Source organism: Cheilinus undulatus, linkage group 1 (assembly GCF_018320785.1).
Source record: "Cheilinus undulatus linkage group 1, ASM1832078v1, whole genome shotgun sequence".
NCBI classification, from domain to species: domain Eukaryota; kingdom Metazoa; phylum Chordata; class Actinopteri; order Labriformes; family Labridae; genus Cheilinus; species Cheilinus undulatus.
In genome coordinates, this window is record NC_054865.1 from 58,709,495 (window position 1) to 58,781,583 (window position 72,089).

Below are 72,089 nucleotides of genomic sequence, written 5' to 3' on the forward strand. Positions count from 1 at the left end.
CAACAGGACTGTTTCTAGTGATAATCTTTCCCCCATTGACTGTGCTTTTGTAAAAGTGAAACCCTCGCTCCTTGCCTGTTCCACCCACTTTTACAGAAGCTGTCAACTATGGCCTTCTATTTGGCAAAAATAGAGGGGAAAAGCCCCCAACATCCCTGGCTTCACCAACATTCCATCCTCAGCCTTGGATGATGTCATCCTGTAAACATTCCACCCTGTAACCACGTCCCTTCCTCCTCCTGCTGTATCAGACTGAGTTCTAGACCAGTGTTCTCTAAGGGAACCGTGCTACTGATGCTAAAGCAGGGGGGGGGGTGCTCAGGTATGGTAGGAAAAACTGTATAGTGTGAAAATCCCTTATAAATAGATCAGTACATGATTAGACCCTCAGATAACCAGACCGCCTAGCTCCATCCTCTGACCGCCGTCACCCATGATGCCGTCTGCTAACCGTCCAGAGTCTGTGTGTGCTGTGAAGGCGTCTGTGTTTTATCCTGATGTTTCACAGGGCCGTCCCTCCTCTCCTCACAGCGTCTCGTTCAGCTTGATGGTCACCGCCTTCACCTCCGAGTACTCGGCCAGGGCGTACTCCCCTCTGAGAGCACAGAGACGACAGCAGAGGTCAGAGGTCGTACAGCCGGCACAGATACAACATCAGCAGACACAGGGATGTTTCTTACAGCTCTCGTCCGTTTCCTGACATCTTGAATCCTCCGAAAGGAGCCTGTGCATGGAGGGCGTTGTAGCAGTTTATCCTTCACAAAGACAGAAAGATCACTACATTTTAGAGGTTTGCACATCTTTAAAAAATAAACATTCTCCCTATCAGCTATTAGATCTACTGTCAAGCATCCTTTAATATAAACTCTAAGTGATCTCACTAACTCACCTACTTCCTGTTCGGTGCTGGGGTTGTTCATCTACGTGACACGTGGCTGATTTAGGCGGTGAACATTCATTTGATCAATGTGGATGATGTCACACAAAGCCCGTCTACGGGACGTTTAGAGCCACTGAACCCCTCTTGTGGTTTTATTTATGCAGAATGTAAGGTAATGTAGAATGACAGCTGAGCGACAAACACCAAGACAGCCAGGCCAGGGTCTAGCAGAGCCGTAGCGGACTTTGATGAGTTCTCAGATGAAGTGGATCTGTGTTCAGTACAGAATAATATCATGCAGAACAGTGTGGCTCATCAGGAGAACACCATCTAATTTTCTGGACTGTCCACAGCGGACGCGTTTGTCCTTCTTCAGGATTAATCTGAATAAACCACAACGGTTGAATTCACTGCTCTAGCGGAGGTTACAGTTGAGATCATCAGTCTGTGAGGACTAATATGAGACAACTGACCTAAGAGTCCATTTTCATTTAGTAGTAGGGATGGTAATCACTAGTGGCCCCACGATACAATATTATCACGATACTCGGGTCACGATTCAATATTATTGCGATTTTAAACATTTTGCAATACAGTAATTATTACTACACCATATATTATGATATATAGAGATTTAAACCACTTTTTCAACTGTTGAGCTGATCTAGCATTAGCCTTGCTCTCATGTTTGTATTTCTGCAGGATTATATTTCCATGTAGCACTTCTTGCTAGCCTCATGTGTCATGTTCGTCTCATTCGTGCCCTGCTTGCATTCCTAACGTCCTCCCCCTGGTGCCGCCATGTTTGTTACTAACTTTCTTCTGCTCTATGACGTCACCTCTGCTGACCTCACTGGACAAACAATTGTCGAAAAAAAATGGATTTTATTTTCCGTGATCGTAGGTTTCAGTTCATATTAGAAATTACTTTGAAAAATCGATACTTGGTGGATGAGACGATACAATATATCACCAGACAAAATATCATGATAACTATGCTGTATAGATGTTTTTCCCACCCCTAAGGGACGGGGACATAGTAGTGCTGTAGTACTCGAGAACAGTCTTGGTCTTGAAACCAGTCTCGAGACCACATTTTGAATGTCTCGGTCTTGGGATTTTCCATGTAGACCAGAGTAGACCAGCACTGATCTGTTCTTTGACTTCATCAATGTGATAATAAGGAGAAAAACTCGCGGAAATAACAAAAAGCTACACCTGCAAACACTCAGACATCAGTCCGTCTTATTTCTAGTCAGAAATCCCTCTGAACTCTTCAGGCCTCATCCACCTGACTAATCTAGATCCACATCTCATTTTCAGATATTTCAAATAAATCCAGACTTGTCAGTGTCTTTTAAATATATAGACGGATTTATTTTTTACTAGAAGTTGAACAAATTAGTTAAGGTTGTAGATTTTTGCATGTTTATTTATTAGATTTATTAAAAAGAAAACTAAAATTAAAGAGAGAATGCTCTTTAACTGATCAACCCTGTCATGGGTTTTTGAAATGGATTTTTATGGTCTTGATCCTTTCTTGGTCTTGGCACACTTTGGTCTTGGGTAAGTCTTGGTCCTGGATGATGTGGTCTAGAGCACAACAATAGGACATGGTTCGGTATTTTTCTAAAACTGAAAATCAATAATGTATTAGCTTATCGATACTCCTATCCAGTCTCACAGGCTCTGCAACGTCATTTTAAGATCAGACTGGTGTAAACTGGATGTTGATGTAAGATGTAGACTGGTCTTTTAAGGGGAACATAAACTATATTTTTCTAGGCACCAGTTCTGGACCCACTGAAAGAACCTCATGACCCCCCTCGGGCCCTGACCCACCAGTTGAGAACCGGTTTTAGAGCAGAGGTAGAGCCGTCCTTCGGCGTGCGGATGATTCCCCATACTCACCACACGGTGCCGGTCTCCAGGGCTGCAGACACGCCCAGAGCTCGGTCCATGCTGGTGGTAAAGATGGCAGACACCAGGCCGTACCGGGAGCTGTTGGCTCTGTCGATCACTTCCTGCTGAGTCTGGAAGCTGAATATGCAGAGGACAGGACCGAAGATCTGAGGGGGGACGTCAGCAGAGGACGGACATTAGTACATTATGTAGCTTGGCCTTTCTCAACCCTGGGGTCCCGACCCCAGTGGGGGTCGCAAGATGATTTCTGGGGGTTGGCAAATCATTTTGTAAAAATATAAATACGCATAGTTAATATTAATTTCCATGATTTCAGACAGGGAGGGGTTTTATTTGTTTTCTGCTTCATTATTTGACCAAAATTGGTCGTATCAGCTGAGTTTGTACGATCGGAACCGTGAGTGAGCTTCTGTTCAGTAACAGCAGGAAACAGAAACAAGAGAAAGAAATAAAACTTTCTTTAGTTTGCTAGCCATCTGATGATGAAAAATGGAGCGATGGCTTCACAGAAAAAGTGATCCAGCTCAGACACGGGTCAGCAGCAGCAGCAGGGGTCAAAGGTCAGTCACCAGAAAGCCTAACAGCAGCTCCACCAGCTGAGAAACGTAAGGCACTGGGGCCGACACCGGCTGATATCAGAGCTTCCAGGCTCTGTAAATATCAGCGCCACTTTTTAAAATACGGCTTTTCACACACGAACAGAAACACGACAGAATACCCGCCGTGTGTTTTCACATTTATAAGCTCTCAGGAACATGTTCAAAATGAAAGGTGGGCTGTTTTTCTCCCCAGTCGCTAAGGCTTTCATAATGTGTTGATTGTTGTTTTCTTTCATTAAAAATAAAATAAAGTTTGCGTTATTTGTTTACATGTTAACTGGCTCAACTAGCAGCAGTTTGATGCGATGTAGTGACCACTGTCGGTCTGTTGGTCACGTTAGAGTTACTGTGATGCTGCCGTTTGTTTTTTAGTAAATCAAAAAGCGATTTGCCAAAAATAAGATGTTTATTGTGCCTTTGGGCAAGACCTGTGTCGCAGTAAGAAACTGAGAGCTGAAGTGTGACCTTAAAGTGGGGGTATTATGCCTTTTTTCAAAGCTTTACACATCTCTCTGATACCCACGTAGTAGCTTCACATTTACAGCTCAAAAAACTCCTCCTGTTTCTCACACTGGCGTCCCGAAAAGCCCTTATTTTAACCTCCGTCTGAAACGCTTCATTTTTGCTGCTGTCTCTTTAACACCCCACCCCCCTGTTTCCTCCGATTGGCCGGTTTTCTGGAGGCTGGCCAGCAGCGGAACTCAATGTTTTGTGCCCGCACAACACAGTAATACTTAGCAAACAGATACGTCCTGCTCTATCCTTCACTGCTGCTGGTTTTCTTCCCCCTCTCTCTCCAAACTATCAGGGTCAGACTCCGGGCCATATTTTACTCAGTCGGACCGGTTCATTCAAAGTTTTCAACTACTAGCATAACAACATTAGCCACATTTAGAGGGGGCGGGCACAAAACAATGAGTCCTGCCGCCGGCCAGCCTCCAGAAAATCAGCCAATTGGAGGAAAGCAGGTCTGTGGGGGGGTGTTAAAGAGACAGCAGCAAAAACAAAGCATTTCAGACTGAGGTTAAAATAAGGGTTTTCAGGACGCCAGTGTGAGAAACATGAGGAGTCCAACCATCAAACATTCATTAAACCGTCTATCATTTCATCCTCCTCTTTTCTGCCATCAGGTCGCAGCAGGGTAAGACAGTCAGCCCAGACATCCTCTCCTCAGGACGTGTCTGCCCAAAACACTGGTGCTTCTTCATTTGAGCTCCTCCATGCCTCCTCTCTCCTCATCCTCACCCCATCCAGGTGCATTTAAGGCACTGAAAGATCCTTCATCATGATGGAGGGAGAATGATTTCCCAGTCAGCCGAGCAGAGAAGCAGCAAGGATGTGACATGAAGCTGCAGGGAGGCCAAAAGAGTGGTAGGTAAAGAGCCCTCCTTTCTCTCAGGCTCTGTCCCTCCTGTGTTTTCACGGTTATTCCACCAGGTGTCAGTCTTTCACTCTCACAAACCCACCACCATGTCAGACTCTTAAACTACTGCTGTCCCTGAGGGGAGATCCCTTTAACAGCACTAAATGCCTCTGACCAGCAAAGCAAGAGACGACTCAGACTTCAGATACCAGAACCAAATCACCACAGTCTGGACCAGGAGGACCGCAGGGGTCCCACTCCTCTCAGAGTCAGCCCCTCTGTATCTCTGACCAGCAGGGTCCGCTGGGTGTTTAGTGGATGTGTGATGTCCTCTCCTGATTGTAAAGCATGTTGTGGCCCTGCTGTTCAGATCTAGTAGGGTTGGTGTGGGCAGAGACTTCACCTTCATATTCACAGACAACAACAAGAGAAGGATCGATGAAAACTAACCTCCTCCTTGGCGATGCTCATGTGGTCTTTGACCCCGGAGAAGATGGTGGGTTGGATGAAGAGGCCCTCGTCGTCCAGGGCAGCTCCTCCCAGCTCCAGCCGGGCTCCCTCCTTCTTCCCGCTCTCGATCAGATCCATGATCTTGTTGAACTGTTGTTGATCGATCTGCAGAAACGCCACGAGTGTTACAATGTTACAATGTCATTTAGCAGACGCTTTTCTCCAAAGCGACGTACATTTGAGTGAAAATATAACCTCAGAAAGCCAGAGTCACGTCTGCCATTTCATTCAAATCAAAGGTTTTTCAGGAAACGTGGGGCAGAGTGGACTGGAAAAAAGCATTCCTTCAAAATAAAAGCACATGGACTTCCTGCTACATTATTACACACATCTGAAAAACTGAAAACGGCTTGGCAACCCACTTTTGGGTCCCGACCCTCATGTTGAGAACCACAGTTTCGGAGCAGTGGAACTCTAGAGACACATTTCTGAAGACTAGTTCTGTCAGAGCCACAGGTGATGCTGGGATGGTTTTGTTCTAAAATGGTCTGATGAAGGGGGGTCAGTCCTCACCTGAGGCCCGTGTGTAGTCCGGGGGTCCAGAGGGTCTCCTGTTACGATCTTCTGACATTTTTCTACGCTGAGACGCACAAACTCCTCGTAGATACTCTCCTCCACAAAGACTCGAGACGCTGCCGTGCAGCACTGACCCTGGTTATAAAACGTCCCCTTATGGACCTCCTCCACCGCCACACACACTGTGGACACAAACACGGGAACCCCAGGGTTATGGTCATGATCGGTCCGGACTAGAGTACGGCTTTGACGGCACAGGTCGCACACAGGATGGAGAGATAATGATTGTTTGTTCACCTGCCTACAGGTGATGTTTGTTACTGAGGACACCACTAGAGGGCACCACAGACTACAACTACCTGATAGGATGTGAACTACAAACATGGAGGCACTACAGCCCCGGTGTATCGGTTTACTTAGTGACCATATTAACTGATGACTGTCAGCTGACTGTGTTTATAGATGTGATTTATGATTAATTTAATATCACATACAGTCATGGACGAAAGTATTGGCACCCCTGGAATTTTTCCAGAAAATACACCATTTCCCCAAGAAACTGTTGCAATTGCAAATGTTTTTGGTATACATGTGTTTATTTCCTTTATGTGCACAAAAACACAGAAGAAAAAAAAAGACAAAATTGACATAATTTTACACAAAACTCAAAAAATGGGCCGAACAAAATAGTGTAAAAATATGAACAATCTAAAGGTTAAAGACCATCTCCAGAGATCCTGAATTCCTTTGTCCACTGTGTGTAATATAATCAAGAAGTTTATAACCATGGAGCTGTGGCTAATCTCCCTGGACGTGGACGGAAGAGAAAAACTGACAAAAGAATGCAACGCAGGATAGTTGGAATGGTGGATAAACATCCTCAGTCAACTTCCACACAGATTCAGGCTGTCCTGCAGACTCAGGGTGCTAAAGTGTCAGCTGGGACCATACGTGGTCATCTGAATGAGATGAAGCGCTATGGCAGGAGACCCAGGAGAACCCCACTGCTGCCAAAGAGACAGAAAAAGCCGGACTGGAGTTTATAAAAATGTCCCTGAGTAAGCCTCAATCCTTCTGGGAGAACATTTAGTGGACAGATGAGACTAAGGTAGAGCTTTTTGGAAAAGCACGTCATTCTACTGTTTACAGAAAACAGAATGAGGCCTACAAAGAAAAGAACACAGTACCTACAGTCAAACATGGTGGAGCTTCAAGGATGTTTTGGGGTTATTTTGCTGCCTCTGGCACTGGGTGCCTTGACTGTGTGACAGGAATCATGAAATCTGAGACTATCAAAAGATTTTGGGCCGCAATGTAGGGCCTAGTGTCAGAAAGCTGGGTCTGGGTCAGAGGTCATGGGTGTTCCAGCAGGACAGTGACCCCAAACATACCTCAGAAAGCACCAAGAAATGGTTGGAGACAAAGCTGGAGAGTTCTGAAGAGGCCAGCAATGAGTCCAGATCTAAATCCCATTGAACACCTATGGAGAGATCTCAGAACTGCTGTTGAAGAAGCACCCTTCAAATCTGAGAGACCTGGAGCAGTTTGAAGAAGAAGAGTGGTCCAAAATTCCAGCTGAAAGGAGTAAGAAGCTTGTTGAGGGTTATAGGAAGACATTGGTTTCAGTTATTTATTTCCAAGGTTGTGAAACCAAATATTAGGTTGAGGGTGACAATAATTTTGTCCGGCCCATTTTTTGAGTTTTGTGTAAAATTACGTCAATTTTTTCTTTTTCTTCTGATTTTTTTGTTGTTCCAATGAACATAAAGGAAATAAGCACATGTATACCAAAAACATTTGTGATTGAAACAATTTCTGGGAGAAATGATGTATTTTCTGGAAAAATTCAGGGGTGCCAATAATTTCATCCACAGCTGTACATTTAAACTCTGAGGATGATGTCATGTACAACAAAAAGAGACGTGTTATTCAAAGTTGAATAACTTTTGAATTGTAAATCTTAGTCACTTACTTGTTGTTTCCTCCTAAAGCTCACGTTGTCTACCTAATGCCGCCCCCCTCGCCTTTGTAGATCTTACAGAATGTTTTCCAGTGAGTCTGGAGCTTAGCTGACTTTCCAGAGTCTTTAAAGTTTAAATCCACACCAGTAACTCTGATATTGTGTCTTTATCAATTTTTAATCCATTGATCGCTCCTGCAGTTAGCCAGTTGGCCTGCCGCCATATTGTCTGTTTGTATCCCAGAATGCATTGCGACTGGGCTGTGACAACCAATAGGAAGCTGTTCTGTCGTCCCATCATGCTTTGCTGCACAGAGCATGTGCACACACTCATAAACTGAAGCAGAGATCCTGAGTGACTGATGATAGAGAGAAAGAGACACAGAGAGGCCGTGACGTGTCCCTCAGAGTCTCTGCAGACTGGAACTGCTTTAAATAATGACTCAGATTCACAAAAGTGCAAACATTGTTTTTCTAAAATGTGAATATTTGAAGACTTTTTGTCACAGAATTATGATTTTTAATTCTGTAGTCCAGGAGAGATGTGAGATCAAGTCTGTGCAAAGGACTGATGGACCACAGAGGCTAAAACAGCTGAGGGTCTGATGGTTAAAGTGGGTACTGACGGCCCTGGAGGCGGAGCCTGAGGGCAGAAGAGGAGAAAAAGGCTGAACTGATGAGCGGTGCATTTCTTACAGTCACAGTCGGCGAACACGATGGCGGGGTTTTTCCCTCCCAGCTCCAGAGTCACTCTCTTCAGGTTACTCTTAGCGGCTGCTTCCTGGATCAGCTGACCCACCTGGACAAACACGAGGAATCAAGCGCAATGCATCATGGGTAATGGGCATGAGATAAAGCTGATTTTTATTCAAACTTTCAATATTTGATATCACCAACCAATCAGAGAGCTCCCCTAAGGCCACTGTTGCTGGGCAGACTTCCCGTTAGACAATGAGACTGGCCGAGCCTATTGTTTAAATTTTGTTTCTGTTTTTTTTTTTTGTTTTTGTGACTGAAATGAAAATGGTTCCAAAAATATTTTTGTCTTTTTCAAAAAATGGAACGAACAGAACTTCTCCAGATTTTTGATTTAGTTCCACCAGGAAACGGACGTGCCTGAAGGTAGACTGACTGAAACTGTGACCTAAACTTGGTTCCTTTAGCGTGGTTAAGAGCGATTCAATGACATTAACGCTGGTCTGAGTCAGATCATCTAACTCATGTCCTTCAGCTCCTTCTGTTGATGCAGGAAGGCTAATGTTAGCAGACATCGTTAATCAATCAATTCATTCATTCTAAACCGTTTTAACAGTTTGTATAAATTGAGAGTTCTCCTCATGCTCCCGTATCTCTGTCTTTATTCACTGAGGAAAGTCTATCCGAGAATCTGATCAATCAAAGATCAGTAACAGTTTATCAGAAGTCTTAGCTAGCAGCGACCACAGTGGGCGGGGCTTGTCTGACGATATTTAAAGCAGCAGCTCCCCTCAAACAGAGTAAACCGTGTTAAACTCACACACCTCTGTAGAGCCGGTGAACGCCACTTTGTCCACGTCCATGTGACCGGCGATCGCCGCTCCAGCTGTGGGGCCGAATCCAGGTACGATGTTCACGACTCCAGGAGGAAAACCAGCCTGAGAGGAGAGAGCCAATCAGAGCAGTGAGGGAGGGGACATGTGACACAGTGGTAATCTTGACAGCACTTTTTAATTTAGTTTTAGTCACAATTTAGTCGTCTAAATGGTTTTAGTTTTAGTTGACGAAACTTCCCAACATTTTAGTCGACGAAATTTACAGTAAATTTAGTGGACTGATTGGATCTCTGCCCACCTTACCCCGCCACCACGCAGCAAAAGCAGTTGTGATTGGATCTCCCCCGTATCTCATCACACCTTTCCACACAGACAAAGTAGGATTGGATATATGCCTAACTTTCCCTTACTTTCTACATGACGAAATCAGGTCTGAGTGGATAAAGGATCTGTCAGTCATTTTGGTCTCATTTTCATTTGTTGACTAAAATGTCAGTTAATTTAGTTCTTGTCCATGTGCACTTGTTTTTATTAGTTACTGTCTCGTTTTCATCAGGGGAAAAAAGGCTATTAACAAAAACTATAATGAAAATAATTAGTCAACAAAATGAACACTGATGTGACACAGATAGGAACGAGAAATGTCAGTGTAGTTCACGGCTAATGGGTTAAAATGAGAAATCCAACATCAGTAACGGCTGTTTCACAGTTATGGTAAAAAAAAAAAAAAAAACGCTGACTCGGCCTGTCAGGAGGCTCACCGTAAAACTGAAAAACGGAAAAGAAAAACAGCTTTGTTTCTCTTTTTTTGTTTTCTACAAAGAAAAGAATAAATGAAAAAAGTTGTTTTTAAGCTTATTATTTTTGTGTAAGATCAATGAATGGAACAGTGGGGCTGTAACATTCTTTCTCACAACACCTGAACAAGCCACATGTCTGAGGGAAAAAGAATGTTACATTCTTTTTTTTTTCTTTGATCTTTCTGTTTGGATCATACCATGGAGTATTAGGGCCACATGAAGAGAAAAAAAATATAAGAATAAAATATATATTTTTTTTACTTTACGAGAATAAAGTCGGAATATTACGAGTAAAAAGTTGTAATATTATGAGAAAAAATTCGTAATATTACAAGAATAAAGTCATAATTTTATGAGAATAGTCGTAATATTACTAGAAAAAAGTTGTAATATTATGAGAAAAAATTTGTAATATTAGGAGAATAAAGTCGGAATATTATGAGAAAAAAAAGGCGTAATATTACAGGAATAAAATATTACAAGAAAGACAGTCTGCCGTGGTGCTGCGGATCTACGATTCTCCTGATACTGATAATAATTTGATGCTGATGTGCCAAAAGATGAAGAATTTCCTTATTTGTGAAACTGATACTAAAGTATAGCTTCACAACATGCTCAACATTGCTCATTTTAATGTCAGACTTTCTTTCTTGTAATATTTTATTCTCGTAAATTACGATTTTTTCTCGTAATATTACAGCTTTTTTCTCATAATATTAGGACTTCATTCTCGTAATATTACTACTTTTTCTCGAAATATTATGACTTTGTTCTTGTAATATTATGACTCTATTCTCATGATGTCAAAAAAATTTTTTTTTTTTTTTTTCTCTTCGTGTGGCCCTAATTCTCTGTCGAAGGTTCAGAACATAAAGACAATGAGAAGAAAAATAAACGTGTTATGATGTTTTTTGCTTTTGGAAAAAATAAAACAAAATGTTAGACAAAAAAGAGATGAAAACTGTGCTTTTTTTTTTTTTTTTTTATCATTTTCCAGTTTTTGTTCTTGGTTCAAAATAAACGTCCTGAAACAGCTGAAGGAATTTTTTCATGTTTTGTTCTTGTATTTTAAAACAGTAATGAGGAAACAGCTCCTTTCTTGGTTCTGGATTTCTCATTTTAAAAAAATCATTAAAAAACCAAACAGGCCAGCATGAGTCAGTGTTACCCCATTTCTTTATTCCTTTGTTAGTCTCCAGAGTATTCCCACTTATTCTTAGTGCCCAATCAAGTAAAGGTCCAGGAAAGTCAGAACTTTCATCATGACTCACTGATTTTCCTCCAATAAAATCTGACTCAGTTAAACAATGCTAACAAAATCAGTGAAATGTGCTCTTTAGTTTTGCAACCATAATGACTCCATACATGTGATCTGTTTGAACGTGTGGACCATCAGACCTCTTTGATGAGCGATCCCACGTGTAGCGCTGTGAGTGGCGTTTGCTCCGCCGGTTTCAGGACCACGGTGTTTCCACAGCTCAGAGCCGGGGCGATCTTCCACACGAACATGAGCAGAGGAAAGTTCCACTAGAGAGGACAGAAGAGGAGCAGGGTGGTCTTCAACAGGGTTAGATAATGAGAAACAGCACAGGTCAGCATGACTGAGGGTAGAGGGAGCAATCTTCTGGACAATCTCAGAAAAATCTTCCTCAGACTCTGAATCTCCTCCATCTACTGTCCATAATATCATCAAAGATTCAGAGGATCTGGAGAAAAGGGACGAGGCTGAAGGGGCCCTCAGGGGCCCTCATCAAACATCAGCCCCCCAGAAAACCTTAAAAAAGGGAAACTTCTGTACCCTTTTTCACCCATTCAAACAACCTTTTGCTATTTAATACCACTTTTGTCCTAGTTTTCCCATTTTTGCCATTTCTTTTTGCCACTTTTATCTCATTTTTTCCCCTTTTTTCCTTTTTTGCCCATTTAAGCTGGCTTTTGCCATCAAATACCCCTTGTTTCATATTTTTTGCCCATTTTAGTCACTTTTCACTCTTTATTTGCCACATTTAGACCATTTTATGTCACCTATAACTAATTTTTTTGTCACTTCTTACCTTTTTTGCTACTTTCTGACCCCTTTTTCCCTTTTCCTCCCCATTCTCACCCCTTTTCACCCATTTTTGCCATCTTTAACTTATTTTTATTGCTGCTTCAAGCTGTTTTTGCTTCACCACTTAGGTTTGCTCTTGCAAAGGTATTTTTCAACAATTTGGCTCTTTTGTTGAGCAGGGTTTTAGAGACACATCCAGACAACGTCTCTGTCAGGGAAGGCCTTGACTATTTTAGCATGACCATGTTAAACCACAGACCACATCCATCACAACAGCATGGCTTCACAGGAGAAGAGTTCAGGTCCTGAACTGGTCCGCCTGCAGTCCAGACCTTTCACCAATAGAAAACATTTGGAGCAGAGAAGACCCAGGACTGTTGAGCAGCTAGAATCCTACACCAGACAAGAATGGGACAACATTCTTCCCCCAGATGTTTACAGACTGTTGTTAAAGAAGAGGGGATGCTACACACCGGTAAACGTGGACCTGTCCCTACTTTTTTGAGATGTGTTGCTGCCATCATATTCAGAATGAGCTAATATTTTCCTGAAATGCTCAAACATCTCAGTTTAACCTCTGACCTGTCGTTTCTGTTCTTCATCATTGACTGGTTTTTATTTTTACACAGCATCCCAGCTTTTTTGGAGTCGGTTGTATGTGTTTATTTATGATTCAGGATTGTGAGTCCTTCAGAAACATTTAACTCTGTCTGCTCCTTGTATGAAGCCTGCTCTGTCTTCAGTCAAACATTTGTTTTCGATGCTGTTGTTTTGCTGACTCATCGCTCTCGGAGCGACAGCAGAGACTCAAACAGCACAGATCATCATCTTCTCTCTGATTATCTCTGATCCTGATCCACGTCCTCTCTAAGACGACAGACGGAGCGGTGAGTCATCTCTGAGTGATCAGGACTGAACAGGATTCAAAGATTCTGACGTCTGATGTTTCCTTCAGTCTAACGGCTGCTCCGTTACTGCCCAGACCTCCTAACTTCTATGACCCTCTAAAAATACTGGTCCACAGCAGTTTGTGTTTCCTCTCACAAAGACTGGAGCTGTTGGCATGCCAGCTTCAGGGATCCCACAGCGTCCGTTGGGATGAATTTCACTACATGATCTCCACGCCAAACAGCGACCCTGCTGACCCCCGCTCGTTTCCAGAGTGACAGAGACTTTAGCGTAGCTGCCCAGAGAGAGAACGAACGTCTGGTGATGTTTACATCAGACGAACAAATGAATATGTGTACTGTAGCTTTAAGAGCATCTGGGGTGCTGAATTACCAGGGCAGTGACGACACTAGAGGGCGCTAGCAGAGGACATAAGATACAAAGAGACGTTAAGACATCACAGCTGGACTCCATGGTGAGGACCCCGTACTCAAGCACGGCGTAGGTCTCACCTCCAGAGGACAGATCCTCAGACAAGAAGAAAGACACCTGAGAACACCTTTACCTGTAGGATAACTCTACCTGTATAACAGTACACCTGCAGAACAGCTCTACCTGTAGAACAGCTTTACCTGTAGAACACCTCTACCTGTAGCACAGCTCTACCTGTAGAACAGCTCTACCTGTAGAACACCTCTACCTGTAGAACAGCTCTACCTGTAGAACACCTCTACCTGTAGAACAGCTCTACCTGTAGAACACCTCTACCTGTAGAACACCTCCACCTGTAGAACAGTACACCTGTAGAACACCTCTACCTGTAGAACAGTACACCTGTAGAACACCTCTACCTGTAGAACACCTCTACCTGTAGAACAGTACACCTGTAGAACAGGACACCTGTAGAACACCTCTACCTGTAGAACACCTCTACCTGTAGAACAACTCTACCTGTAGAACAGCTCTACCTGTAGAACAGTACACCTGTAGAACACCTCTACCTGTAGAACAGTACACCTGTAGAACAGTACACCTGTAGAACACCTCTACCTGTAGAACAGCTCTACCTGTAGAAAAGTACACCTGTAGAACAGCTCTACCTGTAGAACACCTCTACCTGTAGAACAGTACACCTGTAGAACACCTCTACCTGTAGAACAGTACACCTGTAGAACAGGACACCTGTAGAACACCTCTACCTGTAGAACACCTCTACCTGTAGAACAACTCTACCTGTAGAACAGCTCTACCTGTAGAACAGTACACCTGTAGAACAGTACACCTGTAGAACACCTCTACCTGTAGAACAGCTCTACCTGTAGAAAAGTACACCTGTAGAACAGCTCTACCTGTAGAACACCTCTACCTGTAGAACAGTACACCTGTAGAACACCTCTACCTGTAGAACACCTCTACCTGTAGAACAGTACACCTGTACAACAGTACACCTGTAGAACAGTACACCTGTAGAACACCTCTACCTGTAGAACACCTCTACCTGTAGAACAGTACACCTGTAGAACAGTACACCTGTAAAAAAGTACACCTGTAGAACACCTCTACCTGTAGAACACCTCTACCTGTAGAACAGTACACCTGTAGAACAGTACACCTGTAGAACACCTCTACCTGTAGAACAGTACACCTGTACAACAGTACACCTGTACAACAGTACACCTGTAGAACAGTACACCTGTAGAACACCTCTACCTGTAGAACACCTCTACCTGTAGAACAGTACACCTGTAGAACACCTCTACCTGTAGAACACCTCTACCTGTAGAACAGTACACCTGTACAACAGTACACCTGTAGAACAGTACACCTGTAGAACACCTCTACCTGTAGAACAGTACACCTGTAGAACACCTCTACCTGTAGAACACCTCTACCTGTAGAACAGCTCTACCTGTAGAACACCTCTACCTGTAGAACACCTCTACCTGTAGAACAGCTCTACCTGTAGAACACCTCTACCTGTAGAACACCTCTACCTGTAGAACACCTCTACCTGTAGAACAGCACACCTGTAGAACACCTCTACCTGTAGAACACCTCTACCTGTAGAACAGTACACCTGTAGAACACCTCTACCTGTAGAACACCTCTACCTGTAGAACAGCTCTACCTGTAGAACACCTCTACCTGTAGAACACCTCTACCTGTAGAACAGCTCTACCTGTAGAACACCTCTACCTGTAGAACACCTCTACCTGTAGAACAGCTCTACCTGTAGAATAGTACACCTGTAGAACAGCTCTACCTGTAGAACACCTCTACCTGTAGAACAGTACACCTGTAGAACAGTACACCTGTAGAACACCTCTACCTGTAGAACAGCTCTACCTGTAGAACACCTCTACCTGTAGAACACCTCTACCTGTAGAACAGCTCTACCTGTAGAACAGCTCTACCTGTAGAAAAGTACACCTGTAGAACAGCTCTACCTGTAGAACACCTCTACCTGTAGAACAGTACACCTGTAGAACACCTCTACCTGTAGAACAGTACACCTGTAGAACACCTCTACCTGTAGAACACCTCTACCTGTAGAACAGCTCTACCTGTAGAACACCTCTACCTGTAGAACAGCTCTACCTGTAGAACACCTCTACCTGTAGAACACCTCCACCTGTAGAACAGTACACCTGTAGAACACCTCTACCTGTAGAACAGTACACCTGTAGAACACCTCTACCTGTAGAACACCTCTACCTGTAGAACAGTACACCTGTAGAACAGGACACCTGTAGAACACCTCTACCTGTAGAACACCTCTACCTGTAGAACAACTCTACCTGTAGAACAGCTCTACCTGTAGAACAGTACACCTGTAGAACACCTCTACCTGTAGAACAGTACACCTGTAGAACAGTACACCTGTAGAACACCTCTACCTGTAGAACAGCTCTACCTGTAGAAAAGTACACCTGTAGAACAGCTCTACCTGTAGAACACCTCTACCTGTAGAACAGTACACCTGTAGAACACCTCTACCTGTAGAACACCTCTACCTGTAGAACAGTACACCTGTACAACAGTACACCTGTAGAACAGTACACCTGTAGAACACCTCTACCTGTAGAACACCTCTACCTGTAGAACAGTACACCTGTAGAACAGTACACCTGTAAAACAGTACACCTGTAGAACACCTCTACCTGTAGAACACCTCTACCTGTAGAACAGTACACCTGTACAACAGTACACCTGTAGAACAGTACACCTGTAGAACACCTCTACCTGTAGAACACCTCTACCTGTAGAACAGTACACCTGTAGAACACCTCTACCTGTAGAACACCTCTACCTGTAGAACAGTACACCTGTACAACAGTACACCTGTAGAACACCTCTACCTGTAGAACAGTACACCTGTAGAACACCTCTACCTGTAGAACACCTCTACCTGTAGAACAGCTCTACCTGTAGAACAGCTCTACCTGTAGAACACCTCTACCTGTAGAACAGCTCTACCTGTAGAACACCTCTACCTGTAGAACACCTCTACCTGTAGAACACCTCTACCTGTAGAACAGCACACCTGTAGAACACCTCTACCTGTAGAACACCTCTACCTGTAGAACAGTACACCTGTAGAACACCTCTACCTGTAGAACACCTCTACCTGTAGAACACCTCTACCTGTAGAACACCTCTACCTGTAGAACAGCTCTACCTGTAGAACACCTCTACCTGTAGAACACCTCTACCTGTAGAACACCTCTACCTGTAGAACAGCTCTACCTGTAGAATAGTACACCTGTAGAACAGCTCTACCTGTAGAACACCTCTACCTGTAGAACACCTCTACCTGTAGAACAGTACACCTGTAGAACAGTACACCTGTAGAACACCTCTACCTGTAGAACAGCTCTACCTGTAGAACAGCTCTACCTGTAGAACACATCTACCTGTAGAACAGTACAGCTGTAGAACACCTCTACCTGTAGAACACCTCTGCCTGTAGAACAGTACAGCTGTAGAACACCTCTACCTGTAGAACACCTCTGCCTGTAGAACAGTACAGCTGTAGAACACCTCTACCTGTAGAACAGCTCTACCTGTAGAACAGCTCTACCTGTAGAACACCTCTACCTGTAGAACACCTCTGCCTGTAGAACAGTACAGCTGTAGAACACCTCTACCTGTAGAACAGCTCTACCTGTAGAACACCTCTACCTGTAGAACACCTCTACCTGTAGAACAGCTCTACCTGTAGAACACATCTACCTGTAGAACAGTACAGCTGTAGAACACCTCTACCTGTAGAACACCTCTACCTGTAGAAGTGGACCCCAGGTGTGCTACAGGTAGCTCTCATTCAGACTGATTCATTGAACCAGACTTCAGGAACAGACCTTCAGAAATACTTTAAATAAACATAATTTTCATGTTGAGGCTGTTTTTTATATTACTTAAACAGATGAAAAACCCACTGAGATGGAGATCTCTGATTCTTCATCCTGACCTGTAGACAGGTAAACACCCCTGTTGTTGAAGCGCTCCCAGCTAGTCAGCTGTGATAACAGAGAGAAGGTTCTGGACTCACTGGGATGATGGCTCCACAGACTCCTACAGGCTCATGTTTGGTCAAACAGGTGAAGTTTTCATCTGGAGAATAAAAACAGAAACTAAATTAGTTTGATTCAAAGATATCAGCAGAACGTTTGTCTGTGTAGTTTGAAACAGAATAAAACGGACGTGTCACTGTTAAAAACAGGACCACCACATCAGTGTACTCGTCTGTGCTTTTATTATTAAAACCTCCTTTATTTCATACCCTAGAGTCACCTGGCAGAGATGTTAATGTTAGTGGAAATCCACACATGCTTCCATAATGGTTTTATTTGTCCTGGTTTTATACTGGTTCCATTATTTTAATTCTGGTTGCCGTATTTTATTCTTGCCTTTTATGAAGTCTTTCATGCATTAGACTTTTAGTGACTGCCAGCATGAGTGATGACGAGGTCACCTGTACCTGGACAGCTTTTGTTGGTACTGTGGGATGGTCCTGACAGCCTGTGGGACAGGCTGTCAGGACCATCCATTATGTAATAATGCGGCATTATGTAATAATGTAACAAATTTTTAATTTATTTTGTTATAACGCCACATTATGTAATAATGTAATACATTTTTAATTCATTATGTAATAATGTAATACATTTTTAATTCATTATGTAATAATGTAATACATTTTTAATTCATTATGTAATAATGTAATACATTTTTAATTCATTATGTAATAATGTAATACATTTTTAATTCATTATGTAATAATGCGGCATTATGTAATAATGTAACAAATTTTTAATTTATTTTGTTATAACGCCACATTATGTAATAATGTAATACATTTTTAATTCATTATGTAATAATGTAATACATTTTTAATTCATTATATAATAATGTAATACATTTTTAATTCATTATGTAATAATGTAATACATTTTTAATTCATTATGTAATAATGTAATACATTTTTAATTCATTATGTAATAATGCCGCATTATGTAATAATGTAACACATTTTTAATTCATTATGTAATAATGTAATACATTTTTAATTCATTATGTAATAATGTAATACATTATGTAATAATGCCACATTATGTAATAATGTAACACATTTTTAATTTATTTTGTTATAACGCCACATTATGTAATAACGTTATACATTTTTAATTAATTATGTAATAATGTAATTCATTTTTAATTCATTATGTAATAATGTAATACATTTTTAATTCATTATGTAATAATGTAACAAATTTTTAATTCATTATGTAATAACGCCACATTATGTAAGTCACTAAGCGGTTAGGGTTAGAGCAAGGTAGTAGGGTATACCCTGGAGCCCACCTTAAGTCCTAGGGTTAGGGTTATTACATAATGTGGTGTTATTACATAATGTGGCGCTACAAGGCTGTTTCAGCTTTAACCACTCTGATCAATGCACAACAAAACATAACATTATTTAGTGCTGCAGCACAAACGTACGGCCTTTTCTTAAAAGTGAGTGTCCTCTGTATATGTGGACACTGGACTAAACCATGAGGACGGTAACGCCAGACGTCAGAGCTGAGCCGTGACGAACACACATCAGAGAATAAAGCAGAAAAAACAGAGACAACTTTAAAACTTTACACTGGTGGGAAAAAGGCAAAAAAAAAAAAAAAAGGTGACAGAAAGAGCAACAAACAGGAAAAATGGGTTAAAAGTGTCAGAGAGAATTCTCGGGGGGTTTTCAGGGGCCCAGACGGTTCTGTGGAACGGTGTGAATGCACTCAGAAAAATGAATCATGGCATAGTTTATTTTTAAGTACTGACATCTATTTGATTATATTCAAATGATTAAATTTTTAGAATGTTTTAATTCAAATTCCTTTAAATCAGCACAAATCTGTTAACTGTGAAAACAATTATATCTAATCAGTTTAAATGTGTGAATATAGTTTAAATATGATGAGCTGTGGATCAACCAAGATTCATTCAGTTCAAATTAATGAGACTGGTTTCCATACAGACTTCAGTACATCCATGCTCATCCATTTAAACACATTGGGTTTATTGGTATTATCACATAAATCTCATTCTTAATTCTTTCATTTACATCTGAGTGACAAATATGCAGCACATAAAGTTTATCGGCCTGTTTGTGATAAATCTAAGTCATTCAAATGGATGGAAATTTTATATGTAATTGAAATACATAAATCTTAAGAATAGGCCTAAATATTTCTGTGAGTGTGAGGAGGGAGCGCTGGCGGCTCATTGATCTCATAGGTGAGGCGGTGTGGGACTCTGAATGAGGGGACTGGTTAATGGAAGTGACGCCGAGCGAGTCACAGGGGGGAGAGAGGAGGCGGGCCGGTACCAAAGCAGAACAGCGGTGTAGTGGGACAGCAGTGACGCTCTGGTTCACCATGCAGATCTGAGAACTCTGCTGTTTATAGAGACTCTGGCAGCTTATCCCCGTACAGGACGGGTACGGTGGCGTCTGAGGGGGCGGGTTTAGAGGAGGCCTCACGGCTCTTTTCACCGACCTTATCCACCTGATTTCAGCTGTCTATCCTAGAGACATCTCAGTCATTCTAAATCATTCTGATAGTTTTAGTTTTCTCCTTTCTGGAGCAGGAAATTGTTTTATTGTTGACTTTGTGAATAAACTGAACTTCCTGTCTCTTTGTTTCTGCAGCTCTGATCTTCCAAACACCTGCAGATGGTTTTTAATCCGCCACATTTCCACACTGGATCGTTTTCATCATAAAACAGACCTCAGTGCGTTCACTCCTGCAGCACCTTTGTTAAACTCAAACCCTCTCTGAGTTGAAGTCCCGATGGCGGTGGCGAGCCAGCGTCAGAGAGGCGTCGGCTCGGTGAGGCATTGAGCCCACGCTGACCGGTTAATCCTCTCAGACCGTTTCAGCTCGCTGGGTCTTCCTCCTCTTTTGTCCCGCCACTCTCTTTAGGATCTAATCAGGAGGAAAAGGCCGCCACGCCCGTCCTTCTGCTGTGGAGACGACACAAAGTGAGACATGACGAGAAGGGGAAGTCTTCAGAGCGGGATCAGATACCACCCACAGACTGGGACAATCCTGAACCGGGACGAGCCAACGCTCTGCTGCAGCGGTCATTAACCCGGTTACCCACGGTGACCTATGGAGACCCACAAGGGACATCTGCAGCAGGAGTCCTCCATACAGGGCAGGGCCCCTGAAGGCCCCTGAGGACCCCTGAAGACCCTGTAAACGGGCCCTCAGACGAGATTTTAACAAACAGACACACTCACATGTGTTGTTAGCCTGTTAGCCTCCTTCCTGTACAGCGTTTACAGATGATTGGAGAACAGCTGGTGTCATACAGCGCCAACGTCAGCGCCGCTCCTAGCTCACAGTCTGACGTTAGCATCCTAACGGAGGACCGGTGGGCGTTTCATTACTGATGAAGACAGAGAGGGTTAGCACCAGTACTAACTCATTTTGACCCCTTTGTGCTTTTTAACCCAACATTAGTCATTCTTTAACCCATTTAAACCACTTTTCCTGCTTGTTTTATCCCCTTTTAGCCACTGTTTTATCCATTTTTTCCACTTTTCTTCTATTTTTGCCACTTTTTAACCTCTTTTTTCAGTTAATTTTTTGAACCATTTTTGTCATTTGTAACCAATTTTTGATACTTTTTGCCCCTTTTCCTCTCTTTAACCAATTTTTGCCACATTTGAACATCTTTTCACCACTTTATCTGTCCATTTTTGCAGCACTTCTGCAAACCTTAACCCTAATTTTAAATCTCTACAAATTATGACAGTAAATTTCTGTAAAACAGATCAAATGTTAAGTCATTCTAAACTTTCAATATTAATTGCTTGTGGGATGGATTTAACAGCTGCAGACATTTACAGCCAGCGGATACATTTAAAAGGACAACATCTTCTTTTCCTCCTTTTCTGAATTCAATGATTTTTCAGGGGCTGGACAGGAAGCTTTTGGGGGCCTGATATGGCCCCCGGGCCGCCAGTTGATGATCAATGCCGTTAGGGGTCGCGGGGGGCTGGAGTCTATCCCAGCTGTCATTGGGCAAGAGGTGGGGTACACCCTGGACTGGTCACCAGTCAATCGCAGGGCTGACGTAGAGACAGACAACCAGGCCGCTCACACCTACGGGCAATTTAGAGTCACCAATCAACCTAATGAGCATGTTTTGGTGGTGGGAGGAAGCCCGAGTACCCGGAGAGAACCCACGCACGCACGGGGAGAACATGCAAACTCCACACAGAAAGGTCCTGACCGGGAAGCGAACCAGGGACCTTCTTGCTGTGAGGCAACAGTGCTAACCCCTGCACCACTGTGCAGCCCCTTACTATAATTTTATTCTTTTAAAATGGTGCTGCATGATTTGGGAATAATTTACAATTGTGGTTATGATATAATCCATAAATGGTGTAATGAAAGAGAGTAATGTTAGTTTAGAAGTGTGCAGTTCTCTTTTTAAACACATAATCATGAAGTAGTAAAATAAAAACACACATTTGTTCTTTTGGAAATAAAGGTTCTTCTACAAAGATCAGGAGTGTCACCGTTATCAACCTAAAGGCCTTTCTGCAGACATTCTTTCAAATTTACAGTTTTTAGTTTTAATACTGAGAACTAAAATAATTATAAAATAAAAAGTATGTTCAGCCACAGGCTGATCATTACAACGGAGTATTAGGGCCACACCACGAGAAAAAAATATACATTTTTTTGACATTACAAGAATAAAGTCGTAATATTACTGGAATAAAGTCGTAATATTACTAGAATAAAGTCGTAATGTTACAAGAATAAAGTCGTAATATTACTGGAATAAAGTCGTAATATTACTAGAATAAAGTCGTAATATTACTGGAATAAAGTCGTAATATTACTGGAATAAAGTCGTAATATTACTAGAATAAAATCGTAATATTACTAGAATAAAGTCGTAATATTACAAGAATAAAGTCGTAATATTACTGGAATAAAGTCGTAATATTACTGGAATAAAGTCGTAATATTACTAGAATAAAGTCGTAATATTACTGGAATAAAGTCGTAATATTACTGGAATAAAGTCGTAATATTACTAGAATAAAGTCATAATGTTATGAGAAAAAAGATAATACTACGAGAATAAAATATTACAAGAAAGACAGTCCGCCATGGCACTTTAGTGTGTGTTAAAAAACGCGCACTTAAGTGCCCTCTTGGGAGCCAAAACACACAGCAAAACACACTAAACTCCAGAAGACCATTAGGACCAAGAAATACTCTGAAACATTACTGCTGCATTGACTTTTATGTTGGGCCCTTTTTTAATCTATGTTGAGCCAGAACTATATCTACAGAACCAGTTTGGATTATCTGGTGCTAATATGGTGTTAAAATGCACTAGAATACAGGAAATGGCATCTACTTCATTGAAAAGGAGACCCCCAGACCCCCTGGGGATTTATTGATTTATTTCTGTGTTCTTCTCAGTCCAGCGTTGAATCTCCACAGTTCTTGTGGATGCTGATCCTAACTACAAACTAACTTGAGTAGTCTGTGTAGTTAGTCTGTTTTTAGGCTATATGGAACATGTAACCTATGTTACATGTAGAACATATAAACATGTCTAAAGTGCCCTCTTCAGTGGCGAGAACGTGCTGTATGTGCCCTTTTTATTCTTTTGGCCCCTGCCCTTAAAAAAGTCTGTGCACGCCACTGAAAGTATAGCTTCACAAGAAGCTGACACGCTCACTTTAACGGCAGACTTTCTTTCTTGTAATATTTGATTCTCGTAATATTACAACTTTTTTTCTCATAATATTATGACTTTATTATTGTAATATTAGGACCTTTTTCTCATAATATTACAAGTTTTTTCTCGTTATATTATGATTATTTCCATAATATTATGACTTTATTCTTGTAATGCCAAAAAAAAGAGCTCTTTTATGTGTCTTTCTCTTGGTGTGGTCCTAATTCTCCGCCGTAGATCATGTACGTTTCAGTAACTGAAGCGATTTTGTCTCTGAGAGGACTGCAGCCAGCAGCAGGGGGCGCTCTCACTCACCTACAGGCAGACTCTTCCCGTGGATCTTGTCGGCCCAGCCGGCGTAGTATCTCAGAGTCTTGATGCTGCCGTCCAGATCGATGAAGAAGGACTGGAGGAAGGGCTTCCCTGTGTCCAAACTCTCCAACGTCTGAATGTTCAGAGAAAATCAGAAAAGAAACGATGACTGACTACCAACAGAGTGTCAGTAATACTGAGGGACTGCAGCAGCATTTCCTTTTTTCCCTTTCAAATTAAAAGCCTTTGGTCATATCAAAGAGAGGAGGCTGTGACAGGATGAACTATGGTCTACACAAGAGAATACCTGTTAAATATCTGGACTAGTTGGTTCCTCTGTCATCCACTGATCCTCAGAGGGGATAGAATCCTCTCTCATTAGAAAACGACCATTATTATCAGAATGTTAAATTACTGTGAGGCCTAACGAAGGCACTGAGTTATAAATGAGAGTTAAAGACCGTCGTCTGTCGTCTTTGAGGAGCGTCAGCAGGGATCCACGTTTTAACAAACACAGGAAGTCCCGCCGAGCACAGATCTACCGCTAACCTCTCTGTTACACGTGCTGGAGTCAGTTTAAGGACATTCTTAGATAAAATAAGACTCTGACACTAAAGTCTGCTCCTGATTTCCCCAAACAGAGCCTAATTAGCCGATCCCTGCACACTACCACTCCACAGCATGTTAGTGATTAGCAGCCTGATGTTCCTCACATCTGCGGGGCTCCAGTCACCCGTCAGAGCGTTAACACGGGCTGGCAGCTCAACAGAGCAACACAGACTCCAAGACACGTCACAGAGAAGCTTCCAGAGATCAAACAGAGACGACGAGAGGCCGGGCGGAGTCGCAACGCCAGCCAGCCGCTGGTTCTCAGACAGCAGGCCGAGTTTGAGCGGTGGGAAAATCCCACACGTCTGTTCATGAAGCTCAACGTGAGCTCAGAGAAGAGGAGGACAATCAGACCCACGCCGAGGCTACGGAGGTCAAAAACGTGCAGAAACACGAGTTTGGAGAAGAAAGAAGACTTTCCTAAAGAGCTTCAGATGAAACAGAGAAATCCTGTCAGATGCTCCTGTTGCCTGCGCATCCCCCGCTCTCCTCGCTCCTGTCACTAAACAACAGAGAGGACAACAGCAGCGGGCTGACTCTGCACCGCTTTACATCTGCATCCTGTAGATTTATCCTCAGCAAACATTCTTAAACCTCCCAAAATAAAAACAGCAGAAAAAACATAAAATAATGACTCATAATAAAAAATATACAAAAATACTTTCATGGCAGAATAATCTAAATGAAAGACTCAAACATGGAGCACAGGACTGAGCAGCTCTGGGCTCCGGGATCTCTGAATCCAGACCCTGCTGTGTCCTGGATCACGGACTAAAACTCTGCTGCTCTGGTCTGCATCGCTCTCACGCCGTCAGGAAACGACAGCGGCAGATTTCATCCAAACACAGAAAAACAAACAGAAGATTTTAAATCTGTGTTTCATTCCTTCACTTCATTTTTGATTATTTAATTTTTTAAAAATGCTTTTTTTTAAGCCTGATTTTCGTTTGTTTCTAAACCAATTCAGATAAAGTAAAAATGTCTCATTTTCTCATATTTTTTTTCTGAAACAAAATCTAGAACAAGAAAAAATGTGTTTATAAAATTTTGGACATTTCTGTTGGGATGAAAGAATGAAAAATGTAGGAACAGCCACGAGCAGCCAGTTAGACTCCATCTAGGGCTGGGCAATTCATCGCAAATTAGATTCAATCGCAATATGACAGTGCAATATTTCTTTAACCTTTAAAGTGTCAAAATACCAGTTTGATACAATCTTTTTTATGCTTTATACCAGTGTTACTCAACCAAAGAGCCAAATAGTTGAAAAATACCTCTGCAAGAGCCACAATCTAAGTGGTGAGAAGTGGCAAAAACAGCTTGAAGTAGCAATAACAATTAGCTAAAGGTGGCAAAAATGGTCAAAAAGCAGCAAAAATGGGTGAAAGAGGCAAAAATGGGGAGGAAAAGGGTCAGAAAGTAGCAAAAATGGGTGAGAAGTGACAACAAGTGAGTTACAGTTGGCATAAAATGGTACAAAAGTGGGAAAACTGTGGCAAAAAATGAGTGGAAAGTGACTAAAATAGGCAAAAACTAGGAAAAAAAAGTGGTATTTCATGACAATAAGTAGCTAAAATGGGTGAAAATGCAGAGAGAAAAGGGTGATAAGGGCCAAAAATGGGATAAAAGTGACAAAAATGGGCAAAAAAATAGGAAAAAAGTGGTATTCAATGGCAAAAGGTAGCTTAAATGGGTGAAAAAGTGCAAAAAAGTTCCCTTTTTTAAGGTTTTTCTGGGGGAATAATTAGAATTAAGACATAAAAGAGCCACGTGTTGATTATCACTGCTTTGTTATTCAAACCCTCAAGTATGTTTTTATTTTATTTTTTACAAAAATCTTACTTTTCTTGCTCATGCATTTATTTTTCTTCATCAAAATGAGAAGAATATGAGAAATGATCGTCCCCTTCAATAAAACAATTGATATCAAATTTGCTCTATGAGCCAAAATAGCAGTAAGATATTTTTATTCTAAATTTTGCCCTAGTTTAACTTCTCTAATATTGTACTTGTTATTATATAGAATGATTTCTGGCTGATGTTTGTTGAACAACAGAAAAAACTGAGGAACCTAAATAATCGCATTTCAAATCACTATTGAAATATTGCAGGAAAAAATTGCAGATCTAATTGTTAGATTATTGTTGAAAATGGTTCAGCCCTAGTTCCATCATTCATCTGTGTAACTCTGTGTAACCTTTTTTCCATGTTTCACCACTTAGATTGTGGCTCCTGCAGAGGTATTTTTCCACAGTTTGGCTCTCTGGTCCAGAAGGGTTCAGTAACTCTGTTCTAGAGTACAAAATGCTTTTTAACAGCTGTTCAGACGGGACCTGGTGTTTGCAGCCTGCCTCTAGTGGACGCTCGACATATTGCAGTTTTTTACACTTCCACATTGGCTTCAGAGGTTTCCGCTTCCATCAGACTGACTGGTTGTGGCCGTTTCTTCATTGACTTTGTGAGTTATGTTGTTGACAATCAAACGTACAAACAAACAAACAAACGAACAGAAAACAAACAAACAAAAAAACAGATAAACAAACAAACAAAACAATAAAAAACAAACAAAACAACAAAAAACAATCAAATGAACAAACAAACAAAACAAATGAAAAAACAGACAAAACAATGAACAAATGAACAAACAAACAAAACAACAAACAAACACACAAACAAAACAACAAACAAATGAACAAAACAACAAACAAACAGACAAACAAACAAACGTACAAACAAACAAACAAACGAACAGAAAACAGAAAACAAACGAACTAAACAACAAACAAACGAACAAATAAACAGACAAACAAAACAACAAACAAACAATCAAACAGACAAACAAACAAACAAACAAACAAAACCACAAACAAACAGCCAACAAAGAAAACAGACAACAAACAGACAAATGAACAAATAAACAGACAAACAGACAAAACAACAAATGAACAAAACAACAAATGAACAAAACAACAAATGAAAAACAAAACAAAACAACAAACAATCAAGCAAAACAACGAACAAACAGAACAAACAAACTGAACAACAAACAGACAAACAAACAAACAAGACAATAAACAATTAAACAAACAAACAAATGAACAAACAAAAAAAACAACAAACAGACAAACAAACAAACAAAACAACAAACAAAAAATCAAACAAACCAACAAACAAATGAACAAACAAACAAAACAACAAACAGACAAACAAACAAACAAACAAAACAACAAACAGACAAACAAATGAACAAACAAACAAAACAACAAACAGACAAACAAAAAAAACAACAAGACAAACAGACAAACAAACAAAACAACAAACAAACGAACAAAACAACAAACAACCAGACAAACAAACAAAACAGAAAAACAAACAAACAAAACAAAAAATGAACAAAACAACAAACAAAAAACAAAACAAAACAACAAACAGACAAAAAACAAAACAACAAACAGACAAACAAACAAACAGACAAACAAACAAAACAACAAACAGACAAAAAACAAACAAACAAAATAACAAACAAACAACAAACAAACCAACAAACAAACAAAAACAAAACAACAAACAAACAGACAAACAAACAAAAAACAAAACAACAAACAAACAGACAAACAAACAAAACAACAAACAAACAAAACACACAAACAGACAAACAAACAAATTAACAAACAGACAAACAAACAAACAAAACATCAAACAAACAAACAAAACAACAAACAAACAAACAATCAAACAAAACAACAAACAATCAAACAAACAAAAACAAAACAACAAACAAAACAACAAACGGACAAACAAAAACAAAACGACAAACAAACAAACAAAACAACAAACAGACAAACAAACAAAACATCAAACAAACAAACAAAACAACAAACAAACAATCAAACAAACAAAAACAAAACAACAGACAAACAAAACAACAAACAAACAAAAAAACAACAAACAAAACAACAACCAGATAAACAAACAAAAACAACAAACAAACAGACAAACAAACAAACAAACCCACCCTATCACATGACCTCCTTTGGGAAGTTAAAAATTAATAAAAACAAATTTTCATCGCAGGCTCCTTAAGGGCCCCTCTCTACTGTGGACCCGGGTGATCAGGACCCTTCTGTCCCCTTGTGCTATGCCCCCGTGAAAGGCCTAAAAAGGCCAAAGGTCAGATTTTTTTATGTTATTTTGAGAAATAGCGTTTTTCTGGATTTTGGTTTTCTGATGTTAAAAATTCTTGTCCATCTAATACGCTGGCCGTGGCCATAATTACCTCCATCAGTCCCAAAGACCCAGGATGTTGAACGAGCTGCACAGTTTTAAGACAGGGGTTCTGGTAGTTTCCGCTGTTTTACCATGCTGCACTGTTTCTGTTTCTCTCTCTGTTGATCTCATTGAGGCGTAGGAGGAAGAAAGAAAGAGGGAGATAGCGAGGTACCATGAAGAGAGCTGTGCTCCACTTCTCTGTGTTTTATCATGTTAAAATAAATCGTCTCTTCAGTGTGGAGTTTAACTGCATGTCTGCCTCTAAAACTGTTGAAAATCTTGAATGTTGTTGAAAATATTAAACACACGAAGCCTGAATCAAAGAAAGTTCTGGATGAAGAGCTCACCGCCAGGAGCAGCCGGTCTCTCTCCATCAGGTCGGCCAGTTTGTTCAGCAGTCTGCCCCGGCTGGACGCGTCCATCCTCCGCCACGGAGAGCCCCTCCTCCCCGCCGCCTTCGCTGCTCCCACTGCCCGGTCCACGTCCTCCTGAGAATATAACCATTCCTTTTGAGATCATTTCCCATCATGCATCTGGTAGGAATTCACAACAACAGTTTTTAAGAAGAGAAGAAGAAGATAGCATGTAAGTTCATTTCTCTTTTAATCAGATGTTTTTAAATCATTAACATCGAGGAGAAACCAAAGGAAAGTTCAACAACGAAGCAAAAACCAAGGAACTGGAGCCGTCTCACCACAGAAACAACCTGACCGGGCTTTTACTTTGAAGAGTGGTTAATCGTTCCTGGAATGAAGTAACAGACAAACAGGAGCAGAGGCCTGACTGCAGCTCTGAGCAGGAACGTTTCTCCATCTCTAGAGTTCTGAGCGGACATTCAGCGGCTCTAGAAAGATCTACGCCCACGTTTAGAAGAATGAAGTGAATTAAAGTGCTCACGCACAACGCTGGCTCTCATTGGTCGAGGACAACGGTCGCATCAGCCAAGAAACAGTTAGCATCTGACCAGACTAAAGACTGACGACAAACACATCTGGTATTATCGTAACACCAAGACTGAAGAAAGACCGCCTTAAAGCGGCTAAAATCGAGTCTCATGACCACCTCACAGCTAACGACTGAGACAGCGAGCTGAGACTTTAGCTAGACTCCCAGGATTTTACACTTTTAAACTCAATAATCTCGGCTTTAGACAGAGAGCTAATGTTACATTTTTCCCTAAATATATAAAGAGTAAGATTAGTTTAAAATGTCTCTGAAATAAATCTATTTAATGACAGTAATGTGAGATAATATCAGAACTTAAATATGGGGGCTTTTCAGTATAAATGTTCTAAATGTTGTAAAAACAATTTCAGGGTTATAAAATCTACTGGAAAAGTTTGAGTGCAGAAAAAGCTTCTGAACTACGGTTATGTATTAATATGAAGAACACTCCACTATAAAACATCTTTTTATTGTCCTGTAATAATCAATCAATCAATCAATCAATCTTCATTCAGTGCTAAATGATAACCGATATGATCTCAGTTCGTTTGTCAGAGAGGTTCAGGTACAGATTTGGAGGTTATCACTGAAAATGAAGTGGAATAAAACTAGGGATGTACCGACGCATCGGTCAACATCACCATCAGCTGATGGCGGCCATATTGGTGGGTCGGTTTCTATCTGTGAATACGGAGGCCTGAACCCGTGTGGTAGCTGATATTCATCTGTTCCTGTGCTGTTATTAACCCCCGGACTGCTGAATCAGACATTTTTTAGGGCAGCGTTTCTCAACCTTTTCAGCTCGCGACCCCCAAAATAAAGGTGCCAGAGACCGGGGACCCCACTAAACCTGGAGCCATGCACATTCAAGAATAGTCATGTGGAGACAAGGTAATACAAAATGTCAAAAAAAAACAACAAAAAAATACAAAATCCTTTTGTTAAAAATAGAAATTAAAATACATTAAGAGTAGCAAAAATGGTGGGAAAGGTGGTGAAATTTGGTATTAAAAGTAGCAGAAATGGGTTAGAAATGCCAGAAATTATATAAAAGTGGCAAAAAACAAACAAATAAACGCAAAAATGGGTTAAAGTTGCAAAAACGGGAGTATTAAGTGGTAAAGGGGGATTCAAAAGTTGCTGACATGGCATTAAAGGGGCAACAATAGCTGGAAATTTGGTGAAATGGGATGAAAATTGATATAAACTGGCTAAAAAGGGTTGGCTGAGGCAGAAATAGGCAGAAACTGGCAAAAATGGGCATATCAGAATGTGAAATATGGCTGAAAAAGTAGTAAAAAGGGTACCAACAACAGGCGGAGGGTTGCAAGATTTGGTTTAGAAGTTGCAAAACAGGTGGAAAAAAGGTGCTGGAAAGGGTTAAAAATGGACAAAAAATGGATTTTAAGTTGCAAAAACATGTTAAAATTGGCAAAATTGGTGGGAAAAAAGTGATAAAAACGGGTCAGAATTAGGCAGAATTGGTGTAAGTGGTAACTCAAAAATGTTCTTAGTTTTTTCAAGGCATCTGGAGACCCCCTCTCAGTGTCTCACGACCCAAAACGGGGTCCCGACCCCAATGTTGAGAACCTCTGTTTTAGGGGACAGAAGCAGGAAGTTTTGGACAAACTGGGATCTGTTTTCACGGTCAAACACACAAAGAAGTTTTAATCTGGCGTTGTCAGAGCATCACACGTTTTTCCTCTCAGGGCTGCCGTAGTCACTGCAGGTACTTTTTAAACCTGTCTGTTTCTGTCCAGTCACACGCTTTGCTCCATCTAAGGTCCAAACCGAGACATTCCTCTTTAGAGCTGGTTTCTGGGTCCTGAGGATGGACCACAACTTTAAGTCTAGTCTCATACTGCCTACATTAAAAACCGGACTGGGCCTTACTTTGTCAGCTTCCTCCACCTCACAGATTTTGCCGCCTGTCGCCGGGTTGAAGGTCGGAAACGTCCGTCCTCTGCTGGAGGCGTGCCAGTCATTGTTGATGAAAATCTGTGAGCAGTAAAACATCCTTACTACTAAAGTTCAAACCTCTCTCAGACTACAGGTTCTCGGTCTTTCTCCTCACCTTGGTGTGCCTGATCTCCTGGACTTTAACAGGCCGAGGTAGAGGCATGTCCTCCACCAGCCCGTTCTCTGCTGTCCCGTTCTGAGCCATTAGAGGTGGAATAGAAAGCTCCAGTCCGTGGTCTCCGTCTGCTCTGAACAGCCCGTCCAGCAGCTCTTATAGGAATGTGGAGTTCCTCCCTCCTCCCATGGAGCCCAGCTCCGCCCCGGTACAACCAGAGGGCCTGGATCAGCGAGGACTCGTGCAGCCCTTTATCACAAACCTGTTTTATGTAAGACTGTGGCAGTATGTGGCACTGACGCACGCAGACGGTGATGAAGACGAGGACGAAGGCCAGAGAGCAGACAGAATCATCGCAGCAGAGTCTGGAGGAGAGGAGGGAGGGTTTATGAGGAGGGTTAGGACGGAGCATTGTCTCTAAACTGTTAGGATGGACAATAAAGGACAGGTATCAGAAAACTAACGCTAGTTAACGACCAAGTTACCAACCATTAATCCCTGCTGGTTAACGATGGGACGAGCTGAAGATGATCTAAACTAAAACCTGGTAGAGTCAGTGAAGGAGAGAGAGCCTGAGCTTTAGTTATCACTCTATAATAGACACAGTTACTAGTTATGAAGAGTCGTTTCTACTCCACTGCCCTGACTGGGACCCAGACTGCTGCTTCTAAACCTTCATTTGTCTGAGCGGATCCGCTTTAAAACCAAAATATAATGAGTTATAACGATAAAAGCTGTTTCTGTGATTTTAGATTTCTCACTCCTGTTTATGTCTTTATTGGTGTTAGCGTGTGTTAGCATGTGTTAGCATGTGTTAGCATGTGTAAGCGTGTGTTAGCATGTGTTAGCATGTATTAGCATGTATTAGCGTGTGTAAGCGTGTGTTAGCATGTGTTAGCGTGTGTTAGCATGTATTAGCATGTGTAAGCGTGTGTTAGCATGTGTTAGCATGTATTAGCATGTGTTAGCATGTATTAGCATGTGTAAGCGTGTGTTAGCATGTATTAGCATGTGTAAGCGTGTGTTAGCATGTATTAGCGTGTGTAAGCGTGTGTTAGCATGTGTTAGCATGTGTTAGCATGTGTTAGCGTGTATTAGCATGTGTAAGCGTGTGTTAGCATGTGTTAGCATGTATTAGCATGTGTAAGCGTGTGTTAGCATGTGTTAGCATGTATTAGCATGTGTAAGCGTGTGTTAGCATGTATTAGCATGTGTAAGCGTGTGTTAGCATGTATTAGCATGTGTAAGCGTGTGTTAGCATGTATTAGCGTGTGTAAGCGTGTGTTAGCATGTGTTAGCATGTGTTAGCATGTGTTAGCGTATGTAAGTGTGTGTTAGCGTGTGTTAGCGTGTATGAGCGTGTGTTAGTATGTGTTAGCATGTGTAGTGTCCTTGCTATGAATAGCCGTTGTTCATGCTAGTCAGACATCTTGAATTCCTCCAAGACCTAGAAGATGTAGCTACCTTTCCTTATTTATTAAAGAATTCCTTTTAAAGATATTTTTTATATTTTTTTGTGACCACACTAGCACACACATAACACAACGTATAAAGAATAATAACAGAGATGTTAGCTACCAGAGCTGTTAGCTAGCAGAGCTGTTAGCTAGCAGAGATGTTAGCTACCAGAGCTGTTAGCTACCAGCTCTGCTAGCTAACAGCTGAAGCCCAGTCTTGAACGTGAGCGTTTTTCCTTAAAGCATAAAGACGTCTCACTCACAGAGACGTCGGTGTAGAGGACCTAGGAGGAGAACTGACAGCTGCCTGCATCCAAACCTCACATGCTAATGAACTAGCACATGGTCACTGTCTCTTCAACCAGGAGGGGGCAGTGTAACAGACAGAGCAGTCTGTGTAGACTGGTGTGGTTCTTCTTCTATGGTATTATTCTGAATGAGAGCAGCGTGGTACATGCTATCATTGTAGCGTCAGGTTTCGTCTCTGTCGCGCTCTAAGGTACGGTATCGTCTGTTTCCTGTCAGAGCTGCAGGCGTAGCATTGTTCCGACCTGTGCCGTACCACGTTGGATCACATCGTGCTGAACTGTAACTTCTTGTTTAATCTAATTTTATCCAGTTTATTTTTTTTTTTTTTGCTTGACCTTCTCCCGCTGGGTGCAATTTTCCTAAAACAGCATCTCCTACCATTTTTATGCTGATGACTGTCGGATTTATTTGCCCATCTCCAAGAGTGCCGAAGGCCCCGACACCCTTGTTGAACTAGGTGACGTCAAGGCTTGGTCGGCCCTAAATTTTCTTTGTTTAAATGGGAAAACAGAAATCGTGTTGTTTGGACCCCCTTATGGACCTGGGCCCCCTCAGAGACAAGGTTCAACCCTTCGCCACCAACCTTGGTGGACAGTGATTTTAAACTCAACAGATCAGCTCAGTCGTTAAATCAGGCTCTTATCAGAAGTTACGTCGTTTTTATCTTTTAAGCACTTTGAGCAAGTCGTTCACGCTTTTATTTCTTCACGCCTGGATTACTGTAACGCACGTTACACCAGCATCTCGCATGATAACGTTTCAGGATGTTCTCCTGGTTTTACTGGTTTTATTTTGAGCACTGGTAGAACAGTTGTTTTGTTTTTAAATAATGTTTTGTGCAGCACTTTGGAAATGTTCAGTTGATAAAATGTGCTGTATAAATAAAGTGGATTGGATTCAAAAAGTTTTAAAAATCCTAAATTTACTACAGAGTAGAGTCAAACTATTTTTAGAATGTTTTTATAAAAAATATTTTTTAATTATTTATTCTCATAATTCACTTTTTAAATTATGATTTTTTTCTTAAAAAAATAAGCCGCTCCTCTTCACTAGCGTCTCTGATTCTCAGCTGTAATAATGCTAGCTTATACATGGATCTGTAGTCAAGAACAAGCGTCTACAGCGCCCCCTGTCATGGAGGACTGTACTGTTGATTAACGAGCTGCTCGTCATTTAGAGCAGGGGTTTTCAACATTGGGGTCGGGACCCCATTTTGGGTCGTGAGACACTCAGAGGGGGTCTCCAGATGCCTTGAAAAAACTAAGAACATTTGTGAGTTACCACTTACACCAGTTCTGCCTAATTCTGACCCGTTTTTATCACTTTTTGCCCACCAATTTTGCCAATTTTAACATATTTTTGCAACTTAAAACCCATTTTTTGTCCATTTTTAACCCTTTCCAGCACCTTTTTTCTGCCTGTTTTTGTAACTTCCAAGCCAAATCTTGCAACCCTCCGCCTGTTGTTGGCACATTAATGCCACTATTAACCCTTTTTTCCACCTTTTTACCAATTTTTGCCCACTTTTGCTATTGTTTGCCCAAATTTACCACATTTCAAAAAACAATAATTTTTGCCACTTTTTGCCCAGTTTTCCACATCAACATGTTTGTTGTCTCTTTTCACAATTATTCAGTTCTCCTCAACTGAAGTTGTCTCAGTATCTTCTACTTCATTTCCAGCACCCTGGTGTTTCTGTGAATTATGACCTGGCCATGAAGATGACATTACCTTCCTAATCATTTAGTTGAGTGTTTCCATCTCCATTGGTAACTATAGTAGCCAGTAAAAATTTCATTCTGTTTTAATGGGAAAGCATTTTTAAGAAGGCTGTATCTTACTAAAGCATAAATAAATAAAAATGATTTTTGGAGCTTTGATTAGAGTGTGTATTATTTGGGTTGCACATTTGTGACCAAAGCTGGTAAAAACTCCAGCAAGTGGTCCGAGGTCATTTTTGAGTTTTTTACACATTATGAAAGTGTAGATTCCAAGCTTTCTACTGGTGTATCATCACCTTAATCTGGGGATATTTTACAAAGATATGCTCATTTGAATGTTAACTTCTAGTTCCTGTTTGTTCAGAGAAAACCAGGCTCCAAGTTTCAGGACTTCTCCTACCTTCAGGCAGGCTGGGTGATGGGCATGAACAATAGGGCCACATTTACATAAAGTCCATCCAAACCAAGCTTCTGAATCGACTGGTGACGCTCATCAAAATATTCCCATAGGAAATCCACCTTCATCAAACTTTCACTGTCGAGTGATCCTGAAGTTGTCCAAAGTCTGTTGATAATTCTTGCTGCTTCTTCATCGTCTCTTCTACTTTTCTTGGCTGCAGGGTGCATCTTGAGGCTTGTTGTTAAAGGTGATAGCTAGAAACAGCTGTAGTTACGTGCCGAGGGGGGTGGCGTTTGAGCCATGCGGTGTTTGTTATTGTCCATCTCAATGGGCCAAACTGGGAACAATGGCAGACTGAGCGGCCAATTATCACCCCGCAGTTTCGCTTTCCCCTCCCCCCAATCTCCTTGCAGCAACTGCGACAACAGGGCATTTTAAAACACAAAATTAACGCTTTTAAATATCACATTTGTGTTACTTTTTTCATCGAATGAGTAGTTTAAATGTCAGACTACCATAAAGTGAGAAAAAATGAAAAATGAGCATTTTGAAGGAAACAACTTTGTATCCATTTTTCTCAACCACCAGAATGCCAACTTGCAGGAACTTTATCTGGCTTCAGTCACATATTAGTTATCACAGTTTAACTTAATGGATCCTGGTTTTGCTGACCTCCATGATCCCCCAGTTTGGCTGGACCCCAGAAAGTTCTCCCATTATTCCTCTTATGGGACTGTCATCACTGAAAGGGTCTGTTTTGTATGGGTATGAACATGGTGTGCCTTGGGCAAAGAAGGTTTGAAAACCACTGATTTAGAGCATCTACCAGCTGATGTTATCTAATGATGACCTCCATGTTAGCCAATGCTAAGCTAATACTGTTGAGACCCTGTCATTTCCCAGCATCTTCACCTGTTCTTGTGTATTTAGAGTAAAGTGGAGCCTCGTTCGTCTGCCTGCATGTTTGCAGAGTTTATTCTGTTTCCTGATATTGACGTGGCAGCAGAGCAGCTTTGATCAGTTTCTGGTGGCTCATCGAGGGTGACGGCGGGCCGCTCATCAAGCGTGCGAAGGTGTGATGAGTTGTGATGTTCCTCCCAAAGTTGGTTTTTGCACCTGGGCCTGCTGAAGCTGAATGGAGTTGAACACATGCAAACAAATCCTTTTGTTCTGGGGACAAAGCTGCTCGCTTTCTCCGGACTCGCACTCTCACACAATCTGCTATTGTTTCCCCTTCATCGCTTCTTGTCACTCTCTGTGTCAAAGTTTAATTAGGACAACGAGCTTCTGCAGCTCATTTCTCACTCCAGCAACTTTCTAACACTTCATAATGAGACAGAGGGAGACTCAGAGGGAGGGGGGCGGGCGGTAGCTCGGCCCCGGCAGGGGAAGTCCAGGGAAATAAAACGAAATGCAAAGCGCGGCCCAGACTCATGCAAATCAGCAGGAAGCTGCTGCACAGAGAGCAGGAGATCGCTGAAACAGTTTGTGGGATTAACTGAAAACAGGGCCGCAAGATCCTCTTCTGAGGGACTGAAACCCAGACTGTTTATAGAGATTCAAATAAAGGTGGGGCAGTTTAAATCAGAGAGGTGGAGAGGAAAGACACGGAGAAAACAGAGAATGAGGACGTGGACCAATCAGCTGATTTCACTGGAAACAGACATTTTAGAAAGTCTGACAGGACGCCACGAAACCGCTTTAAGAGCCGGCTCTAATGTGAACCCCAGGAGCTGGATCCTATCTAAGAGCCGGTTTCTCTGAAATCCCGCGTAATAGTCACAACCAGCACTGATCACATGACCTCCATTAGAAGATTAAATAAAGTAAACAAGAAGAGAAAACAGACACGTAAAACCAGAACCAGAGTGATCTCTCCGGTCTTTACAGCGCTCATAAAAGTTTTGACCTCTTATTGATTTTATAAATCAATCTTCATCAATAAAATTTGTTTTCATTTCATTTTTACAAAAAAATCTGATGTCAAAGTGAAAACAGATTTCTACAAAGTAATGTCAGTTAAATAAAAATCAGTAATGATAAATCAGTGACTGCATAAATATTCCTCCTTTAAAGTGACGGAGCTGATCCAGCAGAGGTCTAGCTGGTGCTAGCAGTCTCACAGTCGGGTTACCTGAGGTCAGTGAATGCGTCTCAGTGATTGGAGGATAAAGACACCAGAGTCTGGAAGGTCCAGTCACTGGTTCATCAGTATTCCTGGCTACCATTACACCATGAAGACAAAATAACACTCCAAGCACCTCAGAGAAAGGGTTTTGAAATATCCAAGTCAGGGGATGGAGACAAAAACATGCCCAAGGCTGTCAATAAATAAATAAATAAATAAATAGGTAAATAAATAAAAAATAAAAATGAATAAATAAAAATAACTACATTAATTAATGAAACTAAAAAAATAATAAAAATAAATTAAAAATAAATACAAAATAAATATGAATAGTTAAATAAATAAAAATAAATAAATGAAAATAAAAATAGAAATAAAAAATAAACATACACAAACAAATAAATAAAAATAAATATATATGAAAATAAAAATAAATAAATAAAAATAAATGAATAAAAATGAAAATAAATAAATAAATGGATGAAAATAAATGGATGAAAATAAAGAAATAAATGAAGATAAATAAATGAACAAATAAATAAATGAAAATAAATAAATAAATGAAAATAAATGAATGAATAAATAAATAAATAATCCTTAAATAGGGGATGTCTGTTTATGGAGGACATAGGCATGCCTCAAGGCTCTGTCCTTGGACCTCCTCTTCTGATAATCACACTCCCTCCCGGTCAGAGCCTCAAACATGGTCTCAGTTTTCACTCCTATGCTGACGACACACAGCTCCATTTACACACCCGGGCATCATGCTGGACTTCACCCGGTCCTTCCAGTCCCACATCAAATCTGTGATCTCTCCAGACTCTCTCTCTCAGACCCTGATCCCTCACCCATGTGTTCATCCCCTCCTGTCTGAAATACTGCTATGCAGTCCTGTCTGGGGTACTCTAAACAAACCCTGGACAGGTTCAGGCAGGTCCAGAACTCCTCTGCCAGGGTTCTCACCCACAGCAGCCCCTGGCAGCACATCCCCCTGACCCTGATCCAGCTCCACTTCACCCGCACAAACTGACCTGGACCGTCGGCCTTTCTCACTATTCCCAACACCAGACTGCATACCTATGGAGACAGAGCCTTCAGGACTATGGCCCCCCCCCCCGGGACCCCCCCCCCCCCCCCCAAAAAACACCCACGATGCTCTTTGGAGCGTTTGACTGGATGGAGAATCTTTAAACGTGGCATCGAGTCAAACTGATAGACTTTAACCAGAGTGAGAGTGAGGCTGCTCTCAGTCTAAACTTCTCCATGTTAGAGTCTCTCTGGAGCAGAGAACCAATCACATCACAGAGAAGAATAGAGGGAGAGAGAGGGAGAGGGAGAGAGAGAGAGAATGTGAAGCAGTGAGATAACTCCGTCCAGGTGTTCAGGACCAAACAAAGAGTCTTTTCAAAGTTTGATGAGAACGCTCTCCTCCACTTGTTTCAAAATATACACCATAGAAACGAGGCCACGGCCAAATATGGAACAGGACGGCCCACCCAATTATCTCAGCCTCATCACATCACTGCAGAAAGCAGTTCAGACCGACACACTGAGACCAGGACCAGGACTGTGGCTCTATGGGGGATTAGATAGGGTCAGCTTAGATGATGAGTAAATGAACGGATAGATTAATAAACAGACGGATAAATTGGCCCTTTTTCTGGTTTCTAACACAAAAGTAGTGGATCCATCACCACTCAGCAGCAAATCAGTCAGAAAATGTCCGATCAAACCGGATTATCTGAGGTAAACGGATGCTGATCTGATCCAGCCCCGTCGATGAGAATCAGATCAATTTGGACCGAGTTAAATCAGACTGATTCAGATCAAAATCAGGTCTAAATTAATCTGATTAGTTTGGAATGAATCTGATGAAATCAGATTAGATCAGTTTCATCAGTTTAGTCATGATTGGATCTGATCCAGTCAGACTGAATTAAATCAGATCAGATCTATTTAGATAAGATCAAACTGGATTGAGTTAATCAATGGATCAGATCATATTTGATCTCCTCTGATTGGATCAAATCAGATTTACTCAGCCCCCCGACTCAGATGCCGGGTCTCATCGCTGAAATGGCGCTCTGTGGGCTCAGCTCAGGCAGGACACGTGTCACCATGGCGTCCCCCGTCAGCCCCTCCCTCAGTGAGCTGACAGACGTGAGACGGCGCTCTTTGATGCCATAAAGCCTCTTCCTGCTCGTGTTTCTCGCCGTTCCTTCAGGAGCGAGGGGCTGCTTTGTGTTTCCAGATCAGACCAATTAGCAGCTTCATTTACGAGCCGTGTGAAAAGGGGCGTCGACACGTAGTCAGTAGCTCATCGCCGTCTTAAACCGGCGCAAGACTGGATTTCACTGGACCCGGTCTGATGACAGAGACCTTCTGGTTCTTCCTCCTGATGGATCCTCTCAGATCGCAGGAACGGAACACAAACATCCTGAACCAGATCAGAACGTCGGAGCGTTTACATGGACCGTATCTCTGATCTGGATTAGATCTGGATTATCAGAACCACACGTTCCTACATTATGGGATATCCATCCGTAAACCTCTGCTGTCATTTCACCACTGAGGGAGAAGTGTCCAACCTTCACAACGCAAAGCATTCTGGGAGTTTTCAGGGCTGGAAGGCGTTGCCACCTTTAAAGTCAAATTCATCAATCAAGCAGAAACACAAAAAGACTATTGGTTTAAAAACAGGAAGTGGTCATTGAAGGTAGGAGGAGCCCACTCATTCAGAGGGCGGTACCGTCAGACTGATCGCCATTTCCCACTTCCTCTCTCTATAGAGACCAGAGAAGTGAAAACCAGAGCTCCTAGCCACATGGACGTCCTCATCAGCCACAGGGAGGACAAACACAGTCACACTTCCTGTTTGTGCTTTCAAAGTAAAAGCCTGGCTCAGCATTTCCCTCGTCTGTACAGAATGCTTTTATTCTGAAATTTTCCTCGGTTTAACGATGACTCCAGCAGAAGGATTTAGCGGATGAAGACGGGGAGACTCAGACGATGAAAGCTGTGAGAAATGTGTCTGACAGTTTCTCTCTGAATGCGATCATCAAAACGCCTTCAAGACAGCGCTGACGGACACGACAGGAAGTGACACAGTTTATCAGAAGTTAAGTAACTTTTGAACCATAAATCGCTGACTCTTACTTGTTTTTTCCTCTTGAAGCTAGCCGTTGTTCCTTCATTGATGCCGTTGGATCCTAACAGCAGAGCCTGCAGCTCGTCTGACTTTTGGGGACTTTAATGATGAAATCCAGTAAACCAGTAAACCTGATACTGGACGTCTTTTTATCCATTTTAATCCAATTATGATCATTTATTACCGCTAGCTTGAATGCTAACCTTCATATTGTTCACCCTTTGTGAGGGTCTGTCAGCCAATGGCAGGCTGTTCTGTAATCATGTGATGCTGCCTGAATAGAGCATAAAGGAGAGTCTGAGTCAGCCTCCTGTATTATTGTGATTCTAAAATTTAGCAGTAAAACTCAATAATCAGCAGAAGAACAGCTTCAGGCTCACAGACATGCTGGACATGATGGTTCTATTGTTGAGTCAAATATACTAGTAGGTCTAGAATAACCTGCTGGTCTGCAGTCTAGAAAGTTCACACTGGTACTGGATCAGGACTCGGTATCAGCCGATACCCAACACCTTGGTATCAGACCCTCCCTATTATCAGCCAGTCAGGTCACTTCCTTTTGGTCCCCTTACAGTCCTCCTGGGATCTGAACCACCGAAGGGATGCTAAGAAGACAAGAGAACAAAATGAGGTGAAAGTACCGCGACGTTAGAAACTCAGGTCTGTTTCAGAACGGAGGTGACAATAGCCAGGAGGCTAGCGCTAGCAAAGTCCATCCATGCATTTCTATTAAATCAGAGCTGAGGAGGCCCTTTAACGGGCCCTTTAACGGGCCCTTTAACGGGGCCCTGTAACGGGCCCTCTAACGGGGCCTTTAATGGGCCCTTTAATGGGCCTTTTAACGGGGCCCTTTAACGGGGCCCTGTAACGGGCCCTCTAACGGGACCTTTAATGGGCCCTTTAACGGGCCCTTTTACGGATCTTTGTCGGGCCCTGTAACGGGCCCTCTAACGAGGTCGTGGTTTCTGTAGGGACAGCTGGACTTGGGGAAAGGGATGTTTTTAGTAGAGAGATGTTAGGGCTGTTCTCGTACCACCATCTGATTGTTGCAATCCTCATGTTAACCTCTTGTCCTATCAGGATTCTCTGGATCCACACTGTAAAAAAAGATACACCATAACTGATCAATAAAATTGAGGCAACAGATTGCACACAATATGTTTATCTAGATCTAGATATATTTTTTGTGTTGACTGAACTTAACATTTTTAAGTTAACGCAGATGAATAATACAGATAAGTTTAACTTAATAATTTTGTGTAGAAGGTGCTAATTTTTTTAAGAAAAGCCAACTAAACCTAGGTTAACCAGACTCAAATGAATGGAGTTGAATTAACTCAATTTTATCAATTTTAGCAGTTGCACAAAAGAAATTTGCCTCAATTCCACATATGTTTTTTAAGTTGACTCAACTTATTATTTTTAAGTAATTCCAAATTAATTTACTTATAGTTTTAGCTCAACAAATTAGAGGTATATTATCATCATAGGTAACTGCTTATCTTACAATGTTAAATAGTACTCAATGATACAGGTTTTTTTTATGTTATCATATCACCCAAGGTGGATTAACTTACGCAATCATTTACAGCAGTGACTGTTGGCGATCTACTGAACCAGTAGCTTCAGTTTCACCAATGTCAATCTGCCATCCAATAGTCATTAACATTTACAACAGTAACAGTGCCCCCTATAGGTGGGACCTCTTTAATTGAGAGGGCAACTTCACTCATGGTGCATTCTGTTTAATTATTTCATCTAACCCTTATTTAACCAGAAGAAAACCTCATTGAGATTAAAAATCTCTCTTTCAAGGGTGTCCTCACCAAGACAGTAGCAGCAAACTGCGTGCATACAGGTTTAGTGCCCAAAGGCATTCTGGGAAAACTGCAGATTTGTCATAACTCAAATAATTTGAGTAATAACCAAGTGTTGGCTACGTCTTGATATCTATGGCTATAACCTTATAAAAACAGCTATATGTGTTCAAAAAATACTTAAAACAGAAACTCATTTAACTTCCTGACACAAGCTTCACCACCAAAAACAGTAAATCCCAAACAGGTGGGTAACTGCAGCGCTGAAAATGTCCTTGGAAAAGTGTAAATCCCAACCAGGAAAGAACAAAATGGCAGGTTCTCCCTGCACATGCTCAGACAGGGCAGTATGTGGTCCTCATTTGAACACTATTTTTTTATGTTCCTGGTACACATTTAAATCAACTAGCCTGAACACATTTTTAAGATTACTTTTACATAATTAAAATCACTTTAGTTTAACACATTTTTTTTACATTATTTTAACACATTTCAAACCAACTTATTTGAACAAAGTTTTATTATGTTACTTTTACACAATTAAAATAAATTCATTTGAAATGGAGACAGCACAAAAAATATAAGAAGGATTAAATTACACATTCAAATTAGTGAAACAAACTTAATAATTATATGTTATAAATACTAAGAGTCAAAATCTGTTTTTACAGTGCAGCCCCAGCTTGAACCCTGGTCTCCAGCTTGAACCCTGGTCTCCAGCTAGAACCCTGGTCTCCAGCTAGAACCCTGGTCTCCAGCTAGAGCCCTGGTCTCCAGCTAGAGCCCTGGTCTCCAGCTAGAACTCTGGTCTCCAGCTAGAACTCTGGTCTCCAGGTAGAGCCCTGGTCTCCAGGTAGAGCCCTGGTCTCCAGCTAGAGCCCTGGTTTCCAGGTAGAACTCTGGTCTCCAGCTAGAGCCCTGGTCTCCAGCTAGAGCCCTGGTCTCCAGCTAGAACTCTGGTCTCCAGCTAGAGCCCTGGTCTCCAGCTAGAACTCTGGTCTCCAGCTAGAGCCCTGGTCTCCAGCTAGAGCCCTGGTCTCCAGCTAGAGCCCTGGTCTCCAGCTAGAACTCTGGTCTCCAGCTAGAGCCCTGGTCTCCAGCTAGAACTCTGGTTTCCAGCTAGAGCCCTGGTCTCCAGCTAGAACTCTGGTCTCCAGCTAGAACCCTGGTCTCCAGCTAGAGCCCTGGTCTCCAGCTAGAGCCCTGGTCTCCAGCTAGAACTCTGGTCTCCAGCTAGAGCCCTGGTCTCCAGCTAGAACTCTGGTCTCCAGCTAGAGCCCTGGTCTCCAGCTAGAACCCTGGTCTCCAGCTAGAACTCTGGTCTCCAGCTAGAGCCCTGGTCTCCAGCTAGAGCCCTGGTCTCCAGCTAGAACTCTGGTCTCCAGCTAGAACCCTGGTCTCCAGCCGCCCCCAGTACTTGCTGAGTCCTCCGATTTTGCAGAAAATGTCCAGTAATAAAAATGGAGCGGTTTTTCTCCTTTCACTCTCCTCCAGTCTTTCTGAAAGTCAAATCTCAGCGTGTTTCAGCTCCAACACCAGGAGGTTCTCGTGTTACTCAGAGAAACCGTAGTCCTTCAGACATCCTCCATCTCTTCGTCTGGTCGACTCTTTAACAAAGCGTCTGCTGAAACTAGCTCCTGTGTTTTCTGCTCACAGAGGACCGCGGTCTCTGCCAGACCCCCTCCGCTCACAACCGAGCCCTTTGTTGTCTCCACATTAAAGATATGGGTACGGTAAGACGACACTTCAGCCGCTCTGTCATTGCTCAATCAACACCCCACTGCTGCAAAACCAGGCCGTTTTTCTACAAACATGAGCGGGTTCTAGAGAAGACACCATCAGGACCATCAGCTTTACTCTGGGTAGAGATCTGACCAATCAGGATGAAGGATCAAGGAGAGAGGCCTTACAGCCAGGAAGGTTTGAATGGTTTGACCTACACCCTTCATGCAGCTTCAACATGCCTGTCTCCTATTGGCTGGTCCATCCTCTGCCTGTCTCCTATTGGCTGGTCCATCCTCTTCCTGTCTCCTATTGGTTGCTTCACCTATGTGGGTGCTCATTAATCCAGGTCGTGGCTTTCCTCCTAAAGGCTCGGCCAAACATCTTAAAAAACCTCAACGAAGTCCAGTTGCTCCCGTTGGACCAGGTTTTGGGTCTCTGGATGGACCGCAGTTTTGATGAATGGTGTCAGAGCGTGCTGTTGATGTCAGAGGATAATCGATGTCCTTCCCAGTGAACAGCACTAAGATGACAGAGAACGGGACGTCCAGATGTGTGACTGTCCTCTTCTTCTCTGTCAGGTTGCATGGCCGTTGGCAAGCAATGTTTTACTGCATTACTGCCACCTACTGGTATGGCGTATGCACATTTACTATTAAAAAACCAAGATACCCACTCTATGTCTGTCTGGATGGACGCTGGCTGTAACGGGAACACCGCCTGGTGGTCAGACGGCTCTGTGAGTTATGAAGCTAGAGGTCAGAGGTCAGTTAGAACAGAATCACAGGAGTAGAGTTAACATGAGGCCTGATGACCGTTAGATTTTAACCTCTAAAATGCCAAGATAATCCATGGTTGTTGTGAAAAGTCTGACCTGTGGTTATCACCAGGGTGGAGGCTTAATAGCTAATGAACTTCTCTGGCATTAAAAATATAAATTTCTAAACTCCTGCTGGACTCTTTAAGTCTACCAGAGTCAGACGTGAGCGCTGCATGCTCTGATTGTGTAACTGTAAAGGTCAAAGGTTAAATAAGAGACGAGGATGAATGAGATCTGACCAACAGGGAGGTCAAAAACAGCATGGAGGGCTCTTCACCTGAACAAAGATGGCTCAGGAGAGTTTCTATTTATTAGCCGCCGTCACATGTGAGCCCTCAGAGGAAGAATAGATGGACTTTAAATAGACGCCAAGTAGACAGGAAGTTGGAGGTTGTTGTTCAGACCATGAACACGGGCCGGTTCTTTGTGTTCTTTAAGCTTCACCTCAAGCAGACTTCTTTCAAGGTTATGAGGCATTCAGCTCGTCCTGGCCGCCATTCAGACTGTTCGAGTCGACCACTTAAAACCCGGTTAGTAGAACAGAAACGCACCACAGCGAGGGGAAACGCGCTAATGTGCCGATACAATGAAGGGGAAAGGATATACTCCCAAAATACCAGGAACTCTCCACGGAGCGTCTTCTATGGACCCTCAACGGTCTTTCCAGCCTCAAACCAAACCCAGAGGAGCGGGAACATCAGTCTGAATTTACAACTCAAAGAGACGGTCGTGGTTTCCCAATGAATATGAATTCAAACCAGTGATCACCAGATTTCACCTTTGACCTCCAAAAACCATGAAACCCAGAAAGCAAAGGTGACCGTGCTGAACACGGGGCTTCCTTTAGTCCAGGATTCTCCTGTGGGAATAACCAGAGAACTGTGATTTTAATTTCTACCAAATAATCGGGATGAAGGTTTGGACCTGCACGGAATAACGTTTAAGTGGAGAGCGCCACCATAGAAGAAGTAAAGATGTAGTCTGATCCATCCTGCTTTAGTCTGCTTTACCATGAAAGTCAATCATTTAGATCAGTTTAACTCAACCAGAGCCAAATGGTTGAAAAAACCTTTACAAAAGCTACAAACTAAGTGGTGAAATGGTTTAAAGCAGCAAAAAATAAAAAAAAGGTGGTAAAAATGGGTTAAAGCAGCAATAAATCAAATAAAAGGTGATAAAAATGGGTTAAAGCAGCAATAAATAAAATAAAAGGTGGTAAAAATGGGTTTAAGCGGCAATAAATCAAATAAAAGGTGGTGAAAATGGGTTAAAGTGGCAATAAATCAAATAAAAGGTGGTAAAAATGGTTTAAAGTGGCAATAAATCAAATAAAAGGTGGTAAAAATGGGTTAAAGCAGCAATAAATCAAATAAAAGGTGGTAAAAATGGTTTAAAGTGGCAATAAATCAAATAAAAGGTGGTAAAAATGGGTGAAAGCGGCAATAAATCAAATAAAAGGTGGTAAAAAATGGGTTAAAGTGGCAATAAATCAAATAAAAGGTGGTAAAAATGGGTTAAAGCAGCAATAAATCAAATAAAAGGTGGTAAAAATGGGTTAAAACGGCAATAAATCAAATAAAAGGTGGTAAAAATGGGTTAAAGCGGCAATAAATCAAATAAAAGGTGGTAAAAATGGGTTAAAGCGACAATAAATCAAATAAAAGGTGGTAAAAATGGGTTAAAGCGGCAATAAATCAAATAAAAGGTGGTAAAAATGGGTTAAAGCGGCAATAAATCAAATAAAAGGTGGTAAAAATGGGTTAAAGCGGCAATAAATCAAATAAAAGGTGGTAAAAATGGGTTAAAGCAGCAATAAATCAAATAAAAGGTGGTAAAAATGGTTTAAAGTGGCAATAAATCAAATAAAAGTTGATAAAAATGGGTTGAAGTGGCAATAAATCAAATAAAAGGTGGTAAAAATGGTTTAAAGTGGCAATAAATCAAATAAAAGGTGGTAATAACGAGTTGAAGTGGCAATAAATCAAATAAAAGGTGGTAAAAATGAGTTGAAGTGGCAATAAATAAAATAAAAGGTGGTAAAAATGGGTTAAAGTGGCAATAAATCAAATAAAAGGTGGTAAAAATGGGTTAAAGCAGCAATAAATCAAATAAAAGGTGGTAAAAATGAGTTGAAGTGGCAATAAATCAAATAAAAGGTGGTAAAAATGGGTTAAAGCAGCAATAAATCAAATAAAAGGTGGTAAAAATGGGTTAAAGCGGCAATAAATCAAATAAAAGGTGGTAAAAATGGGTTAAAGTGGCAATAAATCAAATAAAAGGTGGTAAAAATGAGTTGAAGTGGCAATAAATCAAATAAAAGGTGGTAAAAATGGGTTAAAGCAGCAATAAATCAAATAAAAGGTGGTAAAAATGAGTTGAAGTGGCAATAAATCAAATAAAAGGTGGTAAAAATGGGTTAAAGCGGCAATAAATCAAATAAAAGGTGGTAAAAATGGGTTAAAGTGGCAATAAATCAAATAAAAGGTGGTAAAAATGGGTTAAAGCAGCAATAAATCAAATAAAAGGTGGTAAAAATGGGTTAAAGTGGCAATAAATCAAATAAAAGGTGTTAAAAATGGGTTAAAGCGGCAATAAATCAAATAAAAGGTGGTAAAAATGGGTTAAAGCGGCAATAAATCAAATAAAAGGTGGTAAAAATGGTTTCAAGTGGCAAGAAATCAAATAAAAGGTGGTAAAAATGGGTTAAAGCCGCAATAAATCAAATAAAAGCTGCTAACAATGGTTTAATGTGGCAATAAATCAAATAAAAGGTGGATAAAATGGTTGAAAGCAGCAATAAATCAAATAAAAGGTGGTAAAAATGGGTTAAAGTGGCAATAAATCAAATAAAAGGTGGATAAAATGGTTGAAAGCAGCAATAAATCAAATAAAAGGTGGTAAAAATGGGTTAAAGCAGCAATAAATCAAATAAAAGGTGGTAAAAATGGGTTAAAGTGGCAATAAATCAAATAAAAGGTGGTATAAATAAAAATGGGTTAAAGCAGCAATAAATCAAATAAAAGGTGGTAAAAATGGGTTAAAGCAGCAATAAATCAAATAAAAGGTGGTAAAAATGGGTTAAAGCAGCAATAAATCAAATAAAAGGTGGTAAAAATGGTTTAAAGCTGCAATAAATCAAATAAAAGGTGGTAAAAATGGGTTAAAGCAGCAATAAATCAAATAAAAGGTGGTAAAAATGGGTTAAAGTGGCAATAAATCAAATAAAAGGTGGTAAAAATGAGTTGAAGTGGCAATAAATCAAATAAAAGGTGGTAAAAATGGGTTAAAGCAGCAATAAATCAAATAAAAGGTGGTAAAAATGAGTTGAAGTGGCAATAAATCAAATAAAAGGTGGTAAAAATGGGTTAAAGCAGCAATAAATCAAATAAAAGGTGGTAAAAATGGGTTAAAGCGGCAATAAATCAAATAAAAGGTGGTAAAAATGGGTTAAAGCAGCAATAAATCAAATAAAAGGTGGTAAAAATGAGTTGAAGTGGCAATAAATCAAATAAAAGGTGGTAAAAATGGGTTAAAGCAGCAATAAATCAAATAAAAGGTGGTAAAAATGGGTTAAAGCGGCAATAAATCAAATAAAAGGTGGTAAAAACGGGTTAAAGTGGCAATAAATCAAATAAAAGGTGGTAAAAATGGGTTAAAGCAGCAATAAATCAAATAAAAGGTGGTAAAAATGGGTTAAAGCAGCAATAAATCAAATAAAAGGTGGTAAAAATGGGTTAAAGCAGCAATAAATCAAATAAAAGGTGGTAAAAATGGTTTAAAGCTGCAATAAATCAAATAAAAGGTGGTAAAAATGGGTTAAAGCAGCAATAAATCAAATAAAAGGTGGTAAAAATGGGTTAAAGTGGCAATAAATCAAATAAAAGGTGGTAAAAATGAGTTGAAGTGGCAATAAATCAAATAAAAGGTGGTAAAAATGGGTTAAAGCAGCAATAAATCAAATAAAAGGTGGTAAAAATGGGTTAAAGCGGCAATAAATCAAATAAAAGGTGGTAAAAATGGGTTAAAGTGGCAATAAATCAAATAAAAGGTGGTAAAAATGGGTTAAAGCGGCAATAAATCAAATAAAAGGTGGTAAAAATGGGTTAAAGCGGCAATAAATCAAATAAAAGGTGGTAAAAATGGTTTAAAGCGGCAATAAATCAAATAAAAGGTGGTAAAAATGGGTTAAAGCGGCAATAAATCAAATAAAAGGTGGTAAAAATGGGTTAAAGCAGCAATAAATCAAATAAAAGGTGGTAAAAATGGGTTAAAGCGGCAATAAATCAAATAAAAGGTGGTAAAAATGGGTTAAAGTGGCAATAAATCAAATAAAAGGTGGTAAAAATGGGTTAAAGCAGCAATAAATCAAATAAAAGGTGGTAAAAATGGGTTAAAGTGGCAATAAATCAAATAAAAGGTGTTAAAAATGGGTTAAAGCGGCAATAAATCAAATAAAAGGTGGTAAAAATGGGTTAAAGCGGCAATAAATCAAATAAAAGGTGGTAAAAATGGTTTAAAGTGGCAATAAATCAAATAAAAGGTGGTAAAAATGGGTTAAAGCGGCAATAAATCAAATAAAAGGTGGTAAAAATGGTTTAAAGTGGCAATAAATCAAATAAAAGGTGGATAAAATGGTTGAAAGCAGCAATAAATCAAATAAAAGGTGGTAAAAATGGGTTAAAGTGGCAATAAATCAAATAAAAGGTGGATAAAATGGTTGAAAGCAGCAATAAATCAAATAAAAGGTGGTAAAAATGGGTTAAAGCAGCAATAAATCAAATAAAAGGTGGTAAAAATGGGTTAAAGTGGCAATAAATCAAATAAAAGGTGGTATAAATGGGTTAAAACAGCAAAAAAGGAAGAAAAGGGGCGAAAATGGGGAGAAAAAGTGGAAAAAGAGTCAGAAAGTAGCAAAACCTGGGTAAGAAGTGACAAATAATGAGTTACTGGTGGCAAAAATGAGGAAAAGCAGTCAAGACTGGCAAGAATGGGCAAAAATAGGAAACAAGTGGTCCTTAATGGCAAAAAGGATGTTTAAATGGGCAAAATATGGTGAAAACAGTAAAAATGGGTTAAAAAAAGACAGTAGTAGTATTTAATGGTTAAAGGGTGCTTAAATGGGTGAAAAATGGCAAAAAAAAAAAAAAAGGTAAAAAGGGGCAAAAAAGTTTCTCTTTTTAAGGATTTCTGGGGAATAATATTTTAAATTATGGCATAAAGAACCACACGTTGCGTATCCCTGCTTTGGATGTCTCCTCCGGGTCTCACCTTCTTGACCTCGTCATCTGTTAACCCGTGATGACCTGGGCCGGTGTCCTTTAGACACGCCCAGCCCGCTGACTTCTGACCGTAGGTCAATGAAACGTACGGGTGTTTGGAGGCGCTCCAGCAGCTTCCGTGGCTCGCTCCCACCGCTCCGTCTCAACGGTCTCTTTATCTGGATGCTCATTGCTGAAACAAAGAGGCCCTGTCTGACTCCTCCGGTGCTGTAAGCAGCTGTTAGCCGCTGCTGAGACCTGCTTCACCGTCCCACAGATGCAGGGGTCACCGAGGCAGAGCGGAGCCAGGACGGCGGTTCAGCTCTCTACATCCTCTGCTTCCTGATCCAGATGACAAACATAATCAGGAAATAAAATTACAGAAACTGATCAGACTGTCCTTCTCAGCCACCGTACTGCAAAAACCAGTTTCAAATATTAAGACTGTGTTTTAATGAAGAACTGCTCCTGAAACTTTCTTCATTAACTCTCCCTGATCTTCTATCAGTGAAATCTGAGCCCACAGCTGTTTGGCCCGTTTCCTTTTCACACGTCCATCATGGCGTTCACGTTTAAATATTTGATTTCAGCGGGCAGATTCAGATCAGCAGGGAGAGGAGGAAGAAGTAAAGATATTTTTAGACGCCCACAGAGGTGAACAGAGCGCCACAAAGCCGCCATTGTTCCCGCCGGCCCACAGAGAGATGTCTTTGTTTAACGGTGTAACGTTACCACAGATCTGTTCAATGATAGCATGCCGTTAGCTACAGTAAGGGTATAGCACTGATGGCTGCTAGGCCGCCGCGGCTGACTGCTGCTCCGAGCTTTTAGTGAGAACAAACGGAGCTGAAAGGCAAAACCACAGAGACGGAGGATGGGCGGAGAAACGGGGCTGTAGACGGTGGAGAAAACCCACGCCGTGTTAAACTTCATGGCGTGGTTTATCACCATGAAGTCTGACATGGCGTGGTTTATCACCATGAAGTCTGACATGGCGTGGTTTATCACCATGAAGTCTGACATGGCGTGGTTTCTCAGTGTACAACCATCAGCCTGATGACGACAGAGAACCAACCAAAGATGGATTCAGTTGAAAAACACAAAGATCAAGAATCAGGATGAAAGCAGAATTTAAACCCCAAATTCTACATTTTATTTGTCAAAATGAAAAATTCACAGTATATTCTCCACACCCGAGTTAGAGAGATGAGTTTAAGAAGCACCGAGCCTAAAAATGAAGAACATTTGATTCCAAATTTTTTTTACAACAGAGTTGAAATCAGACACACAGGAAAGGAAGAACACACCAAATAGATCACAACACTTCCAAACTTTAAATACATTAAGAATAGCCGAGGTCAGCGTTTAAATAAACTCTACAAAAATATCTGCTGTAACATATTTACACCCGCCAGAGCGTCTGCTGACTGGGAGGTCATGATTTATCCACAGCAGGATTCAGGAGAGGACGTGGAGCATTAGGACGCCTCCATCAGTGCGTAGTCCCTGTGAGCTCAGACACTAGTGAGGAGCATTAGGACACGCCTACGGTGGCGTCCTAACACCGTGAGCTCAGACACTAGTGAGGAGTGTTAGGACACGCCTACGGTGGCGTCCTAACACCGTGAGCTCAGACACTAGTGAGGAGCGTTAGGACACGTGTACGGCGGCGTCCTAACACTGTGAGCTCAGACACTAGTGAGGAGCGTTAGGACACGCCTACGGTGGCGTCCTAACACCGTGAGCTCAGACACTAGTGAGGAGCGTTTGGACACGTGTACGGTGGCGTCCTAACACTGTGAGCTCAGACACTAGTGAGGAGTGTTAGGACACGTGTACGGTGGCGTCCTAAGACCGTGAGCTCAGACACTAGTGAGGAGTGTTAGGACACGCCTACGGTGGCGTCCTAACACTGTGAGCTCAGACACTAGTGAGGAGCGTTAGGACACGTGTACGGCGGCGTCCTAACACCGTGAGCTCAGACACTAGTGAGGAGCGTTAGGACACGTGTACGGCGGCGTCCTAACACCGTGAGCTCAGACACTAGTGAGGAGCGTTAGGACACGCCTACGGTGGCGTCCTAGCACCGTGAGCTCAGACACTAGTGAGGAGCGTTAGGACACGTGTACGGCGGCGTCCTAACACCGTGAGCTCAGACACTAGTGAGGAGCGTTAGGACACGCCTACGGTGGCGTCCTAACACTGTGAGCTCAGACACTAGTGAGGCGTTAGGACACGCGTGCAGCGGCGTCCTAACACCGTGAGCTCAGACACTAGTGAGGAGCGTTAGGACACGCCTACGGTGGCGTCCTAACACTGTGAGCTCAGACACTAGTGAGGAGCGTTAGGACACGTGTACGGCGGCGTCCTAACACTGTGAGCTCAGACACTAGTGAGGAGCGTTAGGACACGCCTACGGTGGCGTCCTAACACTGTGAGCTCAGACACTAGTGAGGAGCGTTAGGACGCTTCCATCAGCGTGTACTCGCTCTAAGTCACACCCCTACCAGGAGAGGCTAACTGTGAGACTAAATGTACGGATCAGAATCAGTTTTTATTTTGGAATGTAAACACAAAGACTTGGGGAGAATTTTTGAACCTGAGAGTTATTGTGGTCAGCGTAGTTTCTGGCCAATGGATTTAAAAATTTCAAATGAGAATTCTCTAATGAAGAATCAAGATGTTTCCTATTTACTATTTTGATCAGGAGAAAGAATGATGGAAAAAAAATACTACTTTTTGACCCTTTCAGAAAGTTCAAATTTGTTTTGTGAAACCTTTTTTTTTTTTTTTTACAAGACCTGCAACAGGACAAATATATAGGAGAAAAAGAATGTTACATCATCTGTGTTTTGTTCTTTGCCCCCCCCCCCATTTTAAACAGTAATTGGGACACAGCTCCCTCTTAGAAATTAAACATCCATTGGCTGTAAAACTACCTGACCTGTTTTGACCAATCACTGATGGGAACAGAATGGTACTTTTGGTGGGGAATCTGACGCCAGGTTGACGACACCTTGGTACGTTTTACAGCCCTGTATCATTTCTGTGGTTTACTTAGCAGTGAGCTAAGAGGCTAGCGGTGCCTCTTTAACAGCTTTTCTCCCTCATGTTGTGATAAACATGCTTCTAAAGGACACGCTGACGTTCTATTTAGACCAGCGGTTTTCAAAGTGTGAGGCAGGCCTCCCCTGGGGGGCGCCACAGAGCTTCAGGGGAGGCGCGGAACCATAATCCGGAAAAAAGGTGATTTGCTAGCTAACCTCTGCTGTGCATGGAGCAACATGGATAGACTTATAGTTACTATAGGGACTATGCTATAGAGCAGTGTTACTCAACCAAAGAGACAAATTATTGAAAAATACCTTTGCAAGAGCCACAATCTAAAAGGGGAAACGAGGCAAAAACAGCTGGAAGTACAAATAAAAATAGGTTAAAGGTGGCAAAAATGGTCAAAAAGCAGCAAAAATTTGTGAGAAGTGACAAAAAAATGAGTGGAAGGTGACTTAAATGGGAAAAAATATGTATGTATGTATGTAATGGCAAAGGATAGTTTAAATGGGTAAAAAGTGGCAAAAAATTGTGAAAAAGGGCAAAAATGGCAAAAAGAAGAGGCAAAAATTGGGAAAAAATGAAACAAGTGGTATTTAATGGCAAAAGGTCGCTTAAATGGACAAAAAGTGGCAAAAAGACATTGCAAAAATGAGCAAAAAATTTTAAAAAAAGAGGGATATTTAATGATGAAAGGTAGCTTAAATGGACACAAAGGTGAAAAGGGCAAAAATGGGATAAAAGTGGAAAAATGGGGAAAAAGAAGCAAAAAGTTGTTAAATGGCCCAAAAATATGAAAAAGGGTGTTTAATGGCATCATAGCTGAATAAGAGGGAAAGGCAGATGTTTAAGGACATTTGCAAACCAACATATCCAAAATATGTTCATGTTAAAAATGTTTAAACATTAGACATAAATACCCTACAATGTTTATTGTCTAAGTTAGTGGTTCTCAACTAGTGGTTCAGGGCCCAAAAGTGGGTCTTGAAGCAGTTTCTAGTGGGTCGTGAACGTATGAAAGAAAAAAATGTGTCAAAAAGTGTCTGATGTAAAAACTCCTGTAGTGGGCAGACAGACCATGTTTAAGGGTTTCCTGTGATAACCAGCATTTTCTCCAGATTTAAACTTATTTATTGCTTTTTTCCCTTGGCCTTCCAAAGATTACTAGTACTTTCCTCATAAATTACCAATTCTCCATGCTGTCTTGAGAAAAGGAGTAAAATGTCAGGTCTCTCTATAATGGTGCACCTTGTTAACATGCCTTCTTACCTGTCTCTATGTTTAAACATATTTTCTTCTATTTAGGGTCTAATCTGTACACTTCTTAATGAAATGAGATCGAGTTGTTGAACATTTTGGGTCGAGATTTCTGGTTATGGGGTGGTGTCAGGTCCTGATGCCAGACCAGCAGAGAACCAGGGGTCTAAACAGCCAATCAGTGTCCTTAAAGAGGATATTTATGACAACATGAAGGAGAACAGCCCTATCCAAAGCTTCCTGTCTTTTTAGGCCGATCGACCCTAAATCATCACTGTAGCTCGCCTCGTGTTAACCCTTAGTCACGGACCTCTGCGTAAGTCTTTAGGCTATTTCAGGATTTAAATTTGACAAATCAGGGAGTAATTTATGTCAATATTCCAGAGAGGAGAGCTCCATGCTCGTATGTTCTGTACTCGTGATGCTGTGTTCAGTGAGCTTTTCCAGAGGTGCTGTGATCCGGACTCCTTCAGCAGCGGTTTCTAAATCAAAAAGTCTCAGACGTGTTGAACCGGATCAACGGCGTGGACGTCGGCTCGTACACAGACACCTCCGGTCCAAACGAAGGGCGGCGTTATTGCATAGTCTTTAAATACGACAGCTCAGAGTCCTGGTGTTCTGGGTCACACGTTGTCAAACTTGTGTTTTAAATAGTCTTTCATAACCTTGGCGATGGGTAGATCCTCCAGGAGTTTCAAGCTCTGCAGGCCGATGCAGTGACGGATTTTTATTCGACACAGGTCCTGGAGGGTCCGAGGTTGTCCTGGAAGAGAAGGAGAGAGGGGGTTTACATGGGGCAGGGATTTCCACAGACATGTAGGCTCAGGTCTGTCTCTGACTTTAACCATTACCCCTGGGTTTAAAGATTTCAGAAACACAGGGGGAGAAGCCAGCACCTACAGATCTAAGAGCTTCTACCTTTAAGATCCCAGTGGAAACATCAGCGTCACTCCAGTCTGGCACTCCAAACCTCTTCCTGTGCAGCTTTTACACGTCTTAAACACAGTTAAAGCTGCAGTTAGCTCTGTTATCAGCTGTGTGGTCAGAAGAACCCCTGAGCTTCCAGGAAGTGATGAGTATCTCTGCTATCAGCTGGACTCAGGATCACCTGGACGCTCACACAGGTGGATTAATCACAGGGAAACTCTGAGATATTTTACTATCACTTTGTGTTGTCTGATGGTAAATGAAACCCACGAACCTCCTCCTACACCAGAGGAAGACTTCCTCTTCATCTGGGATGGAGGAAATATATCAGGATACTTTATGGTGAGGATCACAACCTCATCTTCAGTCATGATTCTTCCCAGGTTTGGAGACTTATCTGCACGTTACGGACCAGAACAACCACATTAGTGGAACGCTAGTGCTGGAAATTAATCCAGGTTCAACATTAATCCTGATTTCAGCGTCCCAGGATGACAGAAACAGGATAATCCTGATTAGACCATTACTGTGCCATTCTCATTCTGTCTACAGGTTTTATCATGTGGAGTATATTTCAGGGTTCGCTGGGAACGGTTTGCCCTGAAACTAAGGGTGGGCATTCTGATATTAAGGCTAATTTAACAGCCTGCTGTTTTACACTTCAGCTTCACTGCAAAGCTGCTTCTTATTTACAGAATCCTGTCAAACGCACAGGTGACCTGCTATAATAAACGCTAGAGGCTTGTTAATGTGCCGTGTGACTCTGCAGAGGCTGTACTGCTAATGCTGTCATCTCAGTTCACTGTTTATGAAGTACAAATATGGAGGTGAATACCTGTGGGTGGCAGTGATTCATCAGGTTTGAGTTTGGGCAGCAGTGTACTCGGGTTTGGGAACGGCTGTTCTATTGGCATCTTTTCTAGATATTTCTTTCTTTTTTTTTTTTTTAAGATTTGTTTTTGGGCCTTTTCATGCCTTTATTGGATAGAGGAGGACAGTGGATAGACTCAGAAACAGGGGCGAGAGCGGGGGAGAGACTTGCGGCAAAGGGCCTCAGGCCAGGTTCGAACCCGGGCTGCTCGCATACATGGTGGGCGCCTTAACCACTCGACCACCGACGCGCCTTTTTCTAGATATTTCTGAATCATTTAGAAAACAGAGAGCTTTAATTCACCAGACAACTTTTAAAACCTTTTTTCCTCTAAAACAGGGGATCTCAACCTTTTCAGCCCGCTGTCCGAGACCGGGGACCCCCAAAATAAAGGTGTCCGAGACCGGGGACCCCCAAAATAAAGGGGTCTGAGACCGGAGACCCCCAAAATAAAGGTGTCTGAGACTGGAGACCCCCAAAATAAAGGTGTCTGAGACCGGGGACCCCCAAAATAAAGGTGTCCGAGACCGGGGACCCCCAAAATAAAGGGGTCTGAGACTGGAGACCCCCAAAATAAAGGTGTCTGAGACTGCAGACCCCCAAAATAAAGGTGTCTGAGACTGGAGACCCCCAAAATAAAGGTGTCTGAGACTGGAGACCCCCAAAATAAAGGTGTCTGTGACTGGGGACCCCCAAAATAAAGGTGTCAGAGTCCAGGGACCCCCAAAATAAAGGTGTCAGAGACTGGGGACCCCCAAAATAAAGGTGTCTGTGACTGGGGACCCCCAAAATAAAGGTGTCAGAAACTGGGGACCCCCAAAATAAAGGTGTCTGAGACCGGGGACCCCCAAAATAAAGGTGTCCGAGACCGGGGACCCCCAAAATAAAGGGGTCTGAGACTGGAGACCCCCAAAATAAAGGTGTCTGAGACTGCAGACCCCCAAAATAAAGGTGTCTGAGACTGGAGACCCCCAAAATAAAGGTGTCTGAGACTGGAGACCCCCAAAATAAAGGTGTCTGTGACTGGGGACCCCCAAAATAAAGGTGTCAGAGTCCAGGGACCCCCAAAATAAAGGTGTCAGAGACTGGGGACCCCCAAAATAAAGGTGTCTGTGACTGGGGACCCCCAAAATAAAGGTGTCAGAAACTGGGGACCCCCAAAATAAAGGTGTCTGTGACTGGGGACCCCCAAAATAAAGGTGTCTGTGACTGGGGACCCCCAAAATAAAGGTGTCAGAGACTGGGGACCCCCAAAATAAAGGTGTCTGTGACTGGGGACCCCCAAAATAAAGGTGTCAGAGTCCAGGGACCCCCAAAATAAAGGTGTCAGAGACTGGGGACCCCCAAAATAAAGGTGTCTGTGACTGGGGACCCCCAAAATAAAGGTGTCTGAGACCGGAGACCCCCAAAATAAAGGTGTCTGAGACTGGAGACCCCCAAAATAAAGGGGTCTGAGACCGGAGACCCCCAAAATAAAGGGGTCTGAGACCGGGGACCCCCAAAATAAAGGTGTCTGTGACTGGGGACCCCCAAAATAAAGGTGTCAGAGTCCAGGGACCCCCAAAATAAAGGTGTCAGAGACTTGGGACCCCCAAAATAAAGGTGTCTGTGACTGGGGACCCCCAAAATAAAGGTGTCAGAGTCCAGGGACCCCCAAAATAAAGGTGTCAGAGACTGGGGACCCCCAAAATAAAGGTGTCTGTGACTGGGGACCCCCAAAATAAAGGTGTCTGAGACCGGAGACCCCCAAAATAAAGGTGTCTGAGACTGGAGACCCCCAAAATAAAGGTGTCTGAGACTGGGGACCCCCAAAATAAAGGTGTCTGTGACTGGGGACCCCCAAAATAAAGGTGTCTGAGACTGGGGACCCCCAAAATAAAGGTGTCTGTGACTGGGGACCCCCAAAATAAAGGCGTCTGTGACTGGGGACCCCCAAAATAAAGGTGTCTGAGACCGGAGACCCCCAAAATAAAGGTGTCTGAGACTGGGGACCCCCAAAATAAAGGTGTCTGTGACTGGGGACCCCCAAAATAAAGGTGTCTGAGACCGGGGACCCCCAAAATAAAGGTGTCTGTGACTGGGGACCCCCAAAATAAAGGTGTCAGAGTCCAGGGACCCCCAAAATAAAGGTGTCAGAGACTGGGGACCCCCAAAATAAAGGTGTCTGTGACTGGGGACCCCCAAAATAAAGGTGTCAGAGTCCAGGGACCCCCAAAATAAAGGTGTCTGAGACCGGGGACCCCCAAAATAAAGGTGTTTGTGACTGGGGACCCCCAAAATAAAGGTGTCAGAGTCATGGGACCCCCAAAATAAAGGTGTCAGAGACTGGGGACCCCCAAATAAAGGTGTCTAAGACCGGGGACCCCCACTGTACCTTGAGGTGGTTGAACAGCCAGGAACCTTCTAGAACAGTCATGTGGACAAGGCCATCCATAAGGGGGGAAAAAGGAGGGGGTTTCGAGGGCACAGCCAAACTGGGGGTCCATGGAGGTCAACAAAACCATGGACCACTGTAAAGTTAAGCGGTGAAAACCATATTTTATATTTGACCTGAATAATAACCACGCTTATCAATGAAACACATATCTCTATCTGTTCATTTGTGTAGCAAATAGCCTTCTTAAAATTAAAATAACTTTTGTTAAATACAAACTTAAAATGGGTAAAAAGCTGCTTTAAATAGTAAATAATGGCAAAAAAATAGTGGAAAAGGTGTTGAAACTGGACTTTCAAAGAACATAAATGGGCAAAAGTGGCAAAAAAATAACCAAAAAATTAATTAAACTGGCAAAAACAGGCACAAAAATTGGTAAAAAGGGGATTAAAAGTGGCTGAAGTGGCTTTAAAGTGCAAAAAATTGGGGGAAATTAGTTGGACTGGGATAAAAAATTGATATAAACTGGCAAAAATGGGATAACTGTGGTTAAAATGTGTATAAAGGGGTGTAAAGCGTGGTTGATAGTGGTGATAATGAGGCAACAATAGACATAAAGTGGCAAGAATTGGTTCAGAAGTGACAAAAACAGGCAGAAAAAGGTGGTGGAAAGTGTTTAAAATGGACACAAATGGGTTTTAAGTGGCAAAAATGTGCTAAAATGGGCAACATTGGTGTTGGGGATGAAAAAGGGTTAAAATTTGGTAAAACTGGTGTAAAGTGGCAACAGTGTAATTTCAAAAATATTCGAAGTATTTTTTATGGCATTTAGAGACCTCCTCTCAGTGTCTCGTGACCCCCTATGGGGTCCCAACCCCAAGGTTGAGAACCATTACTCTAAAAGTACTGACTCAGTGTCACAGTCACTAGTGTCGCCACACCATTTGAGAACCACTGCTGTAAATTCATAAATAACTAAACCGAACCTCTCTGCTTCCATTTCTGTTATTTCTTCGGTCTTTTGGACGTGGCTGGGAGCTGAAGAAGGTGATTTTTCCCTTTCCACAAGCTCCGCCCACCCAGCCCAGAATGAAGCACACAGGTGAGAATGAGCAGCAGGTAACAGGGATCTGGATTTCAGGCGTAGGTCCTGTTTCATGGTGTGACATGAGAAAAAGCTGCAGGGAGCTGCTCTTACGTGTGCAGCTGTTGAAAAGATCCCGGCGCCTGTCACTCGGCGTGGGACCGTCCTTTGATGGCGTATGAGTTAATCCAGGAGCGGCGGTGTAATCAATAAGGCAGCAGATACGTGATCTGTCTGAGGGTTCGGGGCCCCTGAAAGGGCCCGTCACAATCAGAGAGCAGCTCTTTGATATCAAAGATATCAAAGTTGACGGGGCCAAAGGAATGCGGCCATTGTTCGCCTGAATCAGGTAGCGTGCTCGCCGTTCATCCTACCGGGGATTAATCTGGCTCATTATTCCCTCCTGAGCTCTCCTTACATCTCTCACTTTTCCTCGTCTCAGCTTACGTTAAAACCGCCGTCACCTCTTCTGCTGAACCTGGCACCTCCCCCCGACCTTTTCTGTTCGTGGCTAACGAGAGCAGAACGCCGCCTATGCTAACTTCAACCTTAAAGAGGAATTCTGGTGTTTTTGAGCACAAATAATTTAGTTTAAATGATTGGCCTGCTGACCAACCAATCAGAGCCAATCTCATAGAAACTGTTCAGGCTACTTCCTGTTAGACCAGGGGTTCTCAACCTTTTTAACCTGCGACCCCCAAATGAAAGGTACCAGAGACCGGGGACCCCCACTGGACCTGAGGGAGGTTGAACAGCCAGGAACATTCTAGAGTAGTCATGTGGAGACAAGGCCGCCTATAGGGGGAGCTTTCTGGGGCCCATGGAGGTCAGCAAAATCCTGGTCCACTACAAAGTCAAGCTGTGATAATATTTTATATTTACCCTGAATTATAACCACTCTTATCAAAGAAACAATGCCTTTTTTACGCATTTGAGTGGTAAATAGCCTTCCTAAAAAATCTAGATCCTTTTGTTGAAAAAAAAAAAAAAGAATTAGAATGGGTTAAAAATGGCAAAAAAGGTGCAAAAAGTGGTGAAATTGGATTTTAAAAGTAGCAGAAATGGGCTAGAAGTGGCAACAATTATGTTAAAATTACAAAAAAGGCAAAAATGGGTTACAGTGTCAAAAATGGGCATAAATAGTGGTAAAAAGGAGTTAAAATGTGGCTGAAATTGCTTTAAATTGGCAAAAATGGGTTAACTGAAAAAGAAAAAAATAGGCAGATATTTTCAGAAATTGGTTAAACTAAGAAACATGGCCAATCAGATTGTGAAATGTGGGTAAAATGGGAAAAATTGGGTGTAAAAAGTGGTAAAAAAAAAGATTAATGGGTCAACAGAAGCAACATTAGGCTTCAGTGTCAATAATTGGTTTAGAAGTGGAAACAGGCAGAAAAATGTGGTGAAAATGGTTTAAAACTGACTAAAATAGGTGTTTAATGGCAAAAATGTGTTAAAATTGTTGAAAAGTGGCAACGGTGTAGTTTAAATATAAATATAATAAATTAGGGCTGGGCAATTAATTACAAATTAGATTAAATCTCAATATGGCATGATGCAATTTTCAAATCGCAGACAGTGCAATATTTCTTTAACCTAAAAAGTGTCAAAATACCAGTTTGATACAATCTTTTTTATGCTTTATACCAGTGTTACTCAACCAAAGCGCCAAATAGTTGAAAAATACCTCTGCAAGAGCCACAATCTAAGTGGTGAAAAGTGGCAAAAACAGCTTGAAGTAGCGATAAAAATAAGTTAAAGGTGGCAAAAATGGGTGAAAAGGGGCGACCATGAGGAGGAAAAGTGGAAAAGGGGTCAGAAAGTAGCAAAAATGGGTGAGAAGTGACAAAAAATGAGTTACAGTTGGCATAAAATGGTACAAAAGTGGCAAAACTGTGGCAAAAATGAGTGAAAAGTACAAAAATGGGCAAAAACTAGAAAAAATGTGGTATTAAATGACAATAAGTAAGTTAAATGGGTGAAAATGCATAGAAATAAAGGTAACAAAAGGGGCAAAAATGGGATAAAAGTTACAAAAATGGGCAAAAAAGTAGAGAAAAAGTGGAATCAAATGGCAAAAGATAGCCCTAATAGGCAAAAATGGGATAAAAGTGGCAAAAATGGGCAAAAAAGTAGGAAGAAAGTGGTATTCAATGGCAAAAGGTAGCTTAAATGGTTGAAAAAGTGCAAATAAGTTCCTTTTTTAAGGTTTTCTTGGGGAATAACATTTAAAATTAAGACATAACTGAGCCACGTGTTGATTATCACTATACGTTATTCAAACCTTCAAGTATGTTTTTTATTTCATTTTTTTACAAAAATCTTACTTTTCTTGCTCATGCATTTATTTTTCTTTACCAAAATGAGGAGAATATGAGAAATGATCATCCCCTTCAATAAAACAATTGATATCAAATTTGCTGATGTTTGTTGAACAACAGAAAAACTGAGGAACCTAAATAATCACATTTCAGATTGCAATTGCAACATTGCAGGAAAAAATTGCAGTTAGATTATTTTTGAAAATCGTTCAGTTATAAATATACATTTTTTAGGGGATCTGGGAACCCTGTCTTAGTCTCGGGACCGACCCCAAGGTTGAGAACCACCGTGTCAGACGACATTCTCCTGGGCTAAGTCTGGTGGTGAAATCATGACTTCCGGCTTCTGTGTGGTAAAAAGCGTCTGCAGAGCGACTTCAGAACGCCACCTCATATTTACAGGTGGATCTTTTTTCCTGTTTCCTAAAGTGATGGCTATAAATTTAAAACGCCTTTGTTTGATCTGACCCCGAGGACGACCACGCTGACAACCAGTGAGAATGCTGCCATCTGCTGGTAGGGAGGGGAAAACATTTAATGCTGATGATATCAAGCTCTCTGCTTCCTCACAGAGCGGATTGATGCTTCAGATGGAAATAAAACTAAAGATTGAGTCCTAAAATCAGCTTCATCTTGGCTGCTTCCTGTACTTCTAATGGATCAGTTATCAGCACCACAGAATTTTTTAACTTCTGATGCCCTCAGCAGCATTCAGCGGTCTATGGAGGTTTAACAGGGGTAGTGTGGACAGCTAGCAAAGATGCTCTCTGATTGGACACCTGACCCTGGTATGCTGTTAGGACTGTGATGGTGAGGTCTGACACTTACTGGTGACTTCCTGTAGAAAGTCCAGACACGGCCGGCTGATCCCGGACATGCTGACGGACACGGCCACCGGCGTCTGGCCCTCGTAGTTCCTGGTGTTGGTATCCGCCCCGTACATGTAGAGCATCTGGGCGCACAGCACGTCGTCCCTGAGGGCCGACAGGTGCAGGGGGGTCTGACCGTCCTCGAGGCGCCCCAGGTTGGTGTCCGCCCCTCTCTGCAGAAACATGCGGCAGTACGAGTGGTTGCCCTTGATGACGGCGTAGCGCAGCAGGAAGCCGTTCTGAATGTCAATGTTGGCGCTGTGGTCCAGCAGGATGCGCACGCAGCTGGAGCGCTCGCGGATGATGGCCAGCTGCAGCGGCGTGGTGCCTTTGTCGCTCAGCGGGTCCACCTCGGCCCTGAACTCGAGGAGGAGGCGAACGAACGAGTCCCGGCCGTAGTGGGCCGCCACATGCAGCGGCGTCCAGCCGTCGTTGCTCTTAGCGTTTATAATGTCACTGCGGTACTCCGACTCCAGCATGAGGCGGGCGATGCGTGCTCGGCCGTGCATGGCGGCGTAGTGAAGTGCCGTGAAGCCGCCAATGAAGTCCTTCACGGTGGGGTCGGCTGAACAAGGACGGAGAGAGAGAAGAGTCATGAAAACACAGACGGCAGCAGCGTGTCCGACTGTTCTGTTCACTGAGAGGCTGTGAACCACAGGAAAAACAAAGACTAATATTCAAGTATTTGTATTTTCTTTCAAAACACAAAACATTTTTAGTCATTAGCAGTGAGATCTATCCCTGTTATCTATAACGCAGCAGGACACAAGGAGACAGGCCTGACAACAGAATCAGCCGGAGCCCTGAAATTCACAGAGAATGGGCCCGCCCCAGTGTCATTCAGCACCAATATTAGCCCATTTTGACACTTTTAACCCCTTTTTGATACTTGTTGCCCCCTTCTGCTTCTTTAACCCAATTTTTGCACGTTTTTAATCCCTTTTGAACGACTTTCCTGCATGTTTTATCGCCTTTGTGCCACCTTTTTATCAATTTTTGCCACTTTTCAACCCCTTTTCATTACATTTTTCGCAACTTTAAAACCAATTTTTCCCACTTTTAACTCATTGTTGACATTTTTTCCCCTTTTTGCCTCTAACCCAATTTCTACACAATTTAACCCCCTTTAAACCATTTTCCTGCATGTTTTATCCCCTTTGTGCCACTCTTTTATCATTTTTTGCCACTTTTCTATTTTTGCCATTTTTTAACCTTTTCATTATTTTCTTGCACTATTTTTTTGTCATTTGTAACCAATTTTCAATTCCTTTTGCACCTTTTTTCCTCTTTTACCATTTTTTGCCACATTTAACATCTTTTCACCACTTTATCTGCACATTTTTGCAGCACTTCTGCCAACCTTAACCATTTTTTAAATATCTACTAATCATGACAGTAACTCTCTGTAAAAACAGACCAAATGTTCAGTCATTCTAAAACTATTTCAATGATAATTGTGTGTGGGTTGGCTTTAACAGCTGCAGACATTTAAAGCCAAAACATACTCTTAAAATCTTCTTTTCCTCCTTTTCTGAATTTAATGATCTTTCAGGGGCCGGACAGGAAGCTTTGGGGGACCTGATGTGGCCCCCGGGCCGCCAGTTGATGATCAGTGCTCTAAATAAAGACTGAGAAGGTAAAGGATAAACTCTGTTCCCCTCCACACTAAAATCCTTCCTTGTCTGACTCGTCACATAATGATGACAGGAGGCTTCCTCCTCCTGGTCTACGGCGCCCTCTAGTGTCTGCAGACTAAACTACCAGTATAATAAAAATAGAGACTGGGAGTCTGACCTCCGTGCTCCAGGAAGACTCGCACACATCTCTCCTTCCCTTTGGCAGCAGAGAAGTGCAGCAGCGTCCAGCCGTTGGCGTCCCTGATCTTCGGCGAGTATCCTTGCTCCAGCATCCTCCGGACGGTGCAGACATCCCCCGCCGCCACGGCGGCCTGGATCTGCAGCTCCTCATGAAGCTCGGGGTTCCTTCTGCAGTGATGGTTCAGCATCCTGGACCGGGGGAGGGGATAGTCACAATATACAGAATTATACAGGAAATAACCTCAGGGATTGTTTTACAACAGAAAATCTGATTTTTTTATCTCAGCAGTGAAAGTTTTACTCTAGGACTGGGTGTAATCCAGGTTTTTAGACCTTTAAATGTTGCCTTATTGTTCTCAGGGTCTACAAGACCAGAATAAGGTCATCCAAATTAAGATTAAATCTCAACATGTCCTCCTGCAGTTTTACACGACACCTGTAATATTAGAATATTATAATAGAAATGTTCTGCTCTAACACCATGGAAACATCCAGGTGTCTGCTATCTAAGTTTTTCCTAAATAAATATACAGCCCTCTATGATGCTAACCATGTGATTAAAAACCACGGTGCATGTGTGGACCCCAGGAACACTCGCTGTTCTCTTGGGCAACCCGAGGCTCACCTGAGATCACACTCATGTTTGCATTAATGCCAGATCCCCATAACACCTCTTACTGTGTCTTAGGGGGTTTCAGGACTATGATGGAGACTCTGAACCGTCTGGTTCTTTGCTCCCCAGAGAGAAAAGTTTGGACGTTTCTAAGTATTCGTACTCCTCTCAGGATACTTGACGATCCCCCACACATTCTCCACTCTGTTTGAGTGGCTGCCGTCAGGCCGCGGACTGCGTTGTCCAGGCTGCAAGACTCAAAGAAGGAGAGCTACCTTCGTCCCCACAGCAGTCCAGCCCCTAAACTCTAACCCAGCGGTTTTCAAAGTGTGAGGCTGGCCTCCCCTGGGGGCGCCACAGAGCTTCAGGGGAGGCACAGAACCATAAACCAAAAAAAAAGTGATTTGCTTTGCTAACTTCTGCATGGAGCTAAATGAATAGACTTATAGTAAGTTTAAGACAGCGATACTCAACGTGTGATCGTTAGTGGCTCTTTGATGTCTTCATTTTAAATATCATTCCCCCAGAAAACCTGAAAAAAGGGAACCTTATTGCCCCTTTATACCATTTTTGACACGTTTCATCCATTTAAGCATCTTTTTGTCATTTAATACCACTTTTTCCTACTTTTTGCCCATTTTGGCCACTTCTTTTTGCCACTTTTTTCCAATTTCTTCCCCTTTTCACTGTTTTTTGCCATTTTTCGCCCATTTTTTGTTACTAAATACCACTTTTTCCTACTTTTTACAACTCTTGACTGCTTTTTTTTTTTTAACTTATTTTTTGCCTTGTTTTGGCCACCTGTTACTCATTTTTTGTCACTTTTAACCCATCATTTTCCACTTTTTATCCCCATTTTTGCCCATTTTCACCCATTTTTTGCTGCTTTTTGATCATTTTTGCCATCTTTAACTTACTTTTATTGCTACTCTAAGCTGTTTTTGCTCCACCTCTTAGATCGTGGCTCTTGCAGAGGTATTTTTCAACAGTCTGGCTCTTTGGTTGAGTAACGCTGCTTTAAGGATTATTCATGACTGAAACCAAATCACTGATTACCTGGTAAAGACGGATGTTTAAGAACATCTGCAGACCAAAATATCAAAGATATAAAAATGTTAAAAATATTTAAAACTAGACATAAATGTTTGAAAATATGGTTAAGTTTGTTTTTAAAATCTGGGGGTCCACAGAATGAATAATTTCCTCTTAGGGGAGGCTCACACACTTTGAACACCCCTGCTCTAACCCATCTGTACTACAGTCTCAGATTGATGCTCTCTCCTATAATAGACAGTTATCCTCTTGCACTGACTGCACACAGCACTTTAGAGCTGAGTGTTTTTGGGCACTACCTCTTATTTATTTCTTGCTATTTGCACATGTTCTGTTTTAAATGATGAGTGTTTGTCCATGCTGCTGCTCCTGTGCCTTTGACCTTTGGGGACAAAGAAATGCATCGATCCTGAGCACAAAAACAAGAGGCTTTATCTGTGGAAATGTTCTCTTTGAATAAATGCTCTTGTAGTAATTAAATCACAGGTGTACTGGTTATTATTCAGTTGGCTAATTCCCATTATCCTGGTCTGACCTGAGAATAAAAACTCTAAATTTAAAAGATGCGATAGCAGACGTGTTCTCCAGAGTGTGTGGATGAATGTTCTACATCAGGAGTCATCAACTCCATTTCTACATGGACACTATGGAGGCCAGACTTTCAAATGAATTAAACGCACTAAATATTTTAGTCTAATAAACTAAGGTATAAGTATTCCTTCAATACTGAGGCATTAACCATGAGATCAGGCCCTCCCATCTACATCACAGCCAGCCACAAGGAAGCCACTGAGATATTTTAGCTCCATCTTTCTGGGGTTTCTCTGATGTTTATCACCAGCTTTGGCATAAATAAGTGTTTTCTTTTAAATTTAGGTCAGGGACAGTTTCATTGTCCAAGAGCCCTGAGTGGAACGTTGACTAAAAACCGTCAGATTAAACCAGGCTTGAATGATGTGTGTGTGAAATTCATCCATCACATTTACTGATGATGGCTGACCCAGGGATTTCTGTCGAATGGTTTAAGGCTAGACACTCCTGATAAAACTGTTTAAACACTGACTGTTTTTAGGGTTGGTTTTATGGCTATAGGGATATAGCATTAATAGCCCATTAGGGACCGAATTGGAAGCTTTGGGGGGCCTGATATGGCCCCCGGGCCAGCAGTTGATGACCACTGCTCTAGACCATGTGATTGAACCACCAACAAAAGGTAGCAGTGGCAAAGCTTTGGAACATAAAACACAGAACGTTCCCTGGATGTGTTCCTCTCCACCTTATGTCCATGCAGCGTACCCACAATGCCGTGTTCATCCATGCACATGTCAGCATGGACAGGTACAGGTACGGGTACAGGTACAGGTACAGGTACGGGTGCAGGTACGGGTGCAGGTACGGGTACAGGTACAGGTACGGGTGCAGGTACCCTTTCACTGCCAGCAGACCAACAGGACGTCAGCTTTATGGAAATGTGAAGTTAGGGAAAACTGGACAACAGCGCTAAAAATCCACGAGTTCATGCTGTCTTCTCACTCTAAGTTTGTTCAGTTTTCTTTCAGACAGGTGAGTGCAGCGTTGTGTTGGTGCAGTCTCAGCGTTAGCTCTTCATGTTAGCTCTATGTGTGAAGTTACATCACAGTTCTGGATGTTTTTTCTTTTGCCATTTCAAATAATAGAAAAAGGATTTAAAAAACTGATGGAGCTGTGCATCCCTGCGTAGACGTACCTTTTGACAAGCTGCAGAGACGTGCTTCTCTTAGTCATAGCGGAGCTGCACCTGTAAATATACAGCTGCACCAGGAGAGAGGACACACCAGGCACTCCGCTGAAAAACAGAGACAAGTCTGATAAACATGGAGGAAACTACGCACAGGAAGGCCACGATCTCCAGTCATACTTCACCTTTAGCCTATAGTATCCCCTCAGCTTATCTAGAACCCCACAAGAACTGATACTAAAAAGGAACCAGGAACCAGATATGATCGTTGATGGGAAATAAGAAACAAGTCGAGTCAGCTCCACAAAGAAAGAAGGTGACCGGCTGCTTAATATAAATGGACCAGAGCTTCTGTTGATCATCCTATCCATTCACTCCACATTCATACTGGTGAAGGCTGCATCATTATTAACCCTTTCATACACAGCCATACAGCACTGAGGCAGCAGAGGGAGCAGACTGGAATTAGTGTCCCATCCAAAGAGGAGCTCGGGACCTTTACTTTTGAAGCTGCAGTATCAATCAATGTTAGATTTTCAATAAAAACATCAATGAAGGAGATACAATATTGGATATGCTACTATTTACCAATTCTCTTTTGTTTATACTGAGATCAACGATGATATATAAATGTAGATCAGACTAGGGCTGTGCAATTAATCCCAAATTAGATTAAATCGCAATTTTGCCTGCTGCACTCTTTAAATTGCAGACAGTGCAATTTTCTTTACCCTGAAATGTGTCAAAATACCGACCTGATACAATTTTTGCAGCAGAAATTTCATGCGCTACCAGTGTGCATGTATAAAAGTGTCTTTTTTAAAGATAGTTTAGTAAAATCCTACTTTTCCTGTATATGATTTTCTTAATCAAAATGAGAATAACAAAAAATATCGTCCCTTCATTATAGATCGGTATCAAATTTGCTATAAGAGCCAAAATCACAATTAGATTTCTTTCTCAAAATCTTTTTCCCTAGTTTAATTTATCTAGTACTGCACTGGTTATGATGTAATGATTTTTATGTTTGTTGAAAATGCTTGTACAATGTTTATTGTAGTATACAGACTCAATGATAGACTTTTGTGACCTTATTCCAATCTACACTCCCTCTCATGCACACAATACAAGGAACAAACAACTCCTAACGGGCAAGAAGCGTAAGCTGAAGAGTTCAAGTTTTAGTGTGACATGTCGAGGCCCACAAATCTGGAATAAGCTTGAAACCACGATAAAAATGTCATCATCCTTGTCTATCTTCAAAAAGAGCCTAAAACAACAGGATCATTCCTAAACCTCAAAGGGTTTCTGGTCTTTCTTAAACAGCTTTCCATACGAAATCAAACTCATATTGACATATACCATTTTACATATTGATTTATACTGTTATTTTCAAAGTGTCATTGTCTATATGTATTGTATCAGTGTTATATTTAGGATCTTTAGAGTAAATTTTAGGGTATTTAGAGTTTTGACTTAATGTTAGGAATTGTGTTTGAATCTGTAGTTGTGTGTGGTGTGTGTTTTGAATGTGGTCTGTAAATGTATGGCTATGTCTGGGCCCCATCTAAAAGCTCTACGTAGCTTCTCGGGAGTCCCTTTTTACAGACGAGCTTTTTAATTACGTATCATGATGAACTGTATTGTATTTTAATGATTTGTGAATAAACTGAACTGACCTGAACTGAACATTATTTTCTCAAATTGTTCAGCCCTGGATCAGACCGCAGACTTTAGGACAGACTTTAAAGTTTAAGGACCAACAAAGAAGAAGACTTTAGCTGCCGTAGGTCTGTTAGTCCTGACTAAAACTACTGTAACCTACAGCTGATAAAGGCTGAAGTTTACACCACAGAACAGTTTTCCATGTTTCCTCTGACCACAGAACAGTTTTCCATCTTTCCTCTGACCACAGAACAGTTTTCCATCTTTCCTCTGACCACAGAACAGTTTTCCATCTTTCCTCTGACCACAGAACAGTTTTCCATCTTTCCTCTGACCACAGAACAGTTTTCCATGTTTCCTCAGTCCATGTTAAATGAGCTTTGGTCCAGAGAAGACGGACCACGGTGTTTCTGGATCCTGGTCACATATGGCTTCTTCTCTCCATGATCAGCTTTAACTGTCATTGGTGGATGGCACGGCCAACTGTGTTGACAGACGATGATTTCTGGGATGTTCCTGAGCCCATGCAGGGATTTCACTACAGAATCATGCCTGTTTTTAACGACGTGGCCCCTGAGGGCCCCTGAGGGCCCCTTCAGCCCCGTCCCTTTTCTCCAGATTCTCTGAATCGTTGATGATATTATGGACTGTAGATGGAGGAGATTTAAAGTCTGAGGAACATTTTCTGAAATTATTCTGTATTTTTAGACTCAGTTTTTCACAGATTGCTGAACCTCTGCCCATCTTTACTTCTGAGAGACCCTGCCTCTCTGAAATGCTTCTTTTATACCCAGCCATGCTGACCTGTTGATAATTGACCTCATTTGTATTGAAATGCTCCTTCAGCTTTTTTTTCCATCCAAAAGCAGAACAGTTCATCATCATAGTTTTAAACTGACCAATAGGAACAGAGAAGCTGAAAGCTGTTCTACCGTGAAACTTCAAGCATCAGCAGGTTTCTGGAGTTGATTATGAGCCTGCTTTAACTGTGATGTTCTACAGGGGGGCGTTTCACCAACCAAGGCTTATAACTGAGTGAGAGCCCGTGCCTGTCACGTCTGGTAGTTAATGCTCTGGTGAGTGGAGAACATCACCGCTGATGAATCTGAGGACTGAGTTAAGAGTGGAGGCAGAGGAGTTTCTAGAAACATCATCACTGTAAGATTGGAATCTCATCAGTACCACTTACTTTTCCAGCCTTTGGTTTCCCTGTCCCTGCTTTTTTGAGATGTGTCGCAACCATCAAGTTCCAAATGAGCTAATATTTCTCCTGAAATGTTAAAATGTCTCAGTTTAACCCCTGACCTGTGGTTTCTGTTTTAATGTGAATCAAACATGGAGATGTGACAACCACACAGTTCTGCTTTAATTCCCATTTTATACAGGGACCCCACTTTTTAGGAACTGAGGTTGTAAATGTTATGGATATTCATGTTTTAGTCTGATCTATTATCGATTTTTAAAACATCAGTCTTAATGAATAAAATATCCCAGTCCTGGTAAATCTCACAGTATCGATCATTTGGATCATCTCTACTCTCCAAGAATAACCTCATTAAATAACTCTGTGATAAACACATCACTGCTGATATAGTCAAACCTAGCCGTCATCAAAGACATGAGCAGATAATTATAGATGCCCCCATTCACCAGGCCTGATTGGCTCTGGTTTAACCCGGGTTAAACCTCCGTTAGACTAACAACCCCGGTTAAACCTCCATTAGACTAACAGAGGTTTAACCCGGGTTAAACCTCCGTTAGACTAATAGAGGTTTAACCCGGGTTAAACCTCCGTTAGACTAATAGAGGTTTAACCCGGGTTAAACCTCTGTTAGACTAACAACCCGGGTTAAACCTCCGTTAGACTAACAGAGGTTTAACCCGGGTTAAACCTCTGTTAGACTAACAACCCGGGTTAAACCTCCGTTAGACTAACGGAGGTTTAACCCGGGTTAAACCTCCGTTAGACTAACAACCCCGGTTAAACCTCTGTTAGACTAACAACCCGGGTTAAACCTCCGTTAGACTAACGGAGGTTTAACCCGGGTTAAACCTCCGTTAGACTAACAACCCCGGTTAAACCTCCATTAGACTAACAACCCGGGTTAAACCTCTGTTAGACTAACAACCCGGGTTTAACCTCCATTAGACTAACAGAGGTTTAACCCGGGTTAAACCTCCGTTAGACTAACAG

General features: G+C 41.8%; 2 protein-coding genes across 2 annotated transcripts in view; both read right to left on the reverse strand.

Annotated features, from left to right (window-relative positions):
• Positions 1–510: 510 nt before the first annotated feature.
• On the reverse strand, positions 511–31,596 carry aldh1a3 (aldehyde dehydrogenase 1 family, member A3). The gene is made up of 13 exons (XM_041788655.1): positions 31,497–31,596; positions 31,316–31,420; positions 28,825–28,965; positions 23,603–23,732; positions 17,574–17,635; positions 11,482–11,610; positions 9,272–9,385; positions 8,448–8,550; positions 5,789–5,973; positions 5,216–5,380; positions 2,792–2,949; positions 681–755; positions 511–595 (listed from the first exon to the last, which is right to left on the reverse strand). Exons 1-13 carry the CDS (start codon positions 31,584–31,586, stop codon positions 526–528), a joined length of 1,527 nt encoding a protein of 508 aa, XP_041644589.1. The 5' UTR covers positions 31,587–31,596; the 3' UTR covers positions 511–525.
• Positions 31,597–54,120: 22,524 nt separating this feature from the next.
• The window catches only part of asb7 (ankyrin repeat and SOCS box containing 7), a 19,051-nt gene continuing 1,082 nt past the window's right edge, over positions 54,121–72,089 (reverse strand). The window contains exons 2-5 of the mRNA XM_041816085.1: positions 68,240–68,338; positions 64,825–65,036; positions 62,990–63,595; positions 54,121–55,347 (exon numbers count right to left, since the gene is read on the reverse strand). Of these exons, the coding sequence (XP_041672019.1) occupies positions 55,208–55,347; positions 62,990–63,595; positions 64,825–65,036; positions 68,240–68,277 (996 nt within the window). The 5' untranslated portion in view covers positions 68,278–68,338 and the 3' untranslated portion in view covers positions 54,121–55,207. The remainder of the gene's footprint in view (positions 55,348–62,989; positions 63,596–64,824; positions 65,037–68,239; positions 68,339–72,089) is intronic.

Bases quoted from the DNA above. Each gene is read 5' to 3' on its own strand.
- aldh1a3 (XM_041788655.1), bottom strand. From the start codon at position 31,586: ATGGCTCAGAACGGGACAGCAGAGAACGGGCTGGTGGAGGACATGCCT. The intron at 31,421-31,496 runs GTGAGGAGAAAG...TACTGCTCACAG, and splicing joins AGGAGATCAGGCACACCAAG to ATTTTCATCAACAATGACTG. The intron at 9,386-11,481 runs GTCTGATGGTCC...CTCTCCTCTCAG, and splicing joins TGGGATCGCTCATCAAAGAG to GCTGGTTTTCCTCCTGGAGT.